We start from the raw sequence: 72,089 nt of genomic DNA on the forward strand, positions 1-72,089 counted from the left end.
CCATTCAACAACTATTTAAGGGCTTCCCTGGTGGCGCAGTGGTTGAGAGTCCGCCTGCCGATGCAGGGGACACGGGTTCGTGCCCCGGTCCGGGAAGATCCCGCATGCCGCGGAGCGGCTGGTCTTGTGAGCCATGGCCCCTGAGCCTGCGCGTCCGGAGCCTGTGCTCCGCGACGGGAGAGGCCACAGCAGTGAGAGGCCTGTGTACCGCAAAAACAAAACAAAACAAAACAAATATTTACCTTGCTCCTAGCCAGTTGCTAACCTTCCCAAATTGAATGCAAAAATACTTCAGTAGGTAGGTTTCATGGAGGAAGAACTAAGGATCACTATTTTTAGCAATGACTAAAAAATAACAAATATTTATTTAAGATAAATATTTTCCTCACGTGTGAAACGTGGAGGATATTGACTCGTGCTACCAGGAGTTAATAAAGACAACTTATACTGTTTGTCCGTATTTTTTCTATAAAGTCCTTTGCTCTCAAAAACTCATAAGAGTGGAGAAAGGACAGCCTCTTCAATAAGTGGTGCTGGGAAAACTGGACAGCTACATGTAAAAGTATGAGATTAGATCACTCCCTAACACCATACACAAAAATAAGCTCAAAATGGATTAAAGACCTAAATGTAAGGCCAGAAACTATCAAACTCTTAGAGGAAAACATAGGCAGAACACTCTGTGACATAAATCACAGCAAGATCCTTTCTGACCCACCTCCTAGAGAAATGGAAATAAAAACAAAAATAAACAAATGGGACCTAATGAAACTTCAAAGCTTTTGCACAGCAAAGGAAACCATAAACAAGACCAAAAGACAACCCTCAGAATGGGAGAAAATATTTGCAAATGAAGCAACTGACAAAGGATTAATCTCCAAAATTTACAAGCAGCTCATGCAGCTCAATAACAAAAAAACAAACAACCCAATCCAAAAATGGGCAGAAGACCTAAATAGACATTTCTCCAAAGAAGATATACAGACTGCCAACAAACACATGAAAGAATGCTCAACATCATTAATCATTAGAGAAATGCAAATCAAAACTACAATGAGATATCATCTCACACCAGTCAGAATGGCCATCATCAAAAAAATCTAGAAACAATAAATGCTGGAGAAGGTGTGGAAAAAAGGGAACACTCTTGCACTGCTGGTGGGAATGTGAATTGGTTCAGCCACTATGGAGAACAGTATGGAGGTTCCTTAAAAAACTACAAATAGATCTACCATATGACCCAGCAATCCCACTACTGGGCATATACCCTGAGAAAACCAAAATTCAAAAAGAGTCATGTACCAAAATGTTCATCGCAGCTCTATTTACAATAGCCCAGAGATGGAAACAACCTAAGTGCCCATCATCGGATGAATGGATAAAGAAGATGTGGCACATATATACAATGGAGTATTACTCAGCCATAAAAAGAAACGAAATTGAGCTATTTGTAATGAGGTGGATAGACCTAGAGTCTATCATACAGAGTGAAGTAAGTCAGAAAGAAAAAGACAAGTACCGTATGCTAACACATATATATGGAATTTAAGAAAAAAAAATGTCCTGAAGAACCTAGGGGTAAGACAGGAATAAAGACACAGACCTACTGGAAAACGGACTTGAGGATATGGGGAAGGGGAAGGGTGAGCTGTGACAGGGCAAGAGAGAGTCATGGACATATATACACTAACAAACGTAAGGTAGATAGCTAGTGGGAAGCAGCCGCATGGCACAGGGATATTGGCTTGGTGCTTTGTGACTGCCTGGAGGGGTGGAATAGGGAGGGTGGGAGGGAGGGAGACGCAAGAGGGAAGAGATATGGGAACATATGTATATGTATAACTGATTCACTTTGTTATAAAGCAGAAACTAACACACCATTGTAAAGCAATTATACCCCAATAAAGATGTTAAAAAAAAAAACTCATAAGAAATATGTCCATACAAAGCAAGAAAAAGAGGAAGTCTTCACTTGAGGGGAGGTGGGCGGTGGTGGGGACGGCAGAAGAGTAAGCCAAGCCCTCCTGGTCAGCCTGTCTCCAGCCTTCTCCTGCCAGAGCCCCATTAGGGAACCGCTGCTTTATTCCCTGTACAAGAGAGCCCTCAGGCCCCTCCAAGCCCCCTGTGCACGTTGCAACTGCCTCTCTTCTAAGCCACTGCGTTTTACTGTCATAAGGAGTTTTCCTGCCTGACCTCCCCCCGACCCCACCAGACTGAGCAGCCCTTGAGGACAGGTCCCATGTCTTATTTCACGCCCCCACGCCAGAGCCTTCCCCATACTGTCTCCCACACTCTGGAATCCGTTCATTAATGCGTTCTGAATAAAAGTCTGAATTAGTGAGTGAGCGAATGAACAATAAGTATCTTTAAGGGGGAAGGCAACATTCCTGAAAGATCTGATCAGAACAAATACAATCAGGGAAAGACAATATTCTGTGGCATCGCTCTAATGCGTTTTGAAACCTAACTGATCATAGGGTAACATCCCTATTTTGTAAATGGAGGAGACGCCCGCCTCGATGGACCTGCCAAGACCAGCAAGTCAGGGTCTGGGCGAGAGGGCCCCAGGAGAATCGTTCCCAGGCACATTCTTGTCCTTAAGGAGCATGGCTGCTGTCAAGTGAACCAGCCAAATCCTCCTGATTACCAGAGGTCAAGAGCACAGGCAGCAAACCATTTCTCTGCTGGCTTAGGCCAAGGAAAGCCTTGACAGAGTGCCAGGAAGTACAATGAATGTTTTACCTTACAAATGCTGAGGAGACAACATGTTCCTTTTAGCATTAATTGCTTAATTCAAAAGAAGCCATTCAGAATCTGAGCCTGGTCTTTTTCTTTGATGAGTAATTTCAGGCTGCCTACCAAAGCTTTTGTTTGTTGGGAGGAGAGAGGAAGAGAAAGCATTTTGTTAAGGCATTTTAATTTTCATATTTAATGAAACAGACTGGGTAGCAGGTTCCTTTGTTTTTATTTTTCTGTTCTCTGAATACCTTCTTGTGTATTCCATATTCTGCTGGAGCTTCCTGCAAGAACTTTTCAATATTTCATGAGTTAAGGCTGTCAAACGTTACCCACTGAATCAAATACATTTCTTGCACAAATATTTGGTTGTTATTATTATTGTTACAGACCAATCATAAAAAGCTGGAGAGAAAGGGAACATGTACTGACGTTGCCCCATATTCTCTTGAGCACATAAAATTATACAACTCTCTGAAGCCCTGTTTTTATTGCTGCATCTAAAAGGCTTTGCATTCTTTACAGAATAATTTTTGAAGGGGTTATTTCTCCTTATTAAAAGAGAATTAATCAATCAATCAAATATTTCATTTGTTTTAGTTAATTAACAAAAACATTGAGAAAAACACCACTGGATTAGTGTCAGGAGGCAAGCTCGCTCATTTCAGCTATTATTTATTATAGTGCTTTCTCTCTCTTTCTCTCTCTTTCTCTATAGTGCTTTCTTTCTCCTGGATAAAAGGAGGGCAGAGACTTTGTCTGTTTCATTCGTAATTATAACAAAACAAGAACAGTCCTTGGACCACAAAAGGGGCTCAATCACTATTTGTGGAATAAACGAATAAGATAATCCAACGATTTGACTTGCTTTTTCTGGGCCTCAATTTCCTTGTTTGTGACAACCCAAAAGGATTGATAATGTCTGTGTTCTCCAGCTTACACAGTTATTGTAAGGATCAGAAGAGATAAATAATGGCTTTGTGAAACTGTTGAGTTATGCACATAATTAAAGGAGCAACAGCATTAGTAATAACAGAGGGTCTGTACCTAATCAGCTCCTGTGACCTTGGCCTAAACATTCCCATTCCCTAGGCTTTCATTTCATCATCTATAAACAGATAGGCTTGGACTTGATGATCCCTAAATTTCTTTCCAGCCCAAACCAAGATCCTTAAACCAGTCAGCAAATACTTAGTTAGTCCCCACTCTATGCAAAATACTCTGCTAGGGAAAAACACCAAGGAATAATGGAAGAGATTTCAAAGAAAAACAAAAACAATAACTTTTCTAAAATACTTCTTCCTGGTTATTTTTTGAAATATAAAAGCAGCCATTAAGCGAAGAACATGGGAAGACGTGAAAAGCAGATTTCACAAGAAAAAAGTCATTTGGGGAAATCAAAAATTGAGTTAGCTGCTGGTACATATCTTGTGGACATCATTCTGACCTTCCAAACTGCTTGTGCAACAGACTTGGATTTGACATTTTGTGTTGGCTTTTACCATCTATCTAAGGAGAACTATCTTTAAAAAGAGCAAGAGTATGGTGCATAAAAATGTTCAGGAAAATGTAGATTTGGGGGGAGGGGGAGCCGAGGAGAAAGGAGCACAAATATGCTATTATGATTTAAACAATCTACTCCCTTTGAGTGGGTGGACAACTCAAGGCCATTCCAGCACAGAAAGAATAAGCATCTTCACAGCTCTCTGGGGAATTCATTGAACCAAGGAATCAGAAAAATTCCTCCAGAATTCAGCTGAGCCGTGAAGGAACCAACCCATCAACAAATGTAGGTGTTATATCCATAGATTCTACAGGAAATTAAACCTATAAGACCACAAGTATATACACAAAATACCCTCAGTGATATTTATAAGATCATTCATGATATAAAGCTAAATATTCTTCTAACATAACATGTCCAAAATTAATTTCATACTTTTAATTCTCAGACCTACTCATTTCAATTCACCATTTCACCTACACAAACCAAAAAACGCAAAAGTTTTTCTTGAGTTTTGCTCCCTCACCTTCTATGTCCAATGATTGATCAAGCCTTATTTTTATAAATGACCCTCACAAAATCCAAAGAAGGGCACGGGAATACCTCTAAGTGGAGGAGTGTATTTGTCAGAGTATGCCAAGCTATGCCTCAGTAACAAATAATCCCCAGAATACCAGTGGCTTAACACAGCAAACATTTACTTCTTGCACATGATACAGTTTGACGTAGTTTCTCTCTACTCAGTGGTTCTCCTAAGCCATGATTCAAGGATTCAGTTGCTTCTGCTTTTTAGATACAAAAAATATATTGTAGAAAGGGAGACAATATATGAGATATTTTCACAGGCCAAGCTTAGAAGTGGTTTACATTCCATTGGTTAAAACTCAGTCACACAATCCTAATCTAATCCTTAATCTTAATCAGTCACTCAGTCCTAATCTAGCTTCATGGAGGCTGCTGAGAGATGTAGCCTTCTAATGTATCCAGGAAAAGACTCAGAGCCATAAGGACTCAGAGCCATAAGGACTGATACTTGAGTTAGATTATCTTATCCTATTAAAAGAAATTTATCAGGCACTAAGATTCACAAACACTCAGGGTTCTCTACCTAACTGACAAAATCCACTCCTACTTAAACTGTTCCTACAATTCTTATGGTTTTATCCCCCAAGAAAATTAAAATATACAGATCTGTGTCTTTATTGTCACTTATCTCATTCTGAGATAAAAGACTTCTGCACATACAGTTCTGCACAATTTAATAATTTAGCTTTCCCACAAGTGTAATCCTTTCTCCATTACACAATAAAATGCTTTACTAGTCAACTAAATCTTCCCATTTTCCCACATTCCTTTGAAACTGCAGAGATCTCAACATAACCTGGGCTCAGGCAGAGGTGTCTGACAATGAGGAGAAATTTAGATTTCAAAACCCTGAAGTCAGTTGACCCACACCATCAAGGTTGGCCAGGTGTGCCTTTCAGCTATAATTTAGACAAAATTTCCTGAGTCCTCTTAACATTTTTGCCTCTCCAGCCCCATTTAGCCAACCAACCCTCATTCATCTTTCAGGTCTAAACTTAGATATCACTTTTCTCTGGGAGGCTTTCCTGGTCTCCAAAGTCTGTTTGGGTGTCCCTTTTATGTGAACTCAAAGTACACAGTTCTTGCTTTTCTCATAGCAATTGCCATGCTCTGTGTTCAAAGCATCAATTTTTTTTCCCCCCGATGGGGAGGTGGTCAGTATTCCTCACGAAACTGTAAGCTCTTTGACATAAAGATGAGTTCTGGTGGCAGTGATGGTGGTGGCGGTGGTGGTCATTGTGTCTCCATCTCCTAAAGCCACGTAGATCCTCAAAACCATGTTTGTTGAATGAATAAATGAATGAATGAATGCATGCACGAATAAGGAAAAGTAGCAGCTAAATAAATTCTGGAGTAATTTAAGGGAGGCCAAAGAGTGTGGCAATTGGTGATCACCACTGAAGTCCATGTAGATGGGAATAAGAAAGTTTCAGAAGGATTACCTCTGGAAAAGAGCGATGACTTGCAAGGCACACTTGAACAACACTTCTTTCACAAAACTTGCTCTGGTCACCTCAACTTAGAAGTGGTCATACTCCATAATCATAGGACCTATATAATACATGGGGTCTTTCTTATAGCACTGAATATATGTGATTTTGTGTCATAGTGTCTTTTTCTTATGGTTCTAACTAGATGGTGAACCCTTGAGACAAGGAATATACTGTGTTTTAGTGTATTTCTCAATATTTAGTTCACTGCCCTATGTGTAGTAGGATTCCTAAATATACGTTGTAGATATTGTACCCTATAAATGCATGTTGAATTGAGTGTAGATACAACATACAGTAGAATTTTATATCTGAACACACAATAAATTTTTACATCTTTAAATCTGTTCTTGTGTGTTTATGTTGTTTCAAATCTTATCTTGAAGACTCTGTTTCCAGTCTATCTCCCATTTCATATAATTGTTCAGGAATATCAATGACTAATAGTTTATAGACCATAAAGTAGCTGCATGACTTTTGCCAAATTCTTACACCCTGTGTTTCATTATTCGCCTTTGGAAGAAGAGGATAGCAAACCTTTTCCTAGATAAATCACAATGTGGTCTATAGCTCAAATTGGATATTGTTTATTATCACACTTATACTGTGAGAAAGTCTTTTAACCATTTTACATTACAGGCCACCTGAAGACAGACTAGCTGTTCACTTTGAGGGAAGAGACCAGCAGACTCTTGGGGTAATATAGCTCCCACCTTTATGACAGTTACTCTTAAACAACCAAGTTGTTCCTTTGTGTATCTTCTGGGACCAAGGTGGGCAGTTTACCTTTTGCCTATAAAATATTCAAATGGGTAAGAAGAGGAATTCATATTATACTGTAGACCAAACATTCTCTTGTCATTCTGAATTATTCCCTTTAGCATCATTCAATATATAGAGAGACAATGAGATCAAATGTCAAAGTAAAGATAATTTTTTTAAAAATTCAATATAAAAATGTTTCAGATTTGAACAATAAGAATTTCAACCTATTATCAAATTCTCATGCAGAAACTGAGATCCAAAGATTAATGTCCTTTCTTATTGTATGTTTTGTGCCAAGAGACAAAATCTTCCCTATTTCTTTTTCATTTCAGCCAGAAGGTCGATTGGCTCAGAACCCTGGACAGAGTCTGAGTTCCGGTATCATCCTCAGCCTGAACTCTGTTAATAGAATAGGGTAGTTCCTTAAACACCTTCCAAATTAAATTAATCTAATCACGGCTTTCTCGTGGCTCACGAGTTTTAAACACCAGAAAGTTAATAGACACAAATATCACAATGCCTGCTCCACACCATCAAAATATAAAAACCACAAGCAAATTCCCAGCCCCTAGCACAAAGACACCAGTGAAAATGATGCCCTAGATCTCAAGTATAGAACATTAAGACAGGTAGCTGTTGCCAGGGCACAAGCAGATAACCAGGATATCTGAGTAGAGGAGAGTAAAGAGAAAAAAATAATATCCACACCTTTCAGCCTTACCAATCGCTTTGCCCAGAGTCTACTTTGAACAAAACTTGGAACTTATACTTGGTAAGAATAAAAATCACTAAATTAAGAATAAGGATATTTACCCTAACTGCATGTGGGGAGAATTCACCTGTGCATACTTTCAACTTTTCTTCAGAGACTGACTTTCTTGCTTTTTTTCCAGGTTTAGAAATTTTCAGTGGTCGCAGCCCCAGGCATCAGTCATTGTTGAGCTTGTTTGTTTTCCTCAATCCAACATACTAAACCTCTAAAAATAGCCAACTCTACCTTGAACCTGTGCTCCTGATACATCAGCTCTGGATTGAGAGCTAATATAGCCTCCACACTCTATCTTAAGCAGGCATTGTAAGCATAGTGGCTATTGCCACTGCCTCTGACAAACACTGCATGTCTAGTGTTTTTGCAGTAAGCACCTTTGCTACAGACATTTTTGCCACAAACTTTTCATTGCATAACTAATTACCTTAAGGCAGTTTTGCTGTGAAAGATAAAATAACTTGTTGACAGTTTTTGGTTTGACAGTTTGGTTTTAACTGGTTGAAATGTGTTAGTATTTCTTCCAGTTACTGATATTACTGATGGCTTTATTGAGCTGACAGATGATGTTGATTTAGCCCAAGAGTTGGTTTCTTATTTTGAAACACACTACATCGGAGGAGAGAGGCCCAGGGCCTCATAGGTGCAGAGTTGAACCCATATTTCCCATAGAACTCCAGAATGTCTTTCAACAAACATGTGACAAGATGCTAAGAGCAAACAACACAATACAAAGCTCAGTTACAAACATTCATCCTAGTATTTGGAACTGATACCTCTCTTAATGAAGGAAGAAATTTTAGCGAAAAAGAAAAAGTGTGATGCCGAACAAGGAGACGAATCAACACGCAAAAAAAAAAAATGTAAACACTATGAACCAAAGACTTGAAAGACAAATGCTTAGCTACAACCCACAAAACAAAGCCATTTATTTGCACAGTATTGCCATGAACCTACACACATTTTAAATGTATTCAAATATTTTGTATTTCACAATGGAGTCTTTTTAATTTTGTTATTCATATCTCATGTTTCATTACATTCTTTTTAATTCCCTCTTTTATTTTTCATGATTTTCTCTTTTACAGCAAGTTAGTTATACAGCAAAAATGCTTGTGGCAAAGATGCTTAGAGCCCAAACACTGATATTTGGGGTTTTGTTACAGTAGCTGGTATCACTTACCCTTACTAACATAGGGACTCCTTCACAGAGGAAGTTATGAAGTCATGAGTTCTGAGTTTTCCAATTGTGTTTATTTTCAACAGGATCTGGTCTGTCCACATCTCCCAGCATTCCATGGTCAGATTTTGAACATGCTGTACCATCAGATTAATATTTTTATCAAGCCTGGACACCATCTCTATTGACTTGGTATTTTTCCTTTAGTATGTCTCTGTGTTTGGCACAGTTAAAATGCCCTTTCAGGTCTCACACTTTCTCACTTGTTTCCCAGATATTCAGCTCTTCCCCGTGGAGAGCTCGGGATGCCTCTGCCATCTCCAACACCTCCTCATCTACTAACATGGTCTCCACTGTGCCTGCTCTGGCTACAACCAGAGTAGCTCCAGAAGCCAGGTCACAAAGGTGCTGCTTCCTTCTACCACTTCTGGACTTGGATGCAGTGCAAACCCATAGGGTATGGAACCCGGCTTCCCCAAGGACTAAGTACAAGGGAGTCTCTCCGTAATGAGAAGTTTGAGTAACAGGTGGTTGTAAGGAGCTGACAGGTTAATTCCTCTCCCTCCTCCTTCCAGAGATGACCCCCCTGATTGAACAACCACTGATTGCTTATGAAGATGTGGACAGCTCAGTAACTCCCACCTTGTATTTCCTTACCCTCTTTTCCTCTTTACCCTCTTTTCCCTCACTCTCTCTGACTGAGATTGTACCTCCCAGTGACGTATTTGTATTAAACTTTGCCTCAGGTAAAGGAAGAAAGACTGTTTGAACTAGAGAAAGAGAGATTTCCTTAAGGGAAAGCTTGAGATCTTGGAGGACAGGCAAATTGATATGAAAGGAAAGGGGGATACAGCCAAGTCTAACTTCTCTTTGAGAAGAATATTTTTAGTGCCTTTTTTTTATTATTTTATTTTAAATTGTGTTAAAATATGTAAAACATAAATTTTATCATCTTAACCATTTTTAAATGTACAGTTCAGTAGTGTTAAGTACACTCACATTGTTTTGCAACCAATCTCCAGAACTCTTTTCATCTTGTAAAACTGAAACGCTACACTCATTAAACAGGTCTCCATTCCTCCCTTCACCCAGCCTCTGGCAACCACTATTCTACTTTCTGTCTCTATGAGTCTGACTACTCTAGATGGCTTATATAAATGGAAACATACAGTACTTGTCTTTTTGTGCCTGGCTTATTTCACTTAGCAAATGTCCTCAAGATTCATGCACGCTGTAGCATGTTTCAGAATCTTCTGCTTTTTAAGGCTGAATAATATTCCATTGTATGTATATGCCATATTATTTATTCATTTACCTGTCAATGGACACTTGGGGTGCTTCCACCCTTTGGCTATTCTGAATAATGTTTCTATGAACATGGGTGTACAAATATCTTTTTGAAACTGTGCTTTCACTTCTCTTGGGTATATACCCAGAAGTAGAATTGCGGGGTCATAAGTTAATTCTATTTTTAAATTTCTGAGCAACTGTCATACCGTTTTCCACAGTACCTGCCCCATTTTACATTCCTTCCAACAGTACACAAGTGTTCCAACTTCTCCACAGCCTTGCCTAAACTTGCTATATCTGTATTTATCTATTTTATAGTTGCCATCCTAATGGGTGTGAGGTGGAATCTCAGTGTAGTTTTGATTTGCATTTCTTTGAGAGGGATTTTTAAAAGAGATTTTTCAGTTGATAGTAGATTCAAACAGGTAATGAGCCCAAGGAAAGTCTCACAGAGAAAGAGAGGGATGATGATAAGAGTTAGAACTCTATTGTTCTCTCCTTTGCCCCAGAACCAAATGCAATTTCAAATAAGATAAAGAGTAAGGGAAATAAGGCACGTTGATCTAATGCTAAAGGCTAACACCAAATACAATTTAGACACCATGTCTCACCTACTGTTACTTTGTGGAGCTCAGTTTTAGCTTTTATAATTTTAAAACCCAGCCTGCAATCCTGGAAAAATACACAGCAGGGAACCATTGGTCAACTATTAATACTTTAAAGGTTTGTATAATGAAACACCAACTGCATTGTACAAATCTATGCCTTCTTTTGTCCAAAGTACACTGTAGATGTGTGTACTAGTGGAAATCCAGCTACATGGGTAAAAGGTAAGCCAGTGCCAATCACCTAAGTCAGATAACACACAAGAATTTGGCTAACCAAAGTATCAAAGCCTACACCTATTGCTCTAGCTATCGTGCAAGGCTCAATTTCTCCTGCAGGTCAGCTTCCAAACACCAGCCCTTGGGATTATTGCTCAAGGTGCCCAGCCCATGTACCAATCTGTTGAAGTTTGCATTGGGAGACAGTACGTAACACTCCTGTCTCCTCTCAAGATCTGATCCATTTAAGAAATGACTCAGGAATCATCAAAGATCAAAATATCAGTTTTACTACATAGAAAGGGCTTTTCTTCCTCCTCAGTTTCATGCTCCACTCCTGAATTGAACACATATATCCTGCCTTAAGCAGAGCTGGGCAATATAACCACAAGCTCCCACCAAACAGTGTGTGTGTATGTCCTGGGATCAAGTCTCTCCAACAGTAGGTGACTGGAGCAAAAATAAGTGTTGTCTTCCCTTTCCTTCTGCAAAAACAGAAATCCCTACTTTACGTACTTCACTTTCTCAAAATATTATCTTTGTCTATTAAGAAAAGTTACCTCCAGTGCCTGAATGGTTGGGAAAGGCTCTGGAAAGCATAAGGGAGATAAAAACATTTCCCACTTTAATATCTCCAAAAACTGCAGACGCGCAGGCTCAGTAGTCGTGGCTCATGGGCCTAGTTGCTCCGCGGCATGTGGGATCTTCCCAGACCAGGACTCGAACCCATGTCCCCTGCATTGGCAGGCAGATTTTCAACCACTGCACCACCAGGGAAGCCCCTTATTTTTATTTCTAATTTATATTTTCTATAACAATCATGCATTATCTTTAAAATCAGAAAAGAACACTAGAGCATTTTTTTAAAAAAGAGTGCAGTGTTATTTATCATTTGGACAAGTTCATATAAGAAGAAAATTACCAGATTTTATGAAGTACTGGTTCCCCACGTCTGAAATTTCTTTGAAGTCAAAAAAGATAACCTGAATACACAGCACCTAGATGTCTGGCATAATCTCTGTGCCCAACAAATTGGTTTCCTTCTCTCCAAAAGCAGTAAAGCTTGCCCTAGAGCTGGTGCCATTGGAAGGAAGGAAGGAAGGGAGGAAGGAAAGAAGGAAGGAGAGAATATAATTATATAGCAATATCTCTTATGAATATAGATGCAAAATTTCCACAAATTACTATCAAATAGAATCCAATAGCATATAAAAAGGATTTAAATGATCCTTTTTGTATTCATCATGACCAAATAAAGTTATCACAAGAATGCAAGGCTGGTTCAACATTTAAATATCAGTCAGTGTAATTCATCATATCAACAGAATAAACAAGGAAAAAATAGATCACCTCAATAAATACTGAGAAATTTTTTGGCAAAATCTGACATCCATCCTGATTAAAAAGAAAACCTCTCAGTAAACTGGGCATAAAAGTGAGTTTCCACAATCTACTAAAGAGTACTCACAAAGAGCTAAGCTAACATCATACTTAATGATAAAAGACTTTCCCGCTAATGCTTTTCCCCTAAGACCAGGATCAAGAAAAGAATGTCTGTTCTCACCACTTCTATTCAGGTACAAGCCAGTGCAACAAGGCAAGGGGGAAAAAGGCATATAGGATAGAAAGGAAGAAATAAAAGAGTCTCTATTCACAAGTAAGATAATTGCATAAAGATAGAATCTCAAAATGTATCCAAAAAAGTAACCAGAACTAATATACGAGTTTAGCAAGAGTGCAGGATATATGGTCAATCATATTTCTGCATGCTAACAACGGATAATTAGAAATTTAAAATGTAAAAGTCTTATTTACAATAGTAGCAAAAAGCATGAAATACTTATGTCTAAATCTTTCCAATTATCTAAAAGACCTTTGCTGAAAACTATACAATACTGATGAAAGAAATCAAAGAAGACCTACATAAATGGAGTTATATACTATGTTTATGGGTCAGATTACTCAACGTTATTAAGATGTTAATTTTTCCCTAAATTGATCTACAGATTTAAAGCAATTCCAGTCAAAACCCAGTGGGATTTTTTTTTTAGAAATTGACAATCTGCTTCTAAAAGTTACAAAGAAAGGCAAAGAAGGCAACAATGTTGAAAGAAGAAACAAAGTTGGAAGATTTATACTACTATTTATAGGACACTATATATAGTCAACTACTATAATAATCAAAACAGTTCGGTATATAGAGAAAGGTTAGACATATAGACTGATGAAATGCAGCAGAGACTCTGAAGCAGAACCACACATGGTCAACTGAGTTTCAATAAAGGTGTAAAGGCAATTTCAACAGTCATCTTTTCAACAAAAAGTCCTGGAACAACTGGATGTCCACTTGCAAAGAAACAAACAAGCAAACAAAACAAAACAAAACGAAAAGAACATAGATCCTTGTACCTTATGCAAAACTTAAAACGGGTCATAGACCTAAATGTAAATACTATAAAACTTCTAGAAGGAAAAAGGGGGAAAAAACCTTTATATCTTTGGAATGAGCAAAGAGTTATTAGATAAAGCATAAGCCATAAAAGAAAATTTGATATATTGGACTTTATCAAATGTAAGAATGTTTGCTTTTTAATGACACTTGGTAAGAGCATAATACGAGGCATAGATTGGGAGAAAGTATTTCCAAATGATATGCCTGATTATGAACTTGTAGCCAGAATATATTAAAAACTCTCAAAATTCAGCTACTAAACTAAAAAACAATTTAAAAGTGGGTAAAACATTTGAACAGATAATTTACCAAAGATATAAAAATGGCAAGTAAGTCATGCAGATTAAAATCACAATGTAGTACCATTACATACTCATTAGATTAACAAATAAAAAACAAACAAACTGACAATACAAAGTGGAGCAGGTAGAACTTCTCACACATTGCTGATGAGAATGTGAATTGTTGTAGCCACTTTGGAAATTGATGTGGCAGTATCTTATAAAGTTAGGCATAAATCACACAGTGCAGCAAACCTATTTCAAGGTATTTACTCAAGTAAAATGAAAACCTATGTCCACACAAAAACCTGTGTGTAAACGTTTATAGCAGCTTTATTTGCAGTCACCCAAACCTGGAAGCAGCCATGGTACGTATGTACAATCAAATACTACTCAGTAATAAAAAGGAACAAACTATTGATACATTGCAATAATGCAGATGAATCTCAGACGCGTTATTCTAAGTGAAAGAAGCTAGACTCAAGAGGCTTCAATAGTTTTGATCCCATTTAAGTGACATTCTTGAAAAGCCAAAATCACAGGGAGAAAAAACAGATCAATGGTTGCCAGGGGAGAGGGACTGACTACAAAGGAACACTGGGGAATTCGGGGGAGTGAGAGAACTGTTCTATATCGTGATTGTGGTGATGATTAAAGACTGAATATTTGCCAAAACTCACAGAACTTTGTACTAAAAGAATGAATTTTACTATTTGTAAATTTTACCTTCATTTTTTTAAGTGAGAAAAACAGTTCTTGATTGTACAGCAAGTATGCCTCTCAGTCCTCTCACCTAGGTATACAATAAGCATTCATTTTCTATAATTCAATGTAATATTTCTAGCTTGAGTTTCTATTCTGGTGGGTTGGTGGACAAACTTACTGCCAATTCTTCCTGAGACTTATCCCCCTATCCTTGTCTCTCCCAAGCTTATGCCATAGTTAGGACTCCATATGCAGTAGCAAGGTGAGAGGGCAATTACAATAGAGTTACAGTCATAAGTCCACATGAGTTGCTATATCCACTGTCCCATGGTGCATGGCTCATTATATCTGATAACTCTCCATTGTTTCCCTATCACTCTTGGGGAAAAGAAATTGTTCTTACAAGGCTGCTGCATATCAATTTTTACATTGTATTCCATGCAGGAGGCTGCCATTTTCTCTTTAGGATATCCTTACTGCTCCATCAGTGCTGCTGGGAAGTAGGGGGGAGGGGTCCTTCTTCCCTCTGGACCACAGAGCTCTCTGAGTCATCCTTTCTCTCTCCCCCTCTCCCTTTTCCTCTCTTTCCCTCTCTCTCCCTCCCCCATTCTCTCCCAACCCACACACCCTCACAGGCTTACAAAGTGCCCAGAGGAATACTCTGCTCTCTCCTCTGCCTGCTTCTGGTCAAAATACTTTGTCTATATCCTTAAATACCAACCTTTCACCTTCTCTACAAAACTCTCAAAGTTTCCCTGAGGGCTTAGGCTTTTCCGTGACAAATGTCAGAAGGACAAGCAGGCTATTTCTGAGATCAGCCCTTTCCCTGCCTCCCCTGAAGCCATCAAGTGCTGAGTTAACTACAGGGGTGCAGAGAGAGGGAAGGGAGAAACACTGGTTGGGGAAAAAAAAAAAAAAGACGGATATCTTAAAATATTACTCCATCTCATTTGGATAAAAAAAATCTAAAGGTGCTACCTTTATTGCAGTTTCCTCTACAGGAAGATGGAAATATCTGAGCAAACCACACCATTTCACAAGGTACCATAAATGTTGGGTTTTGATTTGACATGGTTAAAATTATGTTATTATGTTATAAATTATGTTATTCTACAGAATGCAGAAACGAATGTAAGGAATAATGTGTGAACCAACAAGTGACAAAGAATGTGCATAAAATCTTACTTAGAAAAGTTGTGGTTCCGGGCTTCCCTGATGGTGCAGTGGTTGAGAGTCCGCCTGCCGATGCAGGGGACACGGGTTCGTGCCCTGGCCGGGAAGATCCCACATGCCGCGGAGCGGCTGGGCCCGTGAGCCGTGGCCACTGAGCCTGCGCGTCCGAAGCCTGTGCTCTGCAACGGGAGAGGCCACAACAGTGAGAGGCCCGCGTACCGCAAAAAAAAAAAAAAAAAAAAAAAAAGTTGTGGTTCTATCAGCATTCTGGACAGTTGTTCTGAAGAAAAAAAGAAAAAGAAAAAGAGATTCTAAAAACTACAATTTATTAAAACTGTACTGCCCAACGGTAAGTAAAAAATAATCAGTGAAAAAGACTAATTAATTCACATATTTACACATTCCCCTTTTTTTAATCCTCCCCACTGGCAGTCATGTACTTTTGAGGGGGACATCTTGAACCCCAGGCTCACTTAAAACAGTCTTTTTCTAGCAAACAGCTAGCCCGGAATCTCCATATTCTGAAAGCTGCTGTCAGCTTACCCGTGCTTCCAGCCCCACATGAAGTCAGCCTGCCTTGCTACCAGACAGTCCAAACAATCGCACACTGGCTCTGAGAGCAGAGAGCACTCTCCAGGTGTCCAAGATTCAGGGAAGCTACGGTCCAGACATAATGAAGCCCCGTACCGCACAAGCCAGCAACTCGCTGGAGGGTTAGAGGGACCACATTTAGTCGGGTAGGCAACCGACCTGGTTTACCCCTGGGTGTATATGGTAGAAGTGAGGCGGTGACTTCCCCATCACACAAAGTACTCAAGCAGGCAAAAGATGACTCTGGAGGACACAGTGCAGAGGAGATTCAAAGGCAGTTGGTCTAAATGACCTATAAAATCTCCTGCCACTGTTAAGACCTTACGATTCTATGAACTTCCCTTTTTTCAAAGAAGTGAGGAAAAAATACTACATGATAAGAAATTTCTCTTCCTTAATGAATCAAAGCCTGGCTGATTCCATACAGAAATGAAAATAAATGATACCATATTCAGGAATTATATAACCTGAGATATAAATCAGAGATAGTATACAAATTAAGGAATATTTTTTTAATATACATCAATTCAGTGAAATACTTGTAGTGATATACATAACTCTTCATTTGAACTAAGTTTGTATTCTATGACTGTTCTGGGTTTCTATGGTTTTCTGAATGTAGGAGAATAAACAATAGACCTTACTAATTTGAAACAATGAAAGAGTAGTATGACTCAGTGGGGAAAAAAAGGCTAATGTATGGAATTTCTATAGAGGAATTTCTTGCATTGCTTTCAAGTCTCCACATTATTGCAAAGCAATGACAAATAAAGTGAAGTAAATAACAGGAAAAAAAGCATAATTTGTAATAGACATATTGTGATGCAAAAGATATGTTTGAGAGTATTTTTAATTTTTTAAGCCACTGGCTTGATAAAAACTAATGTTTTCATTTTGACCAAGTGCTCTCATAAGAAAAATACATTAAATGTATTCAGATGGAGACACTGTTTCCTTTAATCAATATATATTACATACAGCCTGTGTGAAGTTCTGTGAACCCCAAAGAAATGGGATCAAGTCAGTGAAATCCTCCCCTCACATTCTTCTCTAGCATAGGTCACATGAAGAAATCAAGTTTTAAAAGTCATGGGGTTGCAGAAGACAAAGGAAAATTCTCTGTACCTTTTGCTCAATTTTGCCATGAACCTAAAACTGCTCTAAAAAAATAAGTATACTGGAAAAAAAAATAGGAGATTATATTTTACCTAGATCTTTCTAGGAAGCGGTTACTATTTTTTTCCAGGTTAAAAAAACATTCAATTGTGGGCATTAAATCATTTCTAAAAGAAACTATTTTTAAAAATTACTAATAGAAAGAGCACTAGAAAATAAATAAAAGAACAAAACAATTTTTTCAAATCAAAAAATTTATTTTAATTAAAACAAAAGCACTAAACTGAGTCAACAGCTCCACATGTCACCAGCTAAGTGAGCGTGTGTTAGTTCCTTTTTCTGGACCTCAGTTTCATCAGACAAAAATTGGGACAGTAATGACCACCCTTCCCTACCTAAAATGACAGGAACCTGAAAACCCTTTGAAAACAACAAGGCCACATACAAATGTAAGCAAGGAAGAAAGAAAACAGTATGCTCTAGGAATCATTCATTCATTCCCAACATAAACCAGGCTCTCCGCCAAGTGCTGGGATTTTCACAATAAATGAAGCAGACAGAATTGCAACCTTTTCGGAGTTTACAGTGTAGGGGAGAAGGCAGGTGCTACATAATCATACAAGTAAACATATTTAAAACTGTGATGTTTGCCATGAGGAAAAAGTAAAGGCAAGTTGGAAAATATATCATGATGGGTGACATGATTTGCATGGGGACTGGGAATAAGGGGTAAAGGAATCAAAGAAAAGTTTCTCAGAGGCTTGAAGCTGAGGAGGTGGCAGGCAAATTTTTGATGAGAAGAGGTTGCAGGGAGTATTCCAGGCAAAGCAAAAAACACGTACAAATGCCTTGAGGTTAAAAAAAGCTTGACACATTCAAGGCACTAGCAGAAGGCCAGGGGTGCTACTGATGGTTTTTGTGTTCCTGCTACCATGATAATGATTTCATACTACTTTTGAGAATAGGCTGGAATAACTATGAATATTGACACACTAATTTTTACTTAGGCTAAACTTTCCTCAACCAATGTTTCCAATTTAGATGTCTCTATATCCAAAGCAAATCCTAATCTCTACAGTTTTAGTGTTTATTATGCCTAAAGGACATTTGAAATATCCTCTATTCTGTAGGCTTCAAAGAGAAAGTCAACCTGTTAAAATTAAAAATTTTTAAAAGAAAATTGATACACCAGAATCTATCCTGAGAAAAGCTAAGTGAACCCGAAACTTTAACACATGAGCGACAGTTGAAGGTCCTAAGGCTGGTGGTGCTGAAAAAGAGAAAACAAAGGAGACACAGTCTTGATCCCACGTACCTCCTCAAGCTGTCATGTGGAGAAGAGGCGATGCTGACTGTCTTTAGTGGACACCAGAGGATTTCACAGTTAAAGCCTGCAGGAGGGCAAAGTGTTCCTCAGTGCATAAGAAAGAACTGGGTAAGAGTGGGAGATGCCTAATTTTGCAGAGGGAAGAAATAGGTATTCCTCTAGAAGTCACAAATAAATCATAAATATAAGCACAGATTACATCGCTCCTTTGGGACACTTAGAGAAGATTCAGGTATCTTTAAAGACCAATGTAGTAAACAACCTCTAAAGTGTCTTCCGGCACTGAGAGATGCCATTGAAAAATGTCACCTTAACAGAAAGATTTAAGAAACTATTCTCAGTAACAGAGAAGTTTCATCTCCCAAAACCCTTAACCATTTAAAAGACTGGCACTGTGATGTAAAAGAATGAAATTAGAACACTCCCTAACACCACACACAAAAATAAACTGAAAATGGATTAAAGACCTAAATGTAAGACCAGACACTATCAAACTCTTAGAGGAAAACATAGGCAGAACACTCTATGACATATATCACAGCAAGATCCTTTTTGACCCACCTCCTAGAGAAATGGAAATAAAAACAAAAACAAACAAACAGGACCTAAAGAAACTTAAAAGCTTTTGCACAGCAAAGGAAACCACAAAAAAGACGAAAAGACAACCTTCAGAATGGGAGAAAATACTTGCAAATGAAGCAACTGACAAAAGACTAATCTCCAAAACTGACAAGCAGTTAAGGCAGCTCAATATCAAAAAAACAAACAAACCCAATCCAAAAATGGGCAGAAGACCTAGATAGACATTTCTCCAAAGAAGACATACAGATTGCCAACAAACACATGAAAGGATGCTCAACATCACTAATCATTAGAGAAGTGAAAATCACAACTACAATGAGGTATCACCTCACACCAGTCAGAATGGCCATCATCAAAACATCTATAAACAATAAATGCTGGAGAGGGTGTGGAGAAAAAGGAACCCTCTTGTACTGTTGGTGGGAATGTAAACTGATACAGCCACTATGGAGAACAATATGGAGGTTCCTTAAAAAACTAAAAATAGAAGTACCATATGACCCAGCAATCCCACTACTGGGCATATACCCTGGGAAAACCATAATTGAAAAAGAGTCATGTACCACAATGTTCATCGCAGCTCTATTTACAATAGCCAGGACATGGAAGCAACCTAGGTGTCCATTGACAAATGAATGGATAAAGAAGATGTGGCACATATATACAATGGAATATTAGCCATAAAAAGAAACGAAACTGAGTTATTTGTAGTGAGGTGGATGTACCTAGAGTCTGTCATACAGACTGAAGTAAGTCAGAAAGAGAAAAACAAATACCATATGCTAACACATATACATGGAATCTTAAAAAAAAAAAAAAAGGTTCTGAAGAACCTAGGGGCAGGACAGGAATAAAGACGCAGACGTAGAGAATGGACTTGAGGATATGGGGAGGGGGAAGGGTAAGCTGTGACAAAGTGAGAGAGTGTCATGGACATATATACACTACCAAACGTAAAATAGATAGCCAGTGGGAAGCAGCCACATAGCACAGGGAGAAAAGCTCGGTGCTTTGTGACCACCTAGAGGGGTGGGATAGGGAGGGTGGGAGGGAGACACAAGAGGGAGGGGATATGGGGATATATGTATATGTATAGCTGATTCACTTCATTATAAAGCAGAAACTAACACACCATTGTAAAGCAATTATACTCCAATAAAGATGTTAAAAAAAAGACTGGCACCATGATCAGGCGTGGGATGGCCTTGATACCATGGCCATCTGAGAGTTGTTGAGAGCTTTGTAAACCATAAACGGTTTCAACAAAGTATTTGCCAGTGGAGAGAAATTTTTATTCATCAGAAACCTTCTTTAGCATTACCCAGTATGGGTTTAGAAGAAACAGTTTGGTAATGGAAACTGGGGTAGGAGGTGGGAGCCCCAGGTATCTGGCTTGAGCAAAAATCCCCAGGTCTGGGGAAAAGTTGTTTTATAATTTCTGGAGGTAGATGGGGATGGGTCAGGAAAGTTATAGAGCCAGAACAGATACTGAATGTTGAAGAGCTATGCAAATGAAGGTAATGGGGCAGAAGAATGCATTTCAATATGAGATAAAGAGCAAGTGTGACCCGAGAGAGAAGGTATGTTGAGGAAAGTACAAGAATCAATAGTTCGGGTGCACGTCGTGTGAGCTAGTTTGGTGAACAGGTAAGCTAGAGCTTTGCTCATGAAAAAATAAAAGTTGACCCAGTAGGTCAGGGATTCTTAACCTTGAGTTTCTGTTAGCCTTCTGAACACATGAGTATAGTCGCTTATTGGTACAAACGAGGGCTTTGTTCTGTGGTGCCCTAGATTTTTCTTAAGGAATCTGGCAACTCAGGATGAGCCAAGGGCGAGTCCTGGCTTTATTTATGTTGACTTAAGTATGATTATGAGACCAGATGGGACATAGAGACTGATAGAGATTTTATCAGGTCATCATGCTGATGAAATTTTTAAAAGGTGACCTGCTATGATAAATTGTCCTTAAATCCTCCGCCCAAATCCACCCCAAATGAGGGATCAGAAAGTTAGATAGCATTTACTGAACGTCTATTACCTACCAAGTATTGTATAAGTGCTTTATTCTAAACTCAAGCCTGTAAAATAAATGCTATTCTCATTTTACATCAGAAGAAGAGGTTAGCTCCTTTAGTCATTTCATTTAATCATTCATTTTTTGAGTCAACTTATATTAGTTAAGTGCCTCTTATATGCTACTATAGGTGGGGGCATCTATCAGGTGCTATTACAAGGGGAACCTGCCAGGAGCTACTACAGGAGACACCTATCGTTTTATCTGTTCAGCACCTCGTCTTCTGAAAAGTACCACTTCTGTTTTTGGATCTTCTTCTTTCTTCAGTCTGTATGTACCACTAAAACTTCCGTTTTCTCATCTACCCCTATTCCCTGACCACAAGCGATGGTCAACTAACTTTTGGGATATGGGACTAAGAGAAAATCAAAACAAGGTCTGGTCAATAGCTGAAAGCTATAAGGTGAAATATTGAGGAGCTGAGATGGGCCGTGATTTTGCCAGCTAGAGGAAGTCCGTAGTGAAAGGGGAAAATGAAGTTGCCATAGCAACAAACAGCAGAGGCATGAGACAGAGACCAGATCCTGATAGCAGTCATTTATCTGGTCCATTGTATGCCTTTCTCTAGGTATTTACCTCTTCCTGAGATTCCATGAGTATATCCCAGGGTCCTTCAAAAATTCTTTCTACATAATCCTGTCTTTTTTTTTTTTTTTTTTTTTTACTTCTAATTGCTCGTTACTGTGCTCGGCATGGAAGACACAAAGATGAAAAACACACAGTCCCTGCCTTATGGCACTCTTAAGAGGTGTTTCATAAGGACACATGTGTGGACATAGACCATTACAACATTATCAGTGGGATGGGCGGGGGGACATGATCCCCTACGTTGTGTATCTGAATCAGCCAACTACCCCTTTCCTAGCCACTCATCCTCTGCAAGATCTTGATCCGCTTCCTCCCTCCAGGCATGGGCATCTCTGACTAAGAATCTGGCTATAGTGATGCACAGTAATTGATGCAAGGTCAGGGGCCTGCAAACTTTTTCTGTAAAGGACCAGATAATAAATATTTTGGCTTTGTGGACTATATAGACTCTGTCACAACTATTCAATTCTGCTCTTATAGTGCAGAAGCAGCCATGGAGAATATTTACATGACTGATCTGGCCTGTGTTCCAATAAAACTTTATTTACAAAAACAAGTGAGAGGCTGGATTTGGGCCCATGGGCCACAGTTTACCAACCCTAGCTCTAGGTGTTTGGGGCAAAGTGAAGTTCAGAACCATGATGTACTGTGTTCATCGATAGGCAGACGTATGTACCAAGTGCTGTAGAAACTCAAGAGGCAGCAACAAACTATGCTATGAGCATCAGGAAAACACATTTCTGCAAGAGATGACATCTGAACTGAGTCTTTAAAGAAACACAAGGTGGAGTTGGCCAGAGCAAGAAAGGATGGTAGGAAAAGAAGCATTTACAAATGCAATGAGCTTTGAAAGACACTGGCACTTGAGGGACTGCCAATAGTTCCCTACTAGTGGGGCAAAAAGTAAAATGTTAGGAGGATAGTAAAAATAAGAAAAAGGAGAGAAGCAAAGACTTGTAAAAGACTTAATATGCTAGGAAATTTAAACTTTATCCTGAAAGTTTGGGGGCGCCATGGAAGAATTTTAGGCAGAAATTATCTGCCAAAAATCATTAATCAGACATCACCCAATTCCTTTTTTTTTTCTCTAACAATCTTTTAGGACTATAAAAAGTAGAAGCAGGAATTTTACATAGGAAAACATTGCAATTGTTCAGATATGAAGTGATAAGGGCCTGAATGTAGGCAATGAAGTCAGTTGAAGCATTAGAATCAACAGGATCCAACTTAGAGACAGATTGTATAGACAGAAGGAAAAAAAAGATACTCATAGGGCAATTGGGTAGAAAAAAGGGATAGTCATCAATATTGAAACATTTGGGGCATGGTGAGTTTAGTTTGGGACATATTGAGTATGAGGTACCAGTGAGATTCAAGGTGAGATGCAGAAGGAGAGTCATCAAAGGGCTATGAAGGTAGATCAGCTTTTATATACATCTCCTTACTACATATGACCCTATGAGGTAGGTGCTGTTCTTATTTCCATTTTGCAAATGAAGAAACTGAGGTAAAGGAGAGGCAAGGGGAAGTGGTTTTTACAACAATTCCAGCTGGATTACAGAATTGCTACTTAACTGAATACAGGAGCAAGTGACAAGTTCATATGGAAAGAGTATGTAGGATGAGAAGAGAGGAAGACTGAGGCTGAAATCCCAGGAACAAAAACTCACAGGAGATGGGGACAGTAGTGACTGCGGTTATACACTAAAGCCAAAATGTCTGAGTTCAAATCCCCGTTCAGTTGCTTATTAGCAGCTGTGTGATTTGAACAAGCCATTTAGACACCTCCAGCCCTGTTTCCTCATCTGCAAAGTGAGAATAATAATAGCGCCTAACTCCTAGGTTGTATGCATCAAATGAAAGGACGTATGTGAAAATCTGTCCAGGTAGCATGGCAATAGTGATTACTCAAGAAATAGTTGCTATTATGGTTATTACTAACTTGAAAAGGAAAAAGAAAAAAGAAATGACTGGCAAAATAGGAAAAGTAGGAATAGCTACAGTCCCAGAAGCTAAGGAAAGAGAAACTTAAAGAGACAGGAAATACACAAAGCATCAAATACTATAGAGAGGTCAAGAAAAACAGGTCTCAACCAGATCTGTTTGGTTTACCCGCTTCAAGGTCATGTATGGAGTTGTGGAGGCAGCAGCCAGACTGGCTGGTTGAGGGAAGAGTGGGTGGTGAAGAGGTAGAATCAACAATAGCCAAGTATACTCTCAAACGGTTTGTAGGTGAAGGAGGCAGGCACTGTTGGCTAAAGGAGGTATCGGTGGGATGTGGTTCTTAATCAGTTTGGGTTGCTTAGAGAGGAGAGATGGGCAATTTTCTATGCTGCAGGGAAAAAGCAAGTAGTGAAGAAGATGAAGATTCAAGGAATAGGAGAGAACAGCTGGAACAGAGGGCTTGAGGAGGAAGAGGTACGTAATGAAATCCAGAGCTCAGGGGGCAACTGACCTGAAAGGTAAAGAGATACCTATCTGACAGAGGCAGGTGTGGACAAGATAAGGAATGATCCCAGATACACTTCTCATCTGATAACATCAACATCACTGTGAAGTAGCAGATATGGTACATTGCTGACAGTGACAGAGCCATAGGATAGAGCAATTGAGTCTCTAGAAAATTCTACAATGTGTGTTGTAGGAAATAAAAGGAGGTCAAATTCTGGATACATAAAAGACTTTACAGGTGTCATTGATGACCAGACTGAAGCTGAAACCATGAATGTGTAGTGGTTACAATTTATGATTTTCCCCAGTTGGCTCAGCGGTCTAAGTGCAGGAGCAGAGGAAACAGAGTGGAGTTGATCAGAATGTGCAGTGGTCAAGAAAAGGGATGTATGATACCAACAAGAATGGTTCTCTAGGCTGGACAGAAAGAACAGATGGACAGGAAAACAGAAAACTGGTAGGTGAAGGAAGGTAAGCATGGACATCACAAGGAGTGTCGAAACTTCAGGGAATAGATGAAGAGGGTGAGAGGTGGAAAGATAGAGGTTTGTGGTCAAAGGATGAAATGCTGAAGTTTTTGAAAATCAAGGAATTGGATAGCCCTCTAGATAGTGACCACCCAGTACTAGGGGTAGGACCTAGGGAAGGAGGGAGAACAGCCAGTTGCGTGCCTAAGTCTCCAATGAACGTGGAGAGAGATTAAAAGGGCCATGATTGGCAGTGGGGCTGGGGTGGAATGTGGAGGATTTGGGTGGTGTAGCCAAAGACTATGCTATTTGAGAGCAACAGAGAGTAGGAGGAAGGATAATGACTTGGAAGCAGCAATGTGGGGCGCAGGAAAAAGTCCCATTGCTCGGACGTCAGGATAAGACTTCAGAAAAATGTGTTGGAAATTCAGGTAAGAGAACTTTCAGACAAGTGGTACACCCTGGGGAGACCAGCTTTCAGTAAATGCAGAAGATAAAGAAAGAACTCAATAAAGAAACTAAAAATACGAGTTTGTCGGCATGGACAGGCAAACTTCAATGGAGCAATGCAAATGGCTGGGAGGGGTGATGTGCAAAAGGGAAAGGGAGGAAGCAAAGCAGGACAGGGATGCAGAGATGTGCCCGGACGAGCAATAATGACCCAAGGGCATGATTACCAAGGAGAGCTGTGATGTGAAGACTGGCAGAGCTCACTGCCTACGAATTTCCAAAAGAAATTTTGGAATAAACCTGTTCTGATGCTAGAAAACCATGGCATTTACTCAGAGTTCCAAAAAGCATGTTGGTAAAAATATGATGCCTCCAAAATAATCTTTTTCTGTGTGTGCAGGGCAGCATTTTCTTTTACCAAAAACATAGCTTGTGGTGGAAACTGTAGTGATTCCACTACCAAATAAGAGGGCGCAGATCTCTCCAGCTGGCACCAACAGCTACCTGGACTGATCAAACCAAGTGTCCCAGCTCACCTAGTCACCCAACAATAAAGCTTATACTCAAACCCTTACCTAACGGAATCAAGGTCTGTGCTTACTTTTTTTTTTTTTTTTTTTGCGGTACGCGGGCCTCTCACTGTCGTGGCCCCTCCCGTTGCGGACCACAGGCTCCGGACGCGCAGGCTCAGCGGCCATGGCTCATGGGCCCAGCCGCTCCGCGGCACCCGGGATCCTCCCGGACCAGGGCACGAACCCGTGTCCCCTGCATCGACAGGCGGACTCTCAACCACTGCGCCACCAGGGAAGCCCAAGGTCTGTGCTTTTTGTATTAGTTTACCTCTATTTAAAGCAGACTATCAATAACTATTCTAGCTGTTTCTCAGGGTTACTATAGAGAAAGAGTTAACATTTGGAAAAGCAATGAATTTTGCTAGCGGAGATAAGCTACACCGTACAAATATTAGTCACCACTACTACCAAATAATTTATGGTGTAACAGTTTGAGGTATATACTATAAACAAAATATGAAGTGCAATAGAGTGGGGTAGACAGGTAAGGCCAAGAGCCAAGGGGAGTGACTTGGCAAGGGTTTCTGGAGGAGGTGAGACTGGAGCTGGCCATCGAATGATGTGTTTCATTTTTCCCAAAGGTCCCTCTCCTCTAAATTCCCAGCCATACCTTGCCTAACTCCATTTCAACCAAGCTGAGGAATCCTGACCTTCAGTAGGGAATGGGGGGAAAACCAGCAAGGCCTCCCTCTGTTCACTGGAGCCGGGTGTGGGATGGGAGAGCAGGGCCCACCTACCTCACAGGCCATCATCTTCCCTTGGCAAAAACACGTCTTGCTGCTCCAGCACAGCTCCTGTGGCCTGACCTCTTTTTCAAGCCTGTGCTCAGGCTGCTTATCGGGCCTGACCTCCTCCAGCTGGATCTTGTTTTCCACTTGGCGTCTTTCTTCTCAGCTGTTTCCATTTTAGGCCTCTGTTACTGATTCTTGAAAGCAAAGTAGCCAAGCTTCTTCCCTCTGCCCAGGTCATGGCAAAGGGATAGTATTTGGGCACAGTGGACCTAGGTGGGACCAAGGTGTCCATCATTGGCCTTCTGGTAGAGGTCTCATTTGGGTACAGCTGTGCCTTCTCTAAGAGTCTGGGGCTCAGAAGAACAGGACTAGATAACCTACTGTGTAAGAACAAAATGATGAGAGACTCAACAGGGAGGAACCGCAAAGACTTTGTTTTTCAAAAAAATGTCTAAAGGACAATCCAAGGCCAGAGGGAGTAGATCCCGGAACAGCCATTGTCCACCTTCCTTCCATTTTGAGCAGCTGAGCTACCAAGGGGCACTCAGTCCAGCCCCACGCATTATACAGCGTTTTTCCAGCTCTGAGGCCCAGCACGTACAGAGCCAGAAGCTCACCCATGCTGTCACATAAACAACAAAGACACACAGAAACCTTTCTCTACATTTTTGTGCCACAGATTTTGTGTTGTGTCTCCACCTCCAGGAGCAAGCGGCTTCCTGGAAGGCTCAAGGGGATAAAAGAAAGCAAGACTGGTTCTCCCTATTACCCACTGTCACGCCACCGCCCTGCCCGCCTTCCCCTTCCCACCCACAAGCCCTCCTACTCCCCAGGGTGCCATTCTGGAGCCAAAATCCACTTTGTCAGTGTAAGAACAGCCCTGCCTTCTCTTGCTCCACACACCATGTGACCCTGGAGAACCTCCAGGGCATATTTCATCTGGCATCAGCAACTAGAGGTCACCGTGACCCAAGACTTCCTGCATTCTCGGGCCTGGCAGCCCCTGCCAGAGCCAGCCATAGCGGGGGAAGGAGAGCGCCACTTGGTGGGGAGCAGACCACGTGTGGTGTCTGTCGCCCCGGCTGCCAGCAGACAGCAGCACTGGTTTTCCACTGCCGGCCATTCATTGGACTTGGAGAGATTTGTTCCTTCCCTGGGACCAAGTCAACAAGCTGAGACCAGAGGAGCTGCAGCCCTGGCATGCAGAGTGAAGCCATTTCTGTTTGCATGCACACCGTGGGCAGCAGCTGTGCTCCGTGGCCCCCAGAGATGCTGATTCCCCACCTGTCCTACCTGCTGGGCACTGCAGTGTGACAGGGTTCAGGATTCCCAGGGATTGCTTTTTTTTTCGTACATAAGAAAAAACAAATTGTTATAGAGCCCAGAGACTTCATGTTTAAAGAGGGTGAAGGTGAACCTCTAAGGCTGGGAAACAATTTTAGGATTGGTTCGCAGAGGCCCCTTGCATGCAAGAACCATGAAGTTTTAGGGCAAGAAAAGATCGTAAACCAACCAAGTTGGTGGTTCTTCATCCAGTTTGGTAAAGAGACCCTTTGGTAACTGGTGAAAACAACTCACTCCCTGCCCTAAAATAACCCATGGACACACAAGGTTTGCTCACAATTTGGGGAGTGCAGGGACTCCTGGAGCCCACCTGTGGAAGATCTTGTCTACCTCCAGTTCCATTCCTTTCCCACTTAGCCCTCTCATTTTGCAGAAGGGGAAATGTGAGGCCCAGAGAGGATGTAAACTCTTGCAAGAATAGAGGCTATAAGTGGTCCTACTGAACCCAGGCCTCCTATTCACATCTTTCTAAGAGATCGCATGATGCCCTCTCACCCCTGGAGCCTCTCTTCCCTTTGTCTTATTTTCTTTACTCTTATTGTCTTTCTTTTTCTTCATTTTTTCCCCTTTCTGCCTTCTCTCCTTAGTTCTTCCCTCTTTCATTCTCATATGCTTCCTCTTTAAACCTTGTTTCCTCTGTGCTTTCTCTGACCCCACTCTCTTCTTTCTTTCTGCCCTGTGCCTCAGGCACTCGATCAACTGATCAGTCTTAACTCTGGGGTCCTCTGAGTAGGTCACCAGCTCCTGGTGAATCCAAAGACATAATGTGTAAACCTAGGAAAGAATGAAATTGCAGAAAGTAGTCAAATCAAGAAGAAAATCTCTCTCCCCAAATCTTCAGGATACATCTAGCACAAATGGGTCTTTTCTTCCTTAGTAAAGAAAAGATGCATACATAAAGAGGGAGAAATACAAAATCAATCCTATAGGTCAGTGGTTCTCAGAGTATCATCCAGGGACCCCTAGGGATCTCTGAGACTCTTTGAGGGGGTCTACAAGGTCAGAACTGTTTTCACCTTATGGTGAAAAGATAAGATATTCTTCGCCATTTTCACTGTGTTAACGTTTGAATTGATGATACAGAAACCACAGTGGTTAAAATTTTCTGGGGCCTTAGCATGTGTCAAGGCATTGAAACCAAATTGGATTCATGGTCACTGTACTCCTCACTGCTATGGAAAAGAGTTTTTTTAAAAAAGTAAATTTTATTTAAGAGTGCCCTTAAAGAAGTGGTTCAAATTATTTATTTTATTAAATTTAGAACCTTGAGTACACATCTTTTTCTGTTTCATGACAAAATGAGAAACAGGTGTAACGCACTCCTACTGCCTCCTGAAGCATAATATTTGTCTTAAGGAAAAGTAGTCATGTAACTGAGAGGTAAGCTTTCCAATCACCTTTCCAATCACCAATCACCTTTTCCAGTTTTATCTGGAAGAATGACTGACAAACTGTGGTTACTTACACCTGTGTGTTTAGCAGATGTTTTCATAATAATGAACAAAGTGAGGGAAAGGATGTCGCTTCAAGGGCAGATTGACAATACTTTTTACCAATCGTACATTCAAGCTTTTGGTCAAAAATTAGAATGTTGGAAAATGTGTATCCACCACCATAAACTTCATGGCTTCACAATACTTAAAACTTTTCTGATTAGATCAATGGAGATGGTAACAAATGGGACTACTTGAATTTTGGAATCAAATATGTTAACATTTGAAAGATCAGTGTAAGTCAGTAAAGCAATGTTTTCCAAATGACCAATGCCTGCATTGGAAAAATGTCCCCTTGAAATGTAAGATAGATTAATAGATTTCACTATATCTGAGTACCAAATGTTCATTAATATGGTTTCAGACTCCACAATGCAACTAAATTTTAAGAAACTACCACATATTGAATTTTTGACGTAGTAGCAAAGAAAAATGTCTACAATTATCTGAAAATGTTATTAAAATATTCCACCCCCTTTCCCAACTGCATGTATGTACAAGGCAGAATTTCCTTCATCTACTTTAACTAAACACCGTATTATTGCAGGTTGAATATAACAGAAGATTAAAAAAAATCTACCAGTTTCAAGTCAGACTTTAAAGAGATTTACAAAAATGTAAAATAATACCACTCTTTCTTTTGGAAAATATATGAATTGGTGAATTTTTTTAATTTCTCAGTTTTTTGTTTTTTTGGTGTTTTTTTTTTTTTGCGGTACGCAGGCCTCTCACTGTTGTGGCCTCTCCCGTTGCGGAGCACAGGCTCCAGACGCGCAGGCTCAGTGGCCATGGCTCACGGGCCCAGCCGCTCCGCGGCATGTGGGATCTTCCCGGACCGGGGCACGAACCCGTGTCCCCTGCATCGGCAGGCGGACTCTCAACCACTGTGCCACCAGGGAAGCCCTAATTTCTCAGTTTTAATTTCTAATACAGTAAATATGAATAGGTATAACCCATACAAGAAAAACTCTCTAGAGTCCTCAATAACTTGAAGGAACACAAAGGAGTCCTGAGGCTAAAATGTTTGAGCACCCCTGCTATAGACTGTCCTAGGAGGAAAGAGGGATAAGTCAGTGCAGCACTCATTTGCTGAGCATCTAGAATGGGCAAGGCTCAGTGCTAAGTACTATGGGGGATCGAGCTCTTACAGACCTCACGGTCCAGTGAGAAGACAAGACATTAAGGTCAATAACTACACCACGAGCACAGGAGTGCCACCGGAGAGAAGAAATGAAGAGCCACCAGAGCGTCACGTGGGGTATAGGGAAGAGGTCTAGAAAAGTCTTCACAGAGGAGATAACAGTCGAGAAGCCCAAACAGAAACTGAACATTTAGAAAACAAAACCAAAAAGAGGCAGAGGGGATGGGGAGGGGTTGTGCCTACCAAGCAAGGGGAAGAACCTGGAAACAGAAGAGCAGACCGTTTATTGAGTGGAGAGTAAATATTCCATTAGGACCAACTGAGGTACAGTATGCAAAGCCTCATGGGAGAAGCCCCTTGTACAGTTACTGCTCCAGAAATGTGTGTCAGATGAATCTATATATAAAAACAATGATTGACTAAGCCATGGATGGGCTTATCTGTATCTTATCAAGCCCACTTCCCACAGTGTAAAGGAGAAAGTTTTATGGATAAATCTGCTAGAGGCCAAGAGAAGTGACATAATTCATACAAAATCAGAGGCAGAGCTGGGCCCTGATCAAACTTCCCTATCCTGTCTTCAAAGTCTCCTTCACCAGTCAATTCCTTCTGAAGTCAAGTCCTGGCTGGAATTTCTCTGCCCAACTTGGAAGTGATACCGAATGAATAAGGGTGAGCCAGATAAAACCTTGGAGATTTAGCATTTGAAGCACTTCCTCAGAATACCCACACGCTGATAGGAGCAGTGAGCACTCAGAAATGAAAACATACTGCTCTTGTCCTCACAGTCTCTTGAACAAGACATTCAGGGGGGCAAGACCCATCTGACCATGACTGAGAGAGAATAAGTACAGAGCACAGAGAAGACCTCTGTCTAAAGACCTCTGTCTAAAGACCTCTGTCTAAAGACCTCTGTCTAAAGACCTCTGTCTAAAGCTTCTAAAGAAGCTTTCAAGAGGGATGGAGAAGATGGGAGTGATTCAAGAGACTTTTAAAGGATACAGGCTGATTAGATACATAGATACAGAGCACTCATTCACAGCCCTGCAGGGCTGTGAGTCTGTCTTCTTTGTCTCTGGATCCCTAACACTCAGCATAGGCCTATCATAACAGAGACGTTCCATAAATGTTTGATGAGCTACTCTGAATACAAGGGTGAGAAAGAGATACGCTACTGAGACCCAATTTTTTTCCACCTTTATGAAGATATTTTTGATGTATAATATGTGTAAGTTTAAGATGTACAACACAATTTGATACATATATATATTGCAAAATGATTACCATGATAAGGTTAGTTAACACCTCCATTGCCTCTGATAATTACCATTTTTTTGTGTGTAGTGATAACTTTTAAGATCTACTCTCTTGGGTTTCCCTGGTGGTGCAGTGGTTGAGAGTCCACCCACCGATGCAGGGGACACGGGCTCGCGCCCTGATCCGGGAAGATCCCACATGCCGCGGAGCGGCTGGGCCCGTGAGCCATGGCCGCTGAGCCTGCGCATCCGGAGCCTGTGCTCCGCAACGGGAGAGGCCACAACAGTGAGAGGCCCGCGTACCGCAAAACAAAAACAAAAACAAACAAACAAAAGATCTACTCTCTTAGCAACTTTCAAGTATGTAATACATTATTGTTAATTATAGTTACCGTGCCATACGTTAGATGCCCAGAACTTACGCCTCTTATAAGTACAAGTTTGCGCCCTTTGACCAACATTTCCCCATTTCCCCTACCCCCCAGCCCCTGCCAACCACAATTCTAGTGTCTATTTCTTTGAGTTTGATTTTTTTTAGATTCCACATATAATGAAGAACATAGAGTATTTATCTTCCTCTGTCTGACTTATTTCAGTTAGCATAATGCCCTCAAGGTCCATCCATGTTATTACAAGTGGCAGAATTTCCTTTTTTATGGCTGAATAATATTCCATTGTAAATATAAGCCACATTTTGTTTATGCATTCATATCTTGATGGACACTTAGGTTGTTGCCATGTGTTGGCTACTGTGAATAATGTTGCAATGAACATGGGGGTGCAGATACCTCTTCAAGAGAGTGATTTCATTTCCTTTGGATATATACCCAGAAGTGGAATTGTTGGTCATATGGTAATTCCATTTTTAATTTTCTGAGGAGACTCCATATGATTGCACCAATTTACATTCCCACCAACAGTGCACAAGGGTTCCCTTTTCTCCACAGGCTCATCAATACTTGTTGTCTCTTTTCGTTAATAATCTTTCTAACAGGTATGAAGTGATACCTCATTGTGATTTTGATTTGCATTTCCCTAATGATTAATGATGTTGAGCATCTTTTCATGTACCTCTTGGCCATTCCTAAGACTCAGTTTCAAATATGCCACATTATCTATGCTCTGGTCTGACTCCGCACTCTCCCCTTCTCCACCATTAGAAATCTTGCCGGTCATTGGGACCCAAATCTGCCACTGCAGGCAGCCTCTCCTGGACTGGCATTCAAAAGGTAGAAGGTGTCTGATTTCACTGCAGACAGAGCTTCGTAGGCAGCCATGACAAATGAGACCGTAGCCACTGCAGATCGAGTCTGTGTCACCTTCACACAGTCTTTCTCATCTCCCTCTCTCATCAGGCAGGGACCACAAGAACTGCGCTGGTACCCTAGACGTGAGCCAGAATCTCCGCAAGAAATGCTACAGTCAATACACATGACACAAGACTGATATGATGCCCTGGAACTGGGGGAGCAGCCTGCAAAACTGATGCCAATCATCTCCTGAGGTCGCGCACTATGCTCCTCCAGGATGGACGGGCTGCTCCCCAGCTTGACCAGAGCAAGGAGGAAGGCTTCAGTGATGGAGACAGCAAGAGGATGAGCACCGCTAAAGAAGGGCTATTGCGTACTTCTCTCACTGCCCCATCAGCACTGACGTGCAGAGATTCAGCCCTACCCATCATCTCCAAAAATGCCCACATTTAAAACACTTCCCCTCTGGGGGATTGGCTGACAATGCAAGTGACGCCATGAGATAGTTAATTACACCTGGTTGAACTTTGGTGCTGTAACTCACAGAGCTGTGCTCATCAGAACAAATGACACAAACTTAAGATGTAAGCAGGAGTCAGTGAGCTTTCAACAGGATAAATAGCAAGCCAATTCCAAACCCATGAACCTGCAGCAGTCTGGTCAACCCAAGACTTCCTAAGCACCATTTAAAGCGGAATCTCAGAGCACTTTCAATAGATATTTTTTGTTTATCAATAAAGCTTTAAAAGTGGGGGTTTCAGAGGCATGGTGGAGTGAGTAGGAGAAGCGGGGGCAGTCATGGAGTGCCTGAGGATGTATAAGAAAGAACTAACTTTACTGAAGAATATCTATTCATCTTATGAATCCAGGTAGAAGGTTACCTGTCCTGGACCCCCACTTACTCAGGTGGAGTGAGGCCTCCTCTCAGCTCATCTCATGTGACACCCTTTGCATCACCTTCTTACAACACACATAATGTGTCATAGTACTCTATTTCCAACTCTGTCTCCCTATAGGACTCTGATGGCCCCTGAACTCAGGGACCTGGTGGAATTATCTTTGTGTCCCAGGGCTGGAACCTAGGGCTGGGCCCATAGTAGGAGCTTGGTATATTTAGAGGCTGTATTTTGAGTGAGACTCAAGTGAAAAACTGAAAAATGAACAAATTGATTAGAAGTGGAGATAAACCTAAACAAAGCCAATGTCCCAAGGGCTGCTCTGACCATGTCTTTCTGTTAAACTGCTTTCTTTACCAAGAATAATACTGTTTGATCTTAATTAAAAACAGTTAGAACAGCTCTTGGAGGCACAGTAAATTTCAAACTCTAAAGAAATAGATTTTGATAAATATAGAGAATTGGGATTGTGTTTCCTTTGTAAAACAAATACCTTTAAAAATAGGGGAGACATTTTTAGGTGTGTGAGCTTTGAAATTCCCAGAACCCAACATACTGGAAATTAGTGGCCTGAGCCCAAAATACAGATGGTTTCAACTGTCTTTCCATTGTCCATCCACATCCTGAAAATTATAGGACCAATCCCTACGATAAAAGATCACATTGAGCTGCAAATACAAATCAGTCCGGTTCCAAGATTTAAATGGCTTCCTCTTTGGCATCTAGGTAAATATTACCAGTAAAATCCCTGCAAGCCCACAAAATAAAAGACCATTTTATTTAGCTCACAGAAACAATCCATACAACACAGGACAAGATGTCTCTCCAATAAACTTATGAAAATCTGCCTTTTTGTAAGCCGAAATTACTATTCCCCCCCCCCCCCCCCGTTCTCCCGGGTTACATCTCTAAGGTCACTATAGCCAGAGCTCTCTCTGAATGTCAAGGGCTACTCAATTAATCTTCTTGTTTGCAGAGATTTGAAAGCATTTAAGGAAGGTCAAAAACTAACATCAAGCAAATGCAGCTGAATTCCCCACTCTTGTGCAAATTTCACCTTCATTCTGTTCTTCTTTCCCCTTTCACTGTCTTTTCTTTGTTGACACTTCCTCCCCAACTTCTTTTTATTTCTTCTTTCTTCTCTTCTCTTCGTTTCTCTCTGTCTTTCTTATTTGCTTTACTCTGTTCCCTTCCCATTATGCAGGGTTTGGCTTTTGGGTTATTATCCAATTACCCTGGAATATTTGGTCTATTTCATCCAAAAAACTATGTCTTCAGCATCCTTCCATTTACTCCCAGGAGTAAAGAAAGAAAAGAGTGTAGGATGAGAATAAAGACAAATTGTGTTCCTCAATCTAAGTAAGTTAGAGGGACAAAACATACAGAGAGGAAGATTGCTGTGGTTTAGATTTTCAAGGTTTGACAAGTTCCATCCATTAAGTGAGTTAATACATGTAACACTTAGTGCCTTTCATGCCACAGACACTCAAAAATGTTAATTTAATTGTTTCTGCCATCTTAATTATTAGCTGTGCTGATCAGCCCTGTCCCCAGCTTGTGATAAACAGCTGGTAGCAGTGGTTTGCTCATATGCTAAACAGTGAAAGGCCACTCTGAAGTTGGGAGGGGGCTGGATCTAGAACCCCACATGCTACCATGCACTCCTCTGAGCAGAAGGCCTGTTCCTCCTCCACCACACAGGAGGAGGTAAGCAACAGGTAGCTGACAACCAACTTAAAAATAAAGAGAACAAAAGAAAACCAGGAAAGGAGAGCTTCCCTGGCGGCACAGTGGTTGAGAGTCCGCCTGCCGATGCAGGGGACACGGGTTCGTGCCCCGGTCCGGGAAGATCCCACATGCCGCAGAGCGGCTGGGTCCGTGAGCCATGGCCGCTGAGCCTGCGCGTCCGGAGCCTGTGCTCCGCAACGAGAGAGGCCGCAACAGTGAGAGGCCCGCGTACCGCAAAACAAACAAACAAACAAAAAAACCCCACTAACAGGAGCTTCAAGATGGTGAAAGAGTAAGACGCGGAGATCACCTTCCTCCACACTGATACACCAGAAATACATCTACACGTGGAACAGCTCCTACAGAACACCTACGGAACGCTGGCAGAAGACCTCAGACCTCCCAAAAGGCAAGACACCCCCCACGTACCTGGGTAGGGCAAAAGAAAAAAGAATAAACAGAGACAAAAGGATAGGGACGGGACCTGCACCAGTGGGAGGGAGCTGTGAAGGAGGAAAGTTTTCCACACACTAGGAAGCCCCTTCGCGGGCGGAGACTGTGGATGGCGGAGCGGGAAGCTTCAGAGCCACAGAGGAGAGCACAGCAACAGGGGTGCGGAGGGCAAAGCGGACAGATTTCCGCACGGAGGATCGGTGCCGACCGGCACTCACCAGCCCGAGAGGCTTGTCTGCTCACCCGCCGGGGCGGGCGGGGCTGGGAGTTGAGGATCGGGCTTCGGTCAGAGCGCAGGGAGAGGACTGGGGTTGGCGGCGTGAACACGGCCTGAAGGGGGCTAGTGCGCCACGGCTAGCCGGGAGGGAGTCCGGGAAAAGGTCTGGACCTGCGGAAGAGGCAAGAGACTTTTTCTTACTTCTTTGTTTCCTGGTGCGCGAGGACAGGTGATTCAGCGCGCTGCTTAAAGGAGCTCCAGAGCCGGGCGCGAGCCGCGGCTAACAGCGCGTACCCCAGAGACGGGCATGAGACGCTGGGGCTGCTGCTGCCGCCACCAAGAAGCCTGTGTGCGAGCACAGGTCACTCTCCACACCCCCCTTCCGGGGAGCCTGTGCAGCCCGCCACTGCCACGGTCCCAGGATCCAGGGACAACTTCCCCGGGAGAACGCACGGCGCGCCTCAGGCTGGTGCGAAGTCACGCCGGCCTCTGCCGCCGCAGGCCCGCCCCGCAGTCCGTGCCCCTCCCTCCCCCCGGCCTGAGTGAGCCGGAGCCCCCGTATCAGCGGCTCCTTTAACCCCGTCCTGTCTGAGCGAAGAACAGACGCCCTCCAGCGACCTACACGCAGAGGCGGGGCCAAATCCAAAGCTGCGCCCCTGGGAGCTGTGAGAACAAAGAAGAGAAAGGGAAATCTCTCCCAGCAGCCTCAGAAGCAGCGGATTAAAGCTCCACAATCAACCTGATGTACCCTGCATCTGAGGAATACCTGAATAGACAACGAATCATCCCAAATTGAGGAGATGGATTTTGGGAGCAACGATATATATTTTTTCCCCATTTTTATCTTTTTGTGAGGGTGTATGTGTATGCTTCTGTGTGTGATTTTGTCTGTATAGCTTTGCTTTTACCATTTGTCCTAGGGTTCTGTCCATCCGGGTTTTTTTTTTTGGTTACTTAAAAAAATTTTTTTTCTTCACAATTATTTTTTATTTTAATAAGTTTATTTTATTTCATTTCATTTTATTTTATCCTCTTTCTTTCTTTCTTTTTCTCTTTCTTTCTCTTTCTTTCTTTCTTTCTCTTTCTTTCTCCCTCCCTCTCTCTCTCTCTCGCTTGCTTTCTTATTTTTTCTCCCTTTTATTGTGAGCCGTGTGGATGAAAGGCTCTTGGTGCCCCAGCCAGATTACAGGGCTGTGCTTCAGAGGTGAGAGAGCCAAGTTCAGGACACTGGTCCACAAGAGGCCTCCCAGCTCCACGTAATATCAAACGGCGAAAATCTCCCAGCGATCTCCATCGCAATGCCAAGACCCAGCTCCACTCAACGACCAGCAATCTACAGTGCTGGACACCCTATGCCAAACAACTAGCAAGGCAGGAACACAGACCCATCCTTTAGCAGAGAGGCTGCCTAAAATCATAATAAGGCCACATACACCCCAAAACACACCACCAGACGTGGACCTGCCCACCAGAAAGACAAGATCCAGCCTCATCCACCAGAATACAGGCACCAGTCCCCTCCACTATGAAGCCGCCAAAACCTACTGAACCAACCTTAGCCACTGGGGACAGACACCAGAAACAACAGGAACTATGAACCTGCAGCATGTGAAAAGGAGACCCCAAACACAGTAAGTTAAGCAAAATGAGAAGACAGAGAAGTACGCAACAGATGAAAGAGCAAGGTAAAAACCCACCAAACAAATGAAGAGGAAATAGGCAGTCTACCTGAAAAAGAACTCAGAGTAATGATAGTAAAGATGATCCAAAATCATGGAAGTAGAATGGAGAAAATAAAAGAAATGTTTAACAAGGACCTAGAAGAACTAAAGAGCAAACAAACAATGATGAACAACACAATGCATGAAATTAAAAATTCTCTAGAAGGGATCAATAGCAGAATAACTGAGGCAGAAGAACGGATAAGTGACCTGGAAGATAAAATAGTGCAAATAACTACTGCAGAGCAGAATAAAGAAAAAAGAATGGAAAGAACTGAGGACAGTCTCAGAGACCTCTGGGACAACATTAAATGCACCAACATTCGAATTAGAGGGGTCCTAAAAGAAGAAGAGAAAAAGAAAGGGACTGAGAAAATATTTCAAGGATTATAGTTGAAAACTTCCCTAATATGGGAAAGGAAATAGTTAACCAAGTCCAGGAAGCACAGAGAGTCCCACACAGGATAAATCCAAGGAGAAATATGCCAAGACACATATTAATCGAACTGTCAAAAATTAAATACAAAGAAAACATATTAAAAGCAGCAAGGGATAAACAACAAATAACACACAAGGGAATCCCCATAAGGTTAACAGCTGATCTGTCAGCAGAACTGCAAGCCAGAAGGGAGTGGCAGGAAATATTTAAAGTGATGAAGGAGAAAAACCTACAACCAAGATTACTCTACCCAGCAAGGATGTCATTCAGATTTGATGGAGAAATTAAAACCTTTACAGAAAAGCAAAAGCTAAGAGAATTCAGCACCACCAAACCAGCTTTACAACAAATGCTAAAGGAACTTCTCTAGGCAGGAAACACAAGAGAAGGAAAAGACCTACAATAACAAACCCAAAACAATTAAGAAAATGGGAATAAGAACATACATATCGATAATTACCTTAAATGTAAATGGATTAAATGCTCCAACCAAAAGACATAGACTAGCTGAATGGATAGCAAAACAAGACCCGTATATATGCTGTCTACAAGAGACCCACTTCAGACCTAGGGACACATACACACTGAAAGTGAGGGGACGGAAAAAGATCCACGCAAATGGAAATCAAAAGAAAGCTGCAGTAGCAACTCTCATATCAGACAAAATAGACTTTAAAATAAAGACTATTAGAAGAGTTAAGAAGGACACTACATAATGATCAAGTGATTGATCCAAGAAGAAGATATAACAATTATAAATATTTATGCACCCAACATAGGAGCACCTCAATACATAAGGCAAATGCTAACAGCCATAAAAGGGGAAGTCGACAGTAACACAGTCATAGTAGGGGACTTTAATACCCCACTTTCACCAATGGACAGATCATCCAAAACGAAAATAAATAAGGAAACACAAGCTTTAAATGATACATTAAACAAGATGGACTTAATTGATATTTTTAGGACATTCCATCCAAAAACAACAGAATACACATTCTTCTCAAGTGCTCATGGAACATTCTCCAGGATAGATCATATCGGGGTCACACATCAAGCCTTGATAAATTTAAGAAAATTAAAATCATATCAAGTATCTTTTCCAACAACAACGCTATGAGACTAGATATCAATTATAGGAAAAAATCTGTAACAAATACAAACACATGGAGGCTAAACAATACACTATTTAATATCCAAGAGATAACTGAAGAAATCAAAGACGAAATCAAAAAATACCTAGAAACAAATGACAATGAAAATACGATGACCCAAAACCTATGGGATGCAGCAAAAGCAGTTCTAAGAGGGAAGTTTATAGCAATACAATCCTACCTTAAGAAACAAGAAACATCTCAAATAAACAACCTAACCTTACAGCTAAAGCAATTAGAGAGAGAAGAACAAAAACCCCCAAATTTAGCAGAAGGAAAGAAATCATAAAGATCAGATCAGAAATAAATGAAAAAGAAATGAAGGAAACGATAGCGAAGATCAATAAAAGTAAAAGTTGGTTCTTTGAGAAGATAAACAAAATGGATAAACCATTAGCCAGACTCATCAAGAAAAAAAGGGAGAAGACTCAAATCAACAGAATGAGAAATGAAAAAGGAGAAGTAACAACTGACACTGCAGAAATACAAAAGATCATGAGAGATTACTACAAGCAGCTCTATGCCAATAAAATGGACAACCTGGAAGAAATGGACAAATTCTTAGAAATGCACAACCTTCTGAGACTGAACCAGGGAGAAATAGAAAATATAAACACACCAATCACAAGCACTGAAGTTGAAACTGTGGTTAAAAATCTTCCAACACACAAAAGCCCAGGACCAGATGGCTTCACAGGCAAATTCTATCAAACATTTAGAGAAGAGCTAACACCTATCCTTCTCAAACTCTTCCAAAATATAGCAGAGGGAGGAACACTCCCAAGCTCATTCTACGAGGCCACTATCACCCTGATACCAAAACCAGACAAGGATGTCAAAAAGAAAGAAAACTACAGGCCAATATCACTGATGAACATAGATGCAAAAATCCTTAACAAAATACTAGCAAACAGAATCCAACAGCACATTAAAAGGATCATACACCATGATCAAGTGGGGTTTATCCCAGGAATGCAAGGATCCTTCAATATACGCAAATCAATCAATGTGATACACCATATTAACAAACTGAAGGAGAAAAACCATATGATCATCTCAATCAATGCAGAAAAAGCTTTCAACAAAATTCAACACCCATATATGATAAAAACCCTCGAGAATGTAGGCGTAGAGGGAACTTTCCTCAACATAATAAAGGCCATATATGACAACCCGACAGCCAACATCGTCCTCAATGGTGAAAAACTGAAACCATTTCCACTAAGATCAGGAACAAGACAAGGTTGCCCACTCTCACCACCATAATTCAACATAGTTTTGGAAGTTTTAGACACCACAATCAGAGAAGAGAAAGAAATAAAAGGAATCCAAATCGGAAAAGAAGAAGTAAAGCTGTCATGTTTGCAGATGACATGATACTATAACATAGAGAATCCTAAAGATGCCACCGGAAAACTACTAGAGCTAATCAATGAATTTGGTAAAGTAGCAGGATACAAAATTAATGCACAGAAATCTCTAGCATTCCTATAAAATAATGATGAAAAATTTGAAAGTGAAATTAAGAAAACACTTCCATTTACCATTGCAACAAAGAGAATAAAATATCTAGGAATAAACCTACCTTGGGAGACAAAAGACCTGTATGCAGAAAATTATGACACTGATGAAAAAAATTAAAGATAATACAAATAGATGGAGAGATATACCATGTTCTTGGATTGGAAGAATAATCATTGTGAAAATGACTCTACTACCCAAAGCAATCTACAGATTCAATGCAATCCCTATCAAAGTACCACTGGCATTTTTCAAGAGCTAGAACAAAAAAGTTCACAATTTGTATGGAAACGCAAAATACTCCAAATAGCCAAAGCAATCCTGAGAAAGAAAAACGGAGCTGGAGGAATCAGGCGCCCTGACTTCAGCCTATACTACAAGCTACAGTAATCAAGATGGTATGGTACTGGCACAAAACCAGAAATATAGATCAATGGAACAGGATAGAAAGCCCAGAGATAAACCCACGCACATATGGTCACCTTATCTTTGATAAAGAGGCAAGAATATACAATGGAGAAAGAACAGCCTCTTCAATAAGTGGTGCTGGGAAAACTGGACAGCTACATGTAAAAGTATGAAATTAGGACATTCCTTAACACCATGCGCAAAAATAAGCTCAAAATGGATTAAAGACCCAAATGTAAGGCCAGAAACTATCAAACTCTTAGAGGAAAACATAGGCAGAACACTCTATGACATAAATCACAGCAAGATCCTTTTTGACCCACCTTCTAGCAAAATGGAAATAAAAACAAAAACAAATGGGACCCAATGAAACTTCAAAGCTTTTGCACAGCAAAGGAAACCATAAACAAGACCAAAAGACAACCCTCAGAATGGGAGAAAATATTTGCAAATGAAGCAACTGACAAAGGATTAATCTCCAAAATTTACAAGCAGCTCATGCAGCTCAATATCAAAAAACCAAACAACCCAATCTAAAAATGGGCAAAAGACCTAAATAGACATTCCTGCAAAGAAGATATACAGATTGCCAAGAAACACATGAAAGAATGCTCAGCATCATTAATCATTAGAGAAATGCAAATCTAAACTACAATGAGATAACATCTCACACCCGTCAGAACGGCCATCATCAAAAAATCTAGAAACAATAAATGCTGGAGAGGGTGTAGGGAAAAGGGAACCCCCTTGCACTGTTGTTAGGAATGTAAATTGATACAGCCGCTATGCAGAACAGTATGGAGGTTCCTTAAAACAGTAAAAATAGAACTACCATACGACCCAGCAATCCCACTACTGTGCATATACCCTGAGAAAACCATAATTCAAAAAGAGTCATATACCAAAATGTCCATTGCAGCTCTATTTACAATAGCCAGGACACGGAAGCAACTGAAGTGTCCATCAACAGATGAATGGATAAAGAAGATGTGGCACATATATACAATGCAATATTACTCAGCCATAAAAAGAAACGAAATTGAGTTCTTTGTAGTGAGGTGGATGGACCTAGAGTCTGTCATACAGAGTGAAGTAAATCAGAAAGAGAAAAACAAATACCGAATGCTAACACATATATATGGAATCTAAGAAGGAAAAAAAAAAAAAGGCCATGAAGAACCTAGGGGCAAGATGGGAATAAAGACACAGACCTACTAGAGAATGGACTTGAAGATATGGGGAGGGGGAAGGGTAAGCTCTGACAAAGTGAGAAAGTGGCATGGACATATATACACTACCAAACATATAATAGCTAGTGGGAAGCAGCCACATAGCACAGGGAGATCAGCTTGGTGCTTTGTGACCACCTAGAGGGGTGGGAGGGAGACGCAAGAGGGAGGAGATATGGAGATATATGTATACATAGAGCTGATTCACTTTGTTTTACAGCAGAAACTAACATACCATTGTAAAGCAATTATACTCCAATAAAGATGTTAAAAAAAAAATACACTAACAGTGGCTACCACTTACTGGGCACCAACGATGTCCCTGATATGTTGTATATTTGTTTTTAATGACCCTGACAAGAGGTGTCACTATCCTCATTACACAGATGAAGAAGCTGAGGGTGATAGAGATAAAGAACCGTGTTCAAAGTCACAGAGGCAGTGAATGACACAAATAGGACCTGAAGCTGGTTCTACCAAGGATCACAGGTAACGACATGCTTATGATTCCACATCTAGAATTTGTCAGAAGTAACTTGACATAGAGCACTTGGAAAATAGTTGTTGAATTAATTGACAAGAGAATAATAATTTCAGGAGATGAATAATGTTAGACTACGAGGATATTTCAGATCAAATCCAAAATCCTCATTTCCCAGACCACAGAACTTTGAAAGGTAAGGTGACCCTATCTAAGGAACAAAGCAAGTCAGTGACAAAGCTGATATGAAAAATTAAGTCTCATGATCCCTGCTCCAACTGTTCCCTAGATCCTTGGACAAGACCACACGCCAGGCCCATGAACTAGTCTTTCAGCTACAGTGACCATGAGGTGCCCATCTTGGCCTTCCCTCTCCTTCTCTGGGTTCTGCTGGTTCTCCTCTGTTGCCCTCGAACCTTCTAGAAGAAGCCTCACCGTTGCTGCTGTAGCCCTGGTCAGAACGCAACATTCCAGCCACAGTGGTCAGAGTTTCCAGGCCTCTGTCTCCAGGGCTGTGCTGGCTTCCAGGCAGCGTCCGTGAGAAGTGCCTCTTCCACAGCTCAGTGCTACCCTTGGTCACCTGGGCCCCAGTGGTTCTGCTTATGCCAAGAATCTCACAAAATAGTTTTTAAACAAGACCTGCCAGCTTCCTCCACCCTGCCCACCCCAGTCCACACTAATTATAGGCACTCAAAGCCATTCAATGGAAAGAATGAACCACGCTGTCTTCTCTCTTTTTCTTGTCTTTCTCTTCCCAGACTCTGTCCCCACCCAAACTTCATCTCTCTCTCCCCCCAGTTATGTATGTGATAAGACACAAATACCCATAAATATTTCCTCCGTGTGTGTGTGTGTGTGAATGTGTATAAACGCAGCAGTGATGCTATAAGCAGTCACATATTCTGTTATGCTCGGTATTAATTTGCTGGCCTCTTTTAAGGGTCAGTCACACAGTTAATGGCTACTACAGGTGCCTTTATTAAAGTTCTGACCACTGGAATTTCTCTCTCTGAGCTCAAGAAATTCAAAGTAAATTGTAAAGCTTGACACAGAATCAGTCCGAGAAAAGGGCAGTGAGTGACAGGGCACCTGAGAGTATTTGTCTCTGTTGCTCAAGTACTATAAGATGTCGCAAGTCTTGAACTGGACTTGGAATCAGTTGTAGGGACTCCATTAATGGGGGTCTGTACAGGTAAAGCCCAGAAGACTTTCTGCAATCTTGAGGAGTTAGGCAGAGAATTCACCAACTGCTGTGTGGCCTTCTCACAAGAAGCCTAACAGGTTTCTAGGTTTTCATCTTACTGGGTGAAGTATATTAAAAAAAAAAAAATAAAAGAGTTCCACATATTCATCTTCCCTTGGTAGATCCTCTCAAAAGCTATGTAAGGTCCAGAGAGGTTAATTAATGATCTGTCCAAAAACATGCACCCAGGGATGGCAGAGCCAGGCAAGGACCCAGGTCTTCTCATGTGAAATAGCATGGCTTTCCTGTGCACATACTTACCTGCAGACCTTCTTTCCACATATGAGACACTCCCTCTCCTATTTCCCCGTCTTGTCACTCACCACTAACAGACTCCTCTCTGGAGAGACAGTTATAGAGTCTACTCTTCCCACTGAGCTGAGGCCAGTAGATATTGATAGCTTATTATCAAATGGCCTCCAACTCTTTACAAATGAGTTTAACCCCCTCCTAAGTCTCTTTTTGATCTCAGAACAGAAATTAATTGAACCTAGATGACTCCCAGGCAAATTTCAACCTCTGCAGGCAGATAAATAGTACTACAAAAAGAAAGTTTCATCTATATGGAGTTACAACCAAGGAAACCTAAAACATGTAACACCATTAATGTTGTAGGACATTGTAAATTTTGACATACAGTTTTCACAAGGAAAGAAACTGGAAGAGAAGATAATTATATTGAGTGTGTGTATGTGTGTGGTGGATTTTTTTAATGGAAAGAAATACATCACTACATTTTAACAAAACTTGAGAATAGAGAGGTAATCTTTGTTACTAAAGGATACAGAGTAAATCCAGCAAGAGGTCTTCTTGGTCTGCATTTCCACCAAATTCTCTGTATCATTCAACACTTTATGACCATACTTTGTTCTTTTCTTCTATTCTTTCATTCAAACACGAATTTTGGCTTGCTTATTATGTGAGGACACGTTACCAGTTGAACCATATTCCCTGCCCCTGTACAATACTGACTCCCCAACGTGTCCTGACTTGTCTTTCCATTTTCCTTCTTAAATTCTACATGTCTTCCTACCTTTCTAATTGCACTCTGTTACCTTTATGTCAGAAAGAGAAAAACAAATACTAACTCCTTTTTATCTCCTGCTTCTTAGGACATTAGCCAAGGCTAGTCCTTTGCTCTCACAATAATCCCTCTCCCATGCATTCTCTTTTCATCTCCTTTTTATTCATTGTCCTAGCCAGCTGATGACCTCCAAAACCACAATGCCACTTCTGTTCTTTCACCTGCGTGCCAGTAGTATGTCTGTTTTCCTAATTTGTCTGTTTATATTTTGCCATTATCTCAAATCCAACTCATCCAAAGGGTAGACATCATCTTCTTTCACCAGCTCATCTCAATTACAGTTATTCTTCCAGTTAGTCAGGCTGAAAAATTGGCATCATTTTTAACTTATTCTTCATTTTTACCTCTTATAATTAGAAAAGTTTGTCAAACACTGACGTCTATTTATTCCTCTCTATACCTGCTGCCATTACCTTGTGAAGACTTGCTGGTCCACATGTGAGTTATTGCAGTGGCTAGATTTCCCTGCCTCTGGTCTCTTCTCACTCCAACCCACTCTGCATACCCCTTCGAGAAATTATTCCTTCAACACCACTTTCATCATGTCACTCCTCTACTCAAATATCTGTAATGATTTTTTTATAAATAATTCTGAAGCTCCTTGTCAGGTTTTCAAAGCATACCATGTCATGGTATAATCCTGTTGACTAGATTAATCCCAGTACTACTCTACATGCACTTCCTCATCTACTCAGAGTGGCTTTCCTATTCTGTCATAAATATGCCACACACCACTTTGTATTTGCTCATGTAGGTCCCATTTTCCACAAGTGGCTCATTCTTGACCCTTCAAGTCTTGAAATTCAACTTATCCTTCAAGACCTAACCCATGCTCCTCTTTCTTTAGGAACCTCTGTTGGTCAGCTGCCAGTTTGCTCCCGGGTCCATCCTCTCCCTTCCCTTGTGCTCCCTGTATCATTACTAGGGAACTAGGCTCCTCTGCCCTCAAGCTTCTAGGTAGCTTTGGGCCCCAGAACCCATAGGAAAAGAGTAAAGGGGAAGAGGAAAACTAGCAGCATTTTTCTTTTCTTTCTTCTATGCTTTCTGTGATGTCTCCAATAATGGCTATGTCTCCTCCATGGCTCTGGCTAATATGGACAGTCCCAGCTTCTTAAGTCTGGAAACAAAAACACCTTTCTTTGGTCCTACCAGGTTAAGGGTGGTTTTTGTTTTCCGTGTTACCTCAACAGCCCCTGTTTGGTTTCTCAGCTCTTCTATCACGGGTATGGCCAATTCCCTACATTGAAATTCCCTCTATTTAAATATTTAGCATATCTGTTTCCCTGTCCAGACTCAAGCAAAGTTGAACAGATAACTTTAAACATCCTTCCTTGCTCTAACAGTCTTTGTCCATTACCACATAATGTAGCCCTTTGTTATATAGGGGTTGGAATTGTGCAATACTTTTTCTCATTTATGCATTCATTCAACAGATGTCTATTAATATATATAATGTACATTCAACCATATCAGGTCTTGGAGGTTGAAGCGCGGGCACAAAAAACTATTGGGTACAAAGCATTTATAATCTTGGTGGTAGGGAGAGTTATCCACACACAAGTCAAGCACCAACATAGCAGTACTTGGATAAGGGTAGAGTGAATGCAACAGAAAATGATCGCTGTCCATATTTAAACTTTTTGCCCTAAGAGATGGGGTTTTAAATATGTGCTTAGAGGATGAAGTTTATGTCCAGAAGGTCATTAAATATCAACTGGTTTATTTTTTCACTGTAGAAATTACATATGGTATTACTGGGTTATGGGAAGTATAGAATGTCAACCAAAACCAAGAAAATCAGAAAGATTTATTTATTTGGCTGCTCTGGGTCTTAGTTGCAGCACATGGGATCTTTAGTTGTGGCATGCGAACTCTTAGTTGCAGCATGCATGTGGGATCTGGTTTCCTGACCAGGGATCGAATCCAGGTCCCCTGTATTGGGAGTGTGGAGTCTTAGCCACTGGGCCACCAGGGAAGTCCCTCAAAAAGATTTTTAAGGCCAAGAATCAAACACCAATTAATCCTTTCAAAAATTATTATTAGGTTGCATGGCTATTGAATTAATAATGAAAAGAGATCCTTAAAATGAAACAAATTATTTATTCATTTATTTTTGAACTATACTGGGTGCTGGTGAAAAAATGTAAGTCATGGTCTCTGCCCTTGAGAAGCTTACAATCTAGTATGGGACACAAACAAGTAAACAAACAATAATGTATAGCCTGATAATGATAATAATGGCTACCTACTATGTACCAAACATTACACTATTACTTTACTTAAATTATAAAAACAAACATTTTTGCAGATATTATTACCACATATCACATTATTATTGTACAAGAATAAATACATAAATAAAAACATAGACTCAGAAATTGAAACTTTGTTTAAAGGACACAGCTAGTGTGTGCTGGAGCCAAAATATTTAAACCTAAGTATGACTAAACTCAGAGTCATGAGTCACTAATTACAGTGCTTCATACTGTATCTGTCACCACCAGATCATTTTCCTTCATACAACCGTGAATTTATACAGCAATAAAGAGCTTATAGGACTTACCTTACAAAGGAGTTTAGACTACAACCTAGCTAAGGGAAAGAGCTTTCATTGCTAATCTCATGTTTCCTCTTCTTCCCTTATTCAGTAGGAGGTATGCAGGAAATTAAGAATGCATTTGTAGGACATTCTAATTATAGAAACACAATTTTAAGGAAAAAGATTTCAGGAAAAATGTAATGAGACAGTGTTCTTCAGAGTAGATTAGCTGGAGAAAGTTTCTGTGACCAACTTTGTTGGGAAGAAACCAACTTTGTTAGCTTTGCTTGAGGAACATTGCATTAAATTTGAACCACTATATGTTTGGTTCTGTTCAGGTACAAAGCTGACAGTGCAATTTCTCAGTTCTCCAACTAAAACAAAGTTCAAGAAAACATGTAGTAAGAGATATTTGTATTTCAACTAACCCATACTGAGTTCTTGAAAAGTGTAGGGTGTGAATAGCAATAGGCTGGCTCGAATGGAATTTATGTTTCTCTATGTCACTTTTTAATTGAGCTATAATTAACATACAATAAAATGAACAAATCTTAAGTGTTCGGTCCATTGAGTTTTGACAATTTTATACACCTGTATAGTCACTCCCTCAAATAAAATACTGAATAATTTCACCATCCCAGAAAGTTCCTTGTATCCTTTTCCATCAATTCTTTCCATAGAGGCAACAACTTTCTAACTTCTAGCCCCATAGATTAGTTTCACCTGTTCTTGGGCTTTGCATAGAAACAGATAGTATGTATTTTTCTTTTGCATGTAGCTCTTTTCAGTTAATATATTTTTTATGTCCACCCATGTTGTTATGTGTCAGAATAATTCATTATTCTTTATTGCTAAGTAGCATTCCATTGAATTAATATACCACAGTTTGTTTTCTTACTATCCTGACAGGGGCATTTGCATTGTTCCCAGATTTTAGCTTTATTAATAGGTTTTCTAGAAACATTGTTGTTTAAGTTTTTGTGGACTTATGCTTCACACATTTTTGAGTAAATACCTACAGATGGAATTGCTCAGTCATGGGGTACATACACATTTAACTTTAGAAGAAATTGCAGAACATGTCTCCACAGTCATGTACCATTTTACACTCCCATTAGCAATGTATGAGAGTTCCAGTTGCTCCACACCATCACTGACAATTTACTGTTGTTAGTCTTCTTGATTTTTGCCATTTATACCTTATCTCACTGTGGTTTTAATTTGCAGTAAGCACTTTGTCATGTGATTATTAGCCATTAATATATATTCTTTTGTGAAGTGTTTGCCCATTTGTCTACATTTAAGAAATTTAACTTCTTATCTAGTCTGATTCAGTGTCATAATATTTAATTTGATAGTTCAAGTATTCATATATCGATTCCAGAATAAACCGTGATAGACTTGCCTAGGTGGCCCATTAGTGTATCCTTGGAAATTACTGGGCATGTTTTGCTTAGTTACATTACTTTACCTCTTCCAGTAATAATATATATGTATTTAAAAGCAGAGAAGGAGAGATATTAGCCTAGGGGTTAACAGAAACTTCCGTGTGGAATCATTAAATCACTTACTAACCATCTGCTTTTGGTGATGAGCCCATTCTGTTTTACTACAGAAGGTTTTTTGTAAAGAACAGTCTTAGTGACACATTATACACATATCTTAAAAATAAGTGATATTTGACAACCTATAGCTTGTTGAGAAAGGAGCAAACTAAGGTGATTCAAAGACCATTACAGCTGGAAGGGAACTTAAAGCTCATCTCAGCCAAACCACAAAGTTCTAGAAAAGACTGAGGCCCATAGACTTAAGTAACTTCCCAGCCAAGAACAGAAGCCAGGTAATTTTACTTATAGCCCAATGCCCTTTCACCGTATTATGATGCCGTTAAAGAAGAAAAGTACTCTCATCTCATTTACAGTCCAAAGTATTAAAGAATGTCTAAACTCAGTAGAAGTTTAGAAAAATACTAAATGGAGAAATAAAAGCCAACAGAAAGGCTACTTGGAGTCACTAATAAAAATGTGGAATCTGAAGCCAGGAAACCCGGATTTGAATCCCAGCACTTTCACTCATTAACTGCACTTTAATATCCTCAACTGAAATTTGAGGTTGATGACAATAAATATGTTGTTATATTGAGAAACAGAGCAGAAGTGTAAATTGGGAAGGGGATGTTGAAACAGAAGACCTGCTGGCCTCCAGAGCCAGAAGTCAGGAGTGGCAAAGAATAATGGGATAAAAGTGTTTTATGTAAGATGGGTGACAAAAACTAGGCTCACTGCTTGAGGCTAGGGATTTGCTGTAGGGGGTGTCCACATGCATAAAGGGACAGGGGGGAAAAGGGTTGACAGTTTTATCCCTGAAGCTATGTTTTATAGTTTATAGAAAGCTGTGGAGCCAAGGAAGTAGGACTACAAAAACACAGCCTGATGTGGAACTGAGCTAGAAACCCACTGACTCAAAGATTGGAGCTCGGGGCTTCCCTGGTGGCGCAGTGGTTGAGAGTCCACCTGACGATGCAGGGGACATGGGTTCGTGCCCCGGTCTGGGAAGATCCCACATGCCGCGGAGCAGCTGGGCCCGTGAGCCATGGCCGCCGAGCCTGTGCGTCCAGAGCCTGTGCTCCGCAACGGGAGAGACCACAACAGTGAGAGGCCCGCGTACCGAAAAAAAAAAAAAAAAAAAGATTGGAGCTCGGACTCTCCGGGTGGTCCAGTGGTTAAGAATCTGCCTGCCAATGCAGGGGACACAGGTTTGAGCCCTGGTCCGGGAATATCCCACATGCCACAGGGCAACTAAGCCCATGCGCCACAACTACTGAGACCGTACACCACAACTACTGAATCCCACATACCTAGAGCCCATGTTCTGCAACAAGAGAAGCCACTGCAATGAGAAGCCTGTGCACTACAACGAAGAGTACCCCCCGCTCACCACAACTAGAGAAAGCCTGAGTGCAGCAACTAAGACCCAGTGCAGCCAAAAAATTAATTAATTAATAATTTTAAAAATATTGGATCTCGATACCTGTAAAATCCCATAGAGCTGAAACCTTAAAATGCCATTATAATATCAGGCTTGGGACTGGGTTTATAGGAGAGGTAGTTTCGAAGGCCTGTGAAAATAAAAAACTACTGACTATGAAGAAAGAGAGACAAAAATAATCCCTCTGACTCAAAATTGGCCCATTAGCCCAAATTTGAAATGAAATGATGAAATCTGTAGCTAAGAAAGACAACCAATGAAATCAATGATTAGAACATGAATTAACTGTTTGTAAAATTAATTTTAAGAGACAGTGTGAAAAAGACTAAAATAAGAATGTTAGCCTAGCCAGAGATAAAGGAAGGCATAACATAATTAAAATGAACCAAAGATATGAACAAATGATAAATAATACAAGAATAAGTAGATATGACAATATGAACTTAATTGAAAAAGAACAGAACAGAGATAACAGAGATATAGAAATAGAAATATTAAAGAACAGTTAAGAACCATGGAGAATAAACTGAGATGCTCCAACACACATCTAATAGGAGTTACAGAAGAAGAGAAGAGAAGAAAGTTAAGAGAAATATCAGAGAAGTTTCCCAACTTAAAGAATAAAATAAGTTTTTAAAATAAAAAACACTCCAAATACCGATGTGGGTTAATAACAACGAATCTACACTACAACACATGAAGCTGCAGAATTTCAGGGACTAAGAGAAAGGCCAAATTCTACAAATAACAATTCTACTAATGGCATGAATGAAAAAATAACACATATTTGTGCTTACGTTTCCTAAAAGAAACATGGAAAGGATAAACCAGAAAATAATCAAATTGCTTACCTACCAGGGACACAAGGGACAAGGGAGAATGACACTTCTATGAGTATCCTTTTTTTGTAATGTTTAACATATGAGATCATGTTAATTACCTACAAATTCAAAACATAAAATTAAATCAGCAAAGATGGGAAAGGGAACAATAAAACCAAGTACAAACAGAAATCAATGAACATAAGTATATCAAATGACTAACATAATCACATTAAATGGGAAAGAAAAAGAGCTTATTCAGGTAACTTTTGACACTGTCCTTTGTCTATATATCTTTCATCTAAAGAAAAAAAAAGAACTGGAAGCAAATCTTGAATTTTTTAAAATTGGTTTGTTTTCATAGTGTTATAACAATATTTAAATAATTTTTTGTGTGTTATGGGATTGAACAAAAGAGTAAATATACTGAAATTTGGAGGAGCTAGCGTTCTTACTTGGAAGGAAGGGAATACAAACATGGAATGTGGGAAGGGGAGGATTAACTCTGTGGGGGTGAAATGGAATTGGAGGAACCAGTTTAAATTCATGATTTCATATGGATGTCTATTTCCTGGACCTGTCCACTGAAAGGTCTTGAAAGAATGACACTCCCATAGCAATGAACACAGCTAGTGCCCAGATCTTGGATTCTAAATATCATTCTCATTAAAGAAACCAGTGCTCCTTGGGAAGAATGGCTGATTCGAGAACTGGAACAGGGGAAGTACAAAGTAAGTATGAAACATCTTGTGCCAGAAAGTTAAAAAGTATCTAAAAAATGGAGGCATATACAAATACACAAAAGTTTACTTGAAAGTGCTATCATTTTAAAATCTACGACAATTTGAGTGTAAAAATTAATAAGGATTGTTGTGGATTATAACCAGTTGAATGTAAGAATCCATCAATCCATACTAATAATAAATAGGTAGATGGATAGATAGGTATAGTTGGATGGATGGATGGAAGGGTAGACAGTTAGATAGGAGAAATGCTTCCTTACAGATGAATGCCAACTGGTAAATATAGAAGAAATGATGAAATTGGAAAATAACAGTTTGAAACCATTATAGTAAAAATTAAACTTAGGCAAAAAGCAATAATGAATTTTGGCTAGAGGAAGGTAGTTTTGTGAGTAACAGGACATTTACAAATCTAGAAGTATATCACTACAAATTACTTATAAATTAAGAAAGGAAAAAGCTGGAGAAACCAAACACTTTAACCAAGTGATCAAAATTAACCTTACCGATGAATGGGAAACAAGACATGTGTGTCTGGATGTGAGGTCCCCGAGAAAGACACAATACCATTTATAGAGTAAACGATCCAAAAGGAATATTATCATGAGGGAACATCTGAAAAATTCACATTGGGGAACAATCTTTGAAACAGTGGACCAGTATTTTTCAAAATTATCAATGACATGAAAAACAAAACTGAAGATTTGTTCCCAATTAAAAGAAAATAAAGAGCCATGGCATCTAAATGCAATGTATGACTCTAGATTGGATCCTGAACTGGGGGAAAAATAACAGTTATAAAGGACATTATTAAGGCAGTTGACAATTCTAGAATATGATTTGTAGATAAAAGTATTATATCAGTGTTAAATTTCCTCAACATATTGATGAAAGAAGGGAAATCCTTGAGTAATAAGCCCATCTGTTATGCCTCTTCCTCCATATAGTTTAGAATCCAAGTTCAGTAAGAATATTAAATATTCATTTTCCCCCTTCATCACTGTCCAGTCTGCCTGATGAGGCCCAATATGGCCAACATTTCACATTTCCTGATCACTACTCCTCAACTAATTGAGGCTTAGCTGTATTCTTTACACACATGCCAAGGAGGAGAGAGATGATACAGGGCTTTAAGAGTCTGCAGCCTGCCTGAACCCAGCTCCGTGGAGACTTTCATAGACATCCAGGTCCTGATTGTATTCGTGGGAACCGAAGCTGGATTGAATTGAGCACACAACCTAATTAACAGATTATGAACCTTAGAAACCTTCATTATGCTAAAAATCCCACATCATCTTTTGAAGCTAAAAAAAATAAAAAATGTAACTCTATTCATTACTTTATTGCAATAAGTGCATCATCTCTGCCTTTGAATATTCTGAGGCTAATGGTATGCCAAAGTATGCTGAAAAGAAAGATTCCAAATGTAAAATAGATAGCTAGTGGGAAGCAGCCGCATAGCACAGGGAGATCAGCTCGGTGCTTTGTGACCTCCTAGAGGGGTGGGATAGGGAGGGTGGGAGGGAGACGCAAGAGGGAGGAGATATGGAGATATATGTATACGCAGAGCTGATTCACTTTGTTATACAGCAGAAACCAACACACCACTGTAAAGCAATTATACTCCAATAAAGATGTTAAAAAAATAAAAAGGATTCATAATAGTTTTTCTTGTAGGGAGTTCTCTGTATGTATACACATATGCCAATGTGAATGAAATTTTTTATACCTGTGTGATGGCCTCTTTCAGCAGTGTGTGCACAAGGAGGTGTGTGTTTACAGATGCACACTGGTGTTTGTGGGTGTAGGTTCATGCCTCTGCACAGGCATGTGGACACCCCTGCACTGATGTATTTCTGTGTGTACATGAAAACTTACACACTGCTGAGTATAAGGTCGATAAACAATATAACTATTCAGGATCTCACAATTGCAAATGACACTAAATCAAACTGAAAATTGTTTAAGCAAAAAGGAAATTTACTGACACATTTAACTGAATTGTCCAAGGTTAGCTTTAAATCCCCATTTGGGAAAGGGAGAAGTAGGGACCCACACCTGGTGGTGACTAATTCTCAGCACAATGCTGCTGAGCAGGAATGCCCAGGATTCCCTGACTAGGAGTTCTTGCTTTTGGTCAGCTGATCTGGGAGGCTCCGCTGAGCTCTCCCCAAGGCACTTTGCATTTTTTGAGTTTTAGGCTCTTTGCTTCTGGGGAATTCCTGGGGCAAATAAAAAATCCAGAAGCCTTATCAAATCACCATATTTGAACCCAATAATTGGTCAGGGAATTTCTGTTTCCTAGCAACAAGCCTCTCTTCATCCCCTTCACCCTCAGCTTTGTGGTCTGTCTTGATCAGTCAAAGGCCAGTTTGAAACAGCGGTCTCCCAGGGAATCAAACTTCTTCTTCAAGCCCTAATTTAATTTCCTGCCATATTTCTCGGGCCACTGCATTTGCTCATACTAACTGAAGATGAGGGACATCTGTTTTTTCAACACTAAGACTCTGGGATTCCTGGGTACTCAGATATCTGAAATTTCAAGTTATAGGTAGAAAGGGTTTTCAGAGCAAAACTGTATTGTCATTCTCTCTTTCTCTCTCTCTCTCTCTCTTTTTTTTACTATATGTTTATATTATTTAAATTATTATTGAGATTATTGTTGATTTACATGTGGTTATAAGACAAAGCACAGAGATATCCTCCAGACACTTTTCCCATTTTCCCCATTGGTAACATTTTGCAAAATTATAGTACATTACAATCAGAGTGTGTGGACTTTGATGATATAATCAAACCAATCTTATTCCAATTCCTCCAGTTTTACTTGTGATTATTTTTGTGGTATGTGGTCTTTGTGTGTGTGTGTGTGTGTGTGTGTGTGTGTGTGTGTGTAAGAAAAGATGTTCAACATTACATCATTAAGGAGTTGCAAATTAAAAGAACATGGAGATAACACTATACACCTATTAGAATGACCAAAATTCCAAACACTGACAACGCAAATGCTGGTGAGAATGTGAAGCAATGGGGGCTCTCATTCATTACTGGTGGGAAAGCAAGATGGCACAGCCACTTTGGCAGTTTCCTACAAAACTAAACACATTCTTACCATATAACCCAGCAATTATAATCCCTGACATTTACCCAAATGAGTTGAAATCTGTATCCACAAAGAGCCTGAGCACGTATGTTTATAGCATTTTATTCATAATTGCCAAAGCTTGGAAGCAAGCAAGTTGTCTTTCAATAGGTAAATGGGGAAATAAATGGTGGTACATCCATACAATGGAATATTATTCAGCACTAAAAAGAAATGAGCTATCAAGCCATGAAAAGACATAGAGGAAACTTAAATGCATATTAGTAAGTGAAAGAAACCAATTTGAAAGGCTACATATTTTTTGATACCAACTATATGACATTTTGGAAAAGCTTAAACTATGGAGACTTAAAGCAACCAGAATTTGCCAGGAGTTGTAGGGAGACAGGGATGAATAGGCAAAGCACAGAGGATTTTTAGGGCAGAGAAACTATTCTGTATGATACTATAATGGTGAGAACATATCATTATATATTTGTCAAAATCCATAGACTATACAACTCCAAGAGTGAACCCTAATGTAGACTATGGACTTTGAGTGATAACAATGTGTCAATGTAGGTTCATTGATTATATTGTTATTGGTACAATAACAAATGTACCACTCTGGTATGGGATGTTAATATTGGGGGAGGCTTTTGCGGGAGAGGGCGAGGAGGAAGTATATGGATTTTCTCTCTACTTTCTACTCAGTTTTGCTGTGAATCTAAACCTGCACTAAAAATAATGTCTATTAAAAAATTAGTTCGGCATATTTGTGTGGGTCTATCTCCAGGTTCTCAATTCTGTTCCATTGATCTATGTGTCTATCTGTCCATCAAAACCACACAGTCTTGATTACTATAGCTATATGCCTTAATAGAATGATTCCTCTCACTTTATTCTTCCTTACAAATTCCTTTGCTTATTCTAGAGGCTTTGGATTTCCATACAAATTTTGCAATAAGCTTGTCTATGTCTACAAAAGACAGTTCTGGGATACTGAAAGAAATACCATTTTAGGAGAATTAACACCTTTAAGATGTTGAGTCATCCAATCCATGAACACAGTATGCCTCTCCATTTATTTAGGCCTTATCTGATTTCCTTCACCAACATTTTGTAATTTTCATATTCTTAAAAAAATTTTAACTATGTGAGGTTATGGATGTTAACTAAACTTATTGTGGTAATCATTTTACAATATATACATACATCAAATCATTGTGTTTTACACCTTAAACTTATACAATATTATAGGTCACTTATTTCTCAATAAAACTGGGGAAAAAACACCTGTTTTGTTAAGTGTAGACACATAAGTGTTTTATTTTCTTTGGAATGATTTTTGAGTTGCAATACCCAATGAAAACTTTGAACTTTCAGGCTCAGGCAAGTTTCCTTGACAGATCTTTTACATATGCAGTCACAATTCACTGCTGGAGGAATTAAGTGCATCCTGTGTGACTCCACTAGGAGAAGACTCTTAGAAGCTTGTGCCTGGTTTCCTTCAGACTTTGCCCCATACACCATTCCCTTTGCTGATTCTGCTTTTTATCCCTTCACTATAATAAACTGGAACCAGGAGTATAAAAACTTGAGTCCTATGAGTCCTTCCAATGAATCACCAAACCTGTTTCTAATGTAAGCATTTTGGTGCTATAAATTTTCCTCTCAGGACTGTTTTAGATGCCTCTTACATATTTTGGTGTATTGTATTTTTCAATATAATTTGGTTCTATATATTTTTTAATTTCCTTTGAGATTTTCTTTTTTACCAATGAATTATTTAGAAGTGTGTTGTTTAACTACATAGTTAGAGATATTTATTTCCATTATGGTCAAAGAACACATGTTGTTAGATTTCAATTCTTGCCCATTTATTGAAATCTATTTTATGGTCCAAGATATGGTCTGTTTTGGTGAATGGTTCACAGGCACTTGAAAAAAAATTGTTTATATTCTGCTGCTGTTGAGTGGAGGATTTTTTTTAATATGTCAATTAGATACTATTGGTTGATTATGTTATTCATATACCTTATATATATAAGATACTTTCTTATATATACTCTCTGATTTTCTGTCTAGGAATTCCATTATTTGCTGAGAGGAGGTATTGAAGTCCTGAATTACAGATTTAACTATTTCTCCTTTCAGCAACATCAGTTTTTGCTTCATGTATTCTGAGGTTCTTTTGTTTAGTCTGTACACTCTAAGAGTCATTATGTCTTCCTGGTGGATTGATCCTTTCATAGGTAATTTAACTCTTTTTCCACTTTATCAGGTATTAATATACCCACACCTGCTTTTTTGTTTTGTTTTGTTTTGCTTTGCTTTGCTTAATGTTCTCATAGCATGTCTTTTTCCATACTTTTATTTTTGATATAGCTATGTCATTGAGTTTGAAGTGTATTTCTTATAAACAGTGTAGAGTTCTTATGTACTTATTTTTCTAATCAGCTCTGCCAATCTTTGCCTTTGATTGGTATATTTAGACCATTTACATTTAAGATAATTATTGATGTGCTAGTATTTAAGCCTGCCATTTTATTATTTGTTTTCTGTTTGCTTTCTGTGGTTCTTCTTTCTCTGTTTTTCTTTTCTTGCCTTCCTATGGGTTACATGAACTTTTTTATGATTCCATCTTGATTTATTTACAGTGTTTTTGAGAGTATTCCTTTTTATGGTTTTTGTAGGATTTCTTTGGGTATTACACAGATCATATATGGCACATCCCATACTACTGGCATCAATATTTTACTACTTCAAGTGAGGTGTGACAACCTTTCTTCCATTTAGGTTCCTTTACCTTCCTCACTTTTAAATATCATTGTCTTGAGTATTAGATGATGTTAGAATTTTTGTTCAATCATCACTTATGATTTAGAAAACTCATGAGGAGAAGGGTAGTCTATTGTATGTACTCATATTTTTGCTCTTTTTGCTATTTCTTTTTCCTCTCTAATACTCCAAGAGTTTTCTTTTTTTATTGTTTCCTTTCTGATTGAAGAAATTTCATTAGCTGATCTTTAAGGGTAGGTCTGCTAGCAACAAATTCTCCTAGTTTTTCTTCATCAGTGAATGTCTTAATTTCCTATTTATTTTTAAAGGACAGTTTCACCTGATAAAAAATATTCAGTTGACTGTGCTTCCTTTTAACACTTAAAAAATGTTGTGCCAGGCTTCCCTGGTGGCGCAGCGGTTGAGAGTCCACCTGCCGATGCAGGGTACGCGGGTTTGTGCCCCGGTCCGGGAGGGTCCCACGTGCCCCAGAGCACTGGGCCCGTGAGCCGTGGCCGCTGGGCCTGTGCATCCGGGGCCCGTGCTCCGCAACAGGAGAGGCCACAGCGGTGAGAGGCCCGCGTACCGCAAAAGAAAAAAAAGTTGTGCCTCTTTCTTCTGACCTCTACGGCTTCATGTGAGAAATCTATAAGTAATGCCTCATTTCTCTCTGGCTGCTTTCAAGATTTTGAAGCCATTTTGAAAACTAGAGATTTTGTCTTTAGTTTTCACATATTTAATTATGAAGTGTCTTTGTGTGGATTTGGGGGAATTTATCCTGCTTGTGATTTGCTCAGCTTGAATCTGTAAGTTTCTGTTTTGGCTTTAAGTTGTAACATCTTTGAATACTCTTTCAGCCCCATTCTCTTTTGCTCAGCTGTGGAACGCTGATGTTATGACTGGTGGTATTTTTGTTATTATCATACAAGTCTCTGAGGCTCTGTTTTGTTTTCTTTTTTTCAGTCTGTCTATTTTCTTTCTGTTGTTCAGATTGGGTGAATTCTATTGATCTGTTGTCAAGTTCACTGATTCTGTTCTCCATCACTTCCCTGCTTCTATTCAGCCCATCCAGTAAGTTTTTTTTTTTTTTTTAAATGTCTGACATTTTATTCTTCAGTTCTTTAAATTCCATTTGGTTCTTTTTTGTAAATTCCATTTCTTTGCTGAAGTTCTCTCTTTTTTCATTTGCTTCAAGGGAATTTGTAATTGATGTTGAATCACTTTTGTGTGGCTGCTTTCAAGACTTTATCAGATAATTCCAACATCATATTCATCTCCAAGTTGGTGTCAGCTGATTGTCTTTCTCATACAAGTTGTGATTTTCTTAATTCTAAGTATGATGAGTAATTTTCTATTGTATTCTGGACATTGTTTCTATTATGTTAGGGGAATCTAGGTCCTGTTTAAATCTTTTTACATTATCACTTTTTTTAGATTAAACATGCAGGTAGGTCCTGGCCTACATTTTTGTGCTATGGTTCTAATGATAGCGTAATTTGCACAGCACTTTCAACGTTACTTTTGTCTGGTTTATGTGAGGTTATTGGGGCTGGTCCCTGCTGGTGCTGCCTGAGGTGGTGGAAGGATTTCTCTGGGCTGGGCCACTGTGTGTTCCTGGTGGGAGAGAGGAGTTTCAGGCCTATGGACACCAAAATGGTCTCCTGTCCAGGCACTTGTTGTGGTAGGACCCCCTACCTATGCTCCTCAGGTCCCCAGTGTCTCTGGGCAAGAAATGGAATCTCAGGTTCTTATTCTAAGAGGATTCCCCGGCTAGTCCTCTTCTTTTTGCTAAGTTTTTCTTCCTGCTTCCACCCACACACACTGATGTCTCTGGACAGTGGAGGAAATTCTCAAGTCCAGTTAGGAAGGCCACTTCCCTCAGCTGCTCCAGATCAATCGCCCTTGCTGGTGATGTTTGGCACACCTGATGTTGTCATAGAGACTCCTATTTAATCTAGGAAAGAAGTCTACCTGGGATGCCTTCCATTGCTAGGTTGGAGGTCAGGAAATTCTGGGATTCCTTTTTCTGTTTTGGTGGAGGGGGGACTATATAAGAAAACTTGCCACTGTGTTTTTCCTCCAGTCCTGGGGTTCTAAATGAGTTTGCCTCTTTATTACCACTTTTTAGAGCTCTCCTTTTGGTTGCCTTTTATTAAATAATGTAAGAGGGTTTATACTTGTGCTTAGTGAGGAGGAACACAATCTATGCCATCTTGTCCAGATGTCATTCTCTTTTCACCAATAAGCCAGCTTTAATCTTAGCTGATCTCTTTCTTATAGAGCTTTTCTGGAGGCCACATGTTAGCCAGTAGACTCTAACATCATGAAAAGTACTGCATAGTCCCCAGAAGAATAAAGGAACTCTCTCTGCCTTTCATCCAACTCAGCCAGTTCTACATTTTTTTTTTTTTTTGGTCAGTCACTTGCAACATCTCACTTCCTGGATTAATTTCTATATCCCTTAGGACCATGGCATAAGCAAAACAAATTGACTAACTAAAATGTTTAAAGGATTTTATTGTAAGAAGAAGGATCACTTGCAGAATTGAAAAAAGAGGGGAACATGTGGAAGAATCAGGCTTGATAGGTCATAAACAGGTAATCCCAAAAGTCTCAGTAGGACAAACATCCTGAGAACTTCATCAGTCTCGCCACTGAAATAAATGAAGAGGAAATATTTCTTCTATTTTGGGGTTATACTATTAAGACTCAAATTACCAGAAAAAAGAGGTCCCTTTGCCTACATTTGTCACAGACCTATTCCTTGGTCAAAAGATGGCAGAGCTCTTTGATTAACAGCCTTTCTAAGACAATGCATGATGGAGGAGAGATAATTCCCTCAAAGAATTTTGCAGGGCTCCATCAGCCCCTTACACTCACTAACTAGTTCTCTTATTTGTAATCATCTCTTGGTCTATACCTCAATCCTGCCTTCACATTTTCTTCCCTAAAATAATATAGTCTTTGAACTAATTGATCTTGTCAAGATTCTTTACATTCCAAGTGATAGAAATCCAACTCAACCTAGCATATGTATACAAAGAAAATGTATTAACTTAGTTAACTAGGAAGTTTACGGAAAACCTCAGACAAAACTGGCTCTAGCAGTTCAAATGAAGTGACTAGGATCCAGCCTCTCCTCTCCACCTCTTACCTCTCCTTGACTCTTCTTCAAATGTAGGATAAGCTTGGCTCCTTACCACGATTTCTTAGCACAAGGTCTTCATGACCTGGCACTTTTCTAGCCTTATTGCCTGTATTTTGTAACTCTGACTTCAGATACTGGCAACTGAAACTCTCCGTATTCCACAAAGATGCTACACCTAAAACACTTTGCTCACCCAACCCGTCTTCACATACTAACTCCTCTGACCCTCTCCTTCCTGTGCTAGAAAAAACAGATCCCCCTTCCTCAATGCAGGTTTGTTAAATTATTAGATACTCTGGATGCAATTTACATAATGTCCTAATTTGTCCTTATGTATTGTTCTAAGAATACAATAACAATACAGGTAACATGTAAGAACCTCTGGAGCCAGACTGTCAAGGTTTGAATTGCAGATACACAGCTATGGACTGTATGACCTTAGAGAAATTATATAACCTCTCTATGCCTCAATTTCCTCATTTGTCAAATTGAAACAATAATATTATCTCTCTCACAGAGTTGCTGTAAGGATTTAATTGAGTTTATACATGTGAAGTTCTTAGAATCGTGCCTAGTACATAGAAAGAGCTCCGTAAATATTATTGTTATTGTTAAGACCTCCTTATGTGCTAAACACTTGGGACTATGTCATATAATCCTCACAACAGACCTGTGAATTAGATAATATCATTATCCACATTTTAGATATTAGGAAACTGAGGCTTGAAGTGATTAAATAACTTGCCCAAGATCACAGAGCTAGCAAGTGATGGAGCCAACACTGGTACAAATCTGCCCTGGCACATCCTAATGATCTTGGAGTCTTTGTGCTAGTGTGCAGAGGGGCAAAACTAGATATGTTCATAGAAGGAGGATTGTCCTCATAAGACTTTCCTCAGTCTGTGTTTGCTACGTCTTGCTCGTGAACTAGTCTCCGCACATATGGGCCTTCTCAAAGCCTCTGAGTGTGTCCTCTACTTAGTATATTTTGAGGTCCATTTCACCAATGCAGCCTGAGCAGCAAAAGCATAAATCATCCATCTCTTCCCCAGCCTCAGGAGTAAAGACCGAATGTGTGTGTTAAATACAGCTGCTGTAAGTTAGCCACATCCTGGGTAAATCACCTTTACAGAGAACCTACTGCTTTGCCAAGAAAGCATTAGCTTTAGAAAACCAGCATTAAGGATTATTTTTCTTAAAACAGTTTCATGATGCATGCCTCTTTCTTGAGGATGCTTATCTGTGGAGACTGTGTTAATCCTAACAGTACCTTGACCCTTCTAAATTCATTGATCCAGTGGGATGCTCTATGAGCCCCACAAAGTGGTCCATACACAGATATGTATGCATACAGAATAACTTAGTCAGTTAGGTTGGATGTTTGGTACTATGTTATAATAACCAGCTAAATTCTTCATTTTCTACCTATTACACTGTCAGCTGAGGCCAGACCACTTTGTGGAGACTTTTTATGTCCCAAGATTACATGCTTTGATCACACAGAAGGAGTCCATTGATAAACTGGTCAGAGTTGGCTTCAAGGAGAACAAAACACAGGGTGGTGGAAAGATCCCAGGCTGCTAGGTTAAAACCTTGGCTCTAGCAAATATTTAAATTACTTGTCAACTCTAAGGCCTCATTCTTCTTGTATGAGTTGTGTAGGTGAAAGTGTATTAGGTAATATCTAAGGCACCTTTCTGGCCAAAAATCTGTGGGTGCAGAGCTCACCATCCAGGTAAAGAGTAGCCCAAATCAAATGAGTTTCAATTAACACTTTGGAGGTCCAGAAGAAGTTCCTGACATACATATATTCTTATGTTAATACACATATAGAGATATGAACTGTGCCTCAGAGATAAGAAGCACAGTTGTTGTTGTTTGGGTTTTTTTTTTTTTATTTATTTTACTGAAGTATAATTGATTTATAATGTTGTATTAATTTCTGCTGTACAGCAAAGTGATTCAGTTACACATATACATACATTCTTTTTCATATTCTTTTCCATTATGGTTTATCACAGGAAATTGAATATAGTTCCCTGTGCTATACAGTAGGACCTTGCTGTTTATCCATCCTATATATAATAGTTTGCATCTGCTAATCCCAAACTCCCAATCCTTCCCTCCCCCACTCTCCCTCCCCCTTGGCAACCACAAGTCTGGAGAATAGCTCTCTCTTGTCTTCTATCAGTGGGTCCATTTCTTCTGGTGTTTTATTTACTTATTTTTTTTCAGCGAAAGGTTTGCCCACAGCTGTTAACACTTTCTCCCTTGGGCCACACAGAAGGGTGGTTAAAGAAGGTGATCACAAAAGGTGATGGGATTGTAAAAATGAGACCATAAAATGTGTAAAGAGCAATCATGTCTCTGTAGGAAGTGCATCTTCTCGCACATGCCATCTTATTATAATCTCTGATGATTTTCTTTTTTTCTTGCCTCGTGTCTAGACAAAATAAAACTGCTGGAGGTTTCTGAAATAATTTCCAATCCGAAAATCTTCGTTTTCAAGGTATAGCCCAGAGGAGTTATTTTCTACTTCAATGATTTAGACCCAAAGAGACATGGCACACAAGCAGGCACCTCATGGCTGAAGCATACATCATATGCTGGCAACACAAACAGTAATAAGCCCAGGGCTTCAAATGCCACTGTATATAGAACATTTTTGGATTCACTCACTGATTTCTGAGGAATATTTTCTTGCTCAGCCTTTACTATGCTCCCAGCAACTCCCCAATCCTAATGGGCCTTAGAGAGCTTACAGAAAGCCTGATAGATGTGATGTCGAGCTGTTAATTTAGCAATGCTCCAAGGAAGAAGAGAGAGTGATTAATTCTTACACTTCAGAAATTATCCCTCTGGGTGGGGAGGGAGGGGGGAATCTCAAGATGCCATTGGAAGAAGAAAGAGTTAGTGGGAGTAAAAAGCTTAGGCAGTTGAGATTACATACCTTCTTCGATATTCACCTGGCGTTGGTACTTCCCAAAGGTTCTGCCATCATTTTGATTAATAGCCCCAGACAGTGCAGTCCCCAAAGGAGTCAGCACGAACCAGAATAAAAACTAAAAATCCCGTCCTGGTCCAGGACTATGTATTCAAGCTGTCCATCTGTCAGCATTGAGAGAATGGTTCAACCATTCCAGATGGAGTTGCACACAAGCGAGGGAGAGAGAATAAACAGCCATACGTCTAGTATTACAACAATGGGAGTAGGCATGAAGTGCCCTGCATGTCCTCCTCTCCTTCTGGGTCCCACTTCTCTATGTCCTTCTGGTTGCTTCTGGAAACACTTCCTTTAAACTGGCTTCTTTAAAACTGAAATTTTGCCACCTGGTCTGCTTCTGGGACCACAACCCAAGTAGGGAACACTACTTAGAAAGAAGATGGAAAAGGAGATGACACTAAAGGCTGTGGCATTGATGACTTTAGACTGGGAACTGCGAGATGCTTTCCCATAGCCAATTGGTAACCTTGGAAAAGCACCTCCTACTTCTGGCCTAAGTGTTCATACACAGAACTTTTAATTTGGTCCAGAGGAACTACATAACTAAATACCAGGTAAGATTTCATAGGGCAAATGGATATTTATAGAAGACCCCACATATACACATGTCTCAATAATATACATGTTAAATCTCTTACATTGATATTAATTTTTATAGCATCCTTCTCCATCTAGTTGGCCTTGACAGAAAGAGCCATACCTATATTTTCAGAATAAAATAAAATAAAGCTGCCTGGATTCCAAGATCTTTCTCTGCCTTAAACAGGGGCTGTACTTGTTCCAATACTTTTTTTCTTCCCCTCGGGGTTCAATGAAGACTCAGGTGTTTTTGGTGGTAGTCTGGTGGTAGTCTGAGGTGGTATTAAGGGATGCAGTTGAAAGTGTTGACTAATAGCCATAAAACAAAAATTGCCTTCCCTGGACAGCTTCCACCACAGGGAAAGAAGAATGGAAAATGTCTTTAATCTTCAAACGTTTTAGAGAAACCAGTAAATCTTTTCAAGAAGCTTTAAAACCTCTGTTGTAATGTTTCTGTTATACAATCTTTGGATTTTCCCTGGTTTGTCAGATGAATCATTCCCTTTTCACTGTATTTCCCTGCTGGGTTTTTTTTTTTTTTTTTTTTTCTATTTCTTTTTTTTTTTTTTTTTTAACATCTTTATTGGAGTATAATTGCTTTACAATGGTATGTTAGTTTCAGCTTCACAACAAAATGAATCAGTTATATATATACATATATTCCCATATCTCTTCCCGCTTGCGTCTCCCTCCCTCCCACCCTCCCTATCCCACCCCTCCAGGCGGTCACAAAGCACCGAGCTGATCTCCCTGTGCTACGCGGCTACTTCCCACTAGCTATCTACCTTACGTTTGGTAGTGTATATATGTCCATGCCTCTTTATCGCTTTGTCACCGTTTACCCTTCCCCCTCCCCATAGCTTCAAGTCCATTCTCTAGTAAGTCTGTGTCTTTATTCCTGTTTCACCCCTAGGTTTTTCATGACATTTTTTTTTTTAAATTCCATATATATGTGTTAGCATACGGTATTTGTCTCTCTCTTTCTGACTTACTTCACTCTGCATGACAGACTCTAGGTCTATCCACCTCATTACAAATAGCTCAATTTCGTCTCTTTTTATGGCTGAGTAATATTCCATTGTATATATGTGCCACATCTTCTTTATCCATTCATCCGATGATGGACACTTAGGTTGTTTCCATCTCTGGGCTATTGTAAATAGAGCTGCAATGAACATTTTGGTACATGACTCTTTTTGAATTATGGTTTTCTCAGGGTATATGCCCAGTAGTGGGATTGCTGGGTCATATGGTAGTTCTATTTGTAGCTTTTTAAGGAACCTCCATACTGTTCTCCACAGTGGCTGTATCAAAGAATGCTCAACATCACTAATCATGAGAGAAATGCAAATCAAAACTACAATGAGATATCATCTCACACCAGTCAGAATGGCCATCATCAAAAAATCTAGAAACAATAAATGCTGGAGAGGGTGTGGAGAAAAGGGAACCCTCTTACACTGTTGGTGGGAATGTAAATTGATACAGCCTGCTGGGTTTTTGACTTAAAGAATTCCCTGCATAACTACTCCCTACATCTCAGGCCAGGAAATTTTTCCTAGATATTTCCAAGAGAAACAGCTAACTCTGCCTCACATATTTAATCATTGGATCTTTGCAAGAGTCCTGAGAAGCAGTCTTGATCATCCCTCTTACAGGACTGCATCGTGTTCTCTGAGCCCACATGGGCTGTGTGTAACTCAGTGCCCAAGAGGAACAGAGTTTACCAGCCATATCTGTCTGCCAGTCAGTGGACTCTGAAATTAAATCTTACTGTCACTAACCTAGAAATTCAGTGTGCACACGAGGAACCACTGATCCCCAACCAAGACTCAACTGGGCTTTTGCCTCAGTTTCCTCAACTTGCTGGTCCCCGCACACTGCCTCTTCACAAGGTCCCAGGAGTCTGCTGACCTCCTACCAGTTCCATTCTGGGAGTGGTGTCCTAGCTGAGACCCTGAATCACTATGCTGTACCCCAGAAACTCACACAACATTGTAATTCAACTATACTTCAATAAAAATAATTTTTAGGAATTCCCTGGTGGTCCAGTGGTTAGGACTCCAAGCTTCTACTGCAGGGGGCAGGGGTTTGATCCCTAGTCGGGGAACTAAGATCCCACACAAAAAAATTATTTTTAAAGAAAAAGAATTTAATATTAATGACAATGATAATGATTAAAATTCTACCACTTAGCAGAGAATTATTCTCTTCCGGCTCCTATTCCATGCACTATACAAATATTTTCCCATTTTACAGATTAAGAACTCAGGTTTAGAGAAATCAAGAAATCTGTTCCAGTATTACTGTTATAACTGACAGAGTCAAAATTGAATCTAAACATCTGATTCCAGTATCTGTTCTTTTTTCCACTTATACCACAAAATGTATAAATTCTGATCTTATTATTTAGAACGTTTTGAGACTTATTGCCCTTCTTTCTCCTAGTGGCCAATAGCCGTTATACAAACCATTTGCCCATGAAGATGAAATGAAAAACTGGACCCAGGCATCAATGAATCTACTGTAATTCTTGCCATAGAATGCTGTGCAGTTGGCAATTAGATTGTATTAGCGCTGAACATAAAATCATATTTTATTTGGGAAGTCCTTTTGTTTGGGAAGTCCTTTAGTATTCTTAGAACTGAAATATCATGTTTGCCATTCACGATATTTATCTTTACTGTAGTGCTTTAAACATATATATATGAGCATTGGTTAAAAATAGACCTTAGCCAATGAAGGGCACAGTTAATAAATAAGCTCTCTAAGGGTATATTTCTGCTTATGCTAGATAAATTAGATCTTCCAGGGTAGCAGTTTTATTTGGTCATTTTCCAGGAGTACTAATGAATACTCTGATTGCCGGAAAGAGTTCATTTTCTTCACCCAGGATGAGCATTACACTTTCAAAGAACAATCCCACTTTGACCTAAAATGTAGTACTATGGCCCTTTTACGGTATACTAGCTTAGGTTTAAATGAATGAACTCTAATCCTTTGTTCTGATCATAGCCTGCCCCTTCTCAAAAATGTCCAGTGGCTCTCCACTTTCAACAGAAGTCCAAAGCTTCTGTCGTTCTAGTTTCTTCTCAAGACCACCACCAACTGACTTGATTTCTTCCCCACCTCATGTATCCTAGACCACAGCTCTTTTCTGCCCAAAATAGTTCCTTCCTGCCTTTGCTATGCCTTTCTTAACCTGGGTCTCCTCTCCTACTCTTTACCATTTTTACGTATGAAAAACATACCTGTCTTTCAAGGCTCAACTCAAATTCCTTCTTTTTCATGATGTCCCATTTAATCTCTCCAGCTCTGAAGTCCCTGGGATACTTATCTCTTTCTTATAGTACAGGTCACAGGCTACCTTGTATTTATTAATTTATGTCCATGTCTCCTCTGTCTCTTTCCTATTAATTCTTTGAGGAGATGTACTGATTTTAGACATCAAGATTCATTTATTTATCCAACATTCCCTAGATATCAGCTTTGTGCCTACTATTTATAGAAAATAGACACCAATGAAACACTAATATTGTTGGATCATGAGATAGAAAAATGAGACATGAAAAAAGTTCAGTTCCTTGTGTTAGTTCCCTCTCCTGGGTATAGCGCAAATGCTATAGATGGCACTCATCATTCAGAGACTTCATTATTTCGAAAGAGCCGGCTTTCTCCTCTGGTAATGAAAGTCACTTCTTGCAATGGCATTCTTGTGGAAACTTTTGGCTCCAGTCAGTAGCCATCTTTGGATCACAACCCAGCTACTACTTTTAAAGGGCAATTCAACCACTAGCCCCAAGCAGAGATGCCAATGTCACCGTGCCCTTCTCCAATTCAAAAGAGTGGGCGTCATAGAATTCCAGGGCCATTCCAGCACCAAAATTGAGGTGGTGAATGGCATGATCTCAATATACACAAGCCAGACCCTGCAGGAAGTTGTCGCCCAAAAAATTTCAACAAGCTAAGCACAGGATGGACTTTGGTGACAGACTGCTTCTTAGTAAATCAACAAATTGTTCTTTCACCTGGGGAAAATATGAAAAATAAAGAGAATACTTAATGCCACAGAAGGTCAAATCCCATAAAAGGCCTGCGTGATAATGTGGTTCAAACTTGCCATGTTGGTGGATGGAAAAACTGAGCCTCAGAAAGAAATGGCTTGCTCTGGGTCACAGAGAAAGCCAGGGGAAGTGTTGGCAGCCTCTCCACAGCCTGACCCCCCGATTCCCCGTCTTGGGGTCCTTACAGTGCTCCTTTGTGTCCCTTTTCATTTGCACCCTCTCCATATTTTTTCCTCAAAGAAAGAATCTTATTTTTGTAAAAACTCAGACTTCATTAGGCCCTATTATAGTCAAGCCAGTATTTGATGCTTATCTCTTAGTTTGGATTTAGTCTGTGTATATTCTGGCCTCTGTTTTCTGAGCAGGACCCATTTATTTGTGACCTTAGAAGCGAGATGAAACTAGAAAGGCCTTATAGTTAGTAGGTGCAATAGTATTCCCTGTGGCCTGACAAAGGAGACTAAACAGTGGATGGTCAGTGGGATCAGTGTCACCAGTGGTGGTGGGAACCGGGCCTACTATGGCTAGTTGCCATTGTCCCCTTTATGTAGGTCTTTGGGCCAAGACCAGGGTTCTAGTGCCCATCCTGCTGGTGAGCCACCGTGCATCTCACGCAAGTAACTCTCCCCCTCTCTGGGCATCAGTTTCCTCCTCTGTAAAGTAAAGTTCCTCCCAGCCTTAGCAGATCATATGTTGTGATATAAAGCTTTATCTAAATGTCAAAAGAAACTATTGCATTTTCTATTTTTTTGGCATACTTTTCTTTGGGCAAGACTGAGTTCATTTTCACCAGGGATCGTCAAGTGTGCCCTAAGCAGCTGAGATATAAAGAAGCAGTCAGAAGCCCTGGACGTGAGAGCCAACTCTGACACTTGCTAACCCAGTTATTACGTAACCTCTCTGGGATGCTGTCTGCTCATCTGCAGACATAAGATGACAGACACCTTCCTCCTTGCTCTTCATTCAAAACCCATTTATTGAAAATCTACAGTGGACCAGGGTTGGCGTGAGAGTTTTGAGATGTAGCTATCTAAATAATCTATAAATTGTGAAACACCTTATAGATGGAAAATGTTACCAATATTTTTATTCACTTCTAATTTAAAACTTTTTATGTGTCTAGCAGACTTGGATGACTCAAAGGGGGATAAAATACATGCTAAGATGGTAGAAAAATAAATGCAACCAAAAAGCATGAAATTGGCAAAGACACTTATTCTTTGTTTTTGTTTTTTTTTTTTTTTTTTTTGCGGTACACGGGCCTCTCACTGTTGTGGCCTCTCCCGTTGCGGAGCGCAGGCCCCGGACGCGTAGGCTCAGCGGCCATGGCTCACGGGCCCAGCCGCTCCACGGCATGTGGGATCTTCCCGGACCGGGGCACGAACCCGTGTCCCCTGCATCGGCAGGCGGACTCTCAACCACTGTGCCACCAGGGAAGCCCGACACTTATTCTTGATAGCTTAAAAACTCATTGAAGTTGCAATCATGTCACCAAACTTCATCTTCTTTTGGCTTTCTGATACTTATTTGATGACCTAGGATATTTTCCAATTCCTAAAGATGAGAATATTTTAGTGTTTCAATGTTTGGGGCCTCTTAAGGACATAACCAGCCCTGATACCCATCAGGTAACTCAATTCGCTTCAACCGTTGGTTATGGAGCACCCCACTACGTCAGAAACAGGCCTCTAAGGTTGACATTAATGACCCAGAAGGATCCCAAGCTTAGGGGAGGGGGTGTTGATTTTTATAGCAGAATCCAGATTATTAGGCTTGAGATTTATGTCTGGATTTGTAGCTGACATTCAGCATTCTAAAGAAATAAACAGACCTGAAGCAACAAGGACAAGACGGCTCCGTGTGTAAAGGTGAGGGCTCTGTGCAAGGCAGTTGCAGAATCTGCTGGGTTCCTCCCCCATTTGAAAGCCTAGCAGAGAGTTAAGCTCAGGTGGTCCAAAAGAAATTACTCTTCTCTGCCACCAGAGAGCCCCATCACCAGGTAACAGGGCAGAATATTGCCATGAATGACTCAGACTAGGAAGTTCAACCTCCCCACTTGAAGGTGGTAATCGATGCCACGAGCACCTCACCCCTGCCCTGTGTGTGATTTTGGTTCGCTCCTTAATTAATAACGGAAGTATCTCCCGCATATTGGAGGCTCCATGACATATGTTACTTAGTTAATCCTCACAGTAGTCCTGTGAATTAGGTAGTATTGCTAGTCGCCTTTGACAGAAAAGGAAAGTGAGACTGAGAGTGGTTAAACAGTTTGCCCAAATCACACAGCTAGAAAGGGATAGAGTCAGGATTGGAACCGAGGCTGATTTCAAAGTTCAAATTCTTAGCCATAATGCTGTGTTTTCCCTGTTACCTGGATAACTCAAGCAGCTTTTAGTTCATCATCTTGGACCCGGCAGTGAGTTCAGAAAATGTAATGACCATGCCAAGTGAAACTTCAGCTTGTGAAATGATCCAGTTTCTAGAGGAAGGTGAGCTCCTCTTTAACCAAGTGAGAGGAAGCAGAAAAGGGAGGAAGGGAGACCGGTGCTCTCCTAAAGTAGCTGCGGCTGCTCTGCACTTCA

Source organism: Leucopleurus acutus (assembly GCF_964270905.1).
Source record: "Leucopleurus acutus genome assembly, chromosome: 5".
Classification (NCBI taxonomy): Eukaryota; Metazoa; Chordata; class Mammalia; order Artiodactyla; family Delphinidae; genus Leucopleurus; species Leucopleurus acutus.